Raw genomic sequence first — 51,826 nt, 5'->3', positions numbered from 1 at the left:
TTTATTTCACATTTCTTATTTTTTAGATTTATCTTTTTATTATGTCAAATCAATTATTATATTTATATTTCTGTTTTTCTCTCTCTCAATATGTCAAAATAGTATGGAATGTCTACCCATTTTTAACTTTGAATTTTATATTCTTTTAATCGAAATAAGGTATCAAAATATCTTATCTGAATAATTAAAAAATCACTTCTGGCCTTGACAATGATATATGTTGCATATGTAAATCCTAGATATATAAAAAATGGAATAGTTCTCCATGAGAAAGAAAATAAATAGGTAAAAGAATATGTCAAGTCTTAAACGTCTAGTGTTTAGATAGGAAAACCAATAAGAGAAAAAATAATCCTAAAAAAGGTTCAGGTTGGAGTTTCATAGAAAATATTGTCTATAATGACAGAAAAATAAATAAATTAAAGACGTAATAAGATTGGAAGCTTGTATTAGGACATGCTACGTTACTAGAGTTACTCAAATTTCTTAAACTATTTCTATTTCTCACATTATTAGAGGTACTCAAATTTCTTATACTATATTTATTTCTTTTTATCACACACTTCCCTTTTTCCTTTTCCATCTCTCTCCTCTGTGGTTCTGTTATACTTTTAAATGTTAATTTATACACGCATTTTAGCTGATTAGTGTACTACCACTGATTGCATTAGAACATGCAATCCTACTCATTCTTTTAATTCCCACTTTAGCAAAGCTTTACACATAATATACTTGCTTGTTTTATGCCATGATCTTTACGTGGATATCTTTAGCTAGTACGCCATCATGACAATTCATAAAAGTACTGTTGTTACTCTTGTGGATTCCTGCAATTTCTTAAGACAAAAACCATGTAAAGAAAAGCGAAGGCCACTTATACCTTTCACCGAAAAGTGCGTTTACCTTGATTTAAGATTATAAAGTATGTTTCCAAGTCATATTCTCCATCCTTTTGGCCTGCATGGCTTCATGTGACTTACACTTCACTTCAACTCTCTAGTGACAGAGAAGGAATTAAGAGCCTCAAGAAGTGGTCCTAAACACAGTACAGAATCTGTCAACGCACATAGTTTTTATTCTTTCGCCTCGATTCATCTGATATGGTCCTTTAGACGATAACATAGTCACATCACTAGAAGGGTACAATTCTTTAGAGGGGTTAGTGCTATTTAATTTGCAGAATTATCACACATGGGAGTGGTAACTGTTGGTGAATTGAAGCCCAGCATTTCAGGAAAAAGGACATTTCGTCCAAGTTCAAGCATAAGACATGCCACTGAATGGTAATCTTCTAGTTGGTAACATGTTTTGCTGCATTTAGTGTTGTTGATTGCAACCATACATATGACATGTAGTTGCATTAACGAGGGTGATTTTTTTTCTTTTTTTTCCAATGAACATATTAGCCTTGTGAATCACTAAATGCATGTGGATCAACTGATACTGAATTATTCTAATTGCTAGGAGTTTCGAGTTCAAGTCTTAAGTAGATAACTATTATGCTCAAATGAAGAATTTTACTCCTACCCAGCTTGAGAATGGCTACCAAAAAAAATATTAGTCTTGTAAATCACTGAGCACACATGGATCAACTGATACTGAGTTGTTTCAGTTTAGCTAGTAGTCTTAAGTTGAAATGAAGAATTTTACTCCTGCCCAACTTGAGGATGCCTACCAAAAGAAAAAATCAGTCTTTGGAATCTTAATTTTCTTTTGCCTTGTCTTGCCAGTGTGTTAGTGCATTTCATGTGTATTTCAATTTTCCAAAATTTCTTATCTGACATAGTCACAGCCTGTCCAAATTTATGGTAGAAAACAACACTTTAAGTACATCATGGTATGGGTTAAAACGGTGAGATTGGTGGATAAAGATGCAACATTGAGCTTGATGTAGTGTTTTACCCACCTGACAGCGGTATGGCGCAGCTGGTGAATGTTCAGAACTCATCTGCTGTCAGCAATGTGAACGACAATTAATGTTTGTCTGTCAATTATTCTCGTGCTTTTATTATCTTTAGGCCCAAAATGAGTGAGGAGATGATGTAATAGAAGCTCACCGACTATGTAAAAAATGAAAACCCTTTTGGCTGCACATAGACCAGGACGGGTGTTGACATCAACCTGACCATACTAGAGTGGCTCCAATGTTGATTTCCCCTTCTTATCTTAGATGTTTAATGATTTGCATTCATGGGTTCCACTACTGTGACACAAACTATTAATCCTGAAATATCAATTTGAATTGAAACTCATGTAACCATGTTGTGTCTGCAGTAGTGTGCCTATTTAGTCTTACCTAAGATTTTGACATTGGGAGATTAAGTTGTCTTTTGGGTTATAGAGAGCACATGGCTTGAGTTCCAATTGTTACATTAAATTGCTAACACATGCGGGTAGCTAAAGGTTATTTCATGGTCTTTGATAATTTAATTTTGGTAATATGTATGCCTGCAGCTGCAGTTTTAGCTACATGTTGAAATTTCTTTGTTCTATGACATGTAATGATTCAGCCAGATTTGTTTTTTGCAGGCCAATATCTGACGTCTCTAGTGATCTTACCATCGAAGTAGGAGCATCAACCTTCGCACTTCACAAGGTAAAGGAAACTAGCTGCCACTCTGATAAGAGGTTATACATTCAGCATGGTTTTCTTAGGTGTTCATGAATATTAGGCATTTTTCTGAGTTGATCATTACTTTTATTTTGCCATCAAACATGTATAACCAATAATCTTATACTTTTAGTAGTTTGACTAATTAATCTATGCATCATTAGCACCTTTGAAGAGAATTTCATGCCAAACCTTAGTCCACTAGCATTAATGGCTGATAAGTGGTAACAGAATCATGAACATAACCATGGTATGGTTTTTTAATGGCTTCTACTTATGACTACGTTTAAAACAAGAAAAAGAAAAACTAAGAAAAAGAAGGAATATAAATATATAATTTTGTAGTACCACGAGAAACAGAAAACTGTAAAGATTTTCACCGTGTACTAAAAGTGTAGCAATTTTTGCTCTAGTTTCCTTTGGTTTCTCGGAGTGGGAGAATTCGGAAGCTGCTGTTAGATGCAAAAGATTCAAAAGTTTTACGCATAAGTCTCCCAAATGTGCCAGGTGGTCCTGAAGGATTTGAACTAGCTTCCAAATTTTGCTATGGAATCAATGTTGAGTTCACACTCTCAAATGTGGCTTTGCTACGTTGCACGGCCCATTTTCTTGAAATGACCGAAGAGTTCGCAGAAAAAAACTTAGAGGCCAGAGCTGAAGCATATCTAAGAGACACAGTGCTCCCTAACATATCAAGCACCGTTTATGTTCTTCACTGTTGTGAGGCTCTTCGTCCCATATCAGAAGAAATAAACCTTGTCAATAAGCTAATCAACGCAATTGCGAACAACGCGTGCAAAGAGCAGCTTACAACTGGTTTACTAAAACTAGATCACACTTTCCCTTCTAAAACCACACCAACCATGGAACCAGAAACATCCTCAGATTGGTGGGGGAAGTCTTTCAATGTTCTTAGTCTTGAGTTCTTCCAACGAGTTGTGTCTGTTGTGAAGTCAAAGGGACTAAAACAAGACATGATCAGCAAGATTTTGATAAACTATGCACACGGTTCTCTTCAGGGGATTCGTGTTAGAGACCCCCAAGTGGTGAAGGGAAGTCTTCATGACTTGGAATTGCAAAAGAAACAAAGGGTGGTTGTTGAAACCATAGTTAGCTTACTCCCAACTCACTCAAGGAAAAGCCCGGTTCCAATGGGATTCCTCTCAAGTTTGTTGAAGGCTGCAATAGCAGCATCTGCATCAACTCCTTGCAAATCTGATTTGGAGAGGCGAATTAGTCTACAACTTGACCAGGCAATTCTTGAAGACATCTTAATCCCAACAAACTCACCTCAAAACTCCCACAACACAATGTATGACACAGACTTAATTCTGAGGATCTTTTCTATTTATCTTAACACGGACGAGGAGGATGGCGAAGATAGCGATAACTACATTGATGAAAGCCAAATGGCGTATGATTTTGACAGTCCTGGATCTCCTAAACAAAGCTCAATCATAAAGGTATCCAAATTGCTGGACAGTTATCTCGCTGAAGTAGCACTAGACTCAAACTTGTTGCCGTCAAAATTCACAGCACTTGCAGAACTGCTTCCAGATCATGCACGTATCGTTAGTGATGGACTCTATAGAGCTGTTGACATCTTCCTTAAGGTGAACATTACTCCCATCATGTTCAAGCTTTCAAAGAAGAGTTTATTTTTTATACACTACGAAGAATCTACACATTCAACAAATCAGAAACCATCTAGTTATGACCTTAAATATAATTATTGCAGTAGTTAACTAACTTATCATATATGACAATTTATGATTGAATGATAGTTAAAAAGTGAACAAATTATTTACTCTATGTTGAGAAGTTTAATTTCAATGTACTATCCCTTTGAGAGTTTTACACCATCATCTAATCAGAAATCATAAGAGATATGACTTTTAAGATAATTATTATAAAAAGTTGACAAACTTATCATATCTCACAATTTATGATCGACTGAAGGTGTAAAAACCCTTTACATTAAAAGTGCATGTTTGGTTATTATTTTAATCAGATCTAAAGTATGCATACTATTATTGTTGGTAAACTTGTAGTCACCAATGTTCAACTGCAGTTTGTTTCTTTGTGATAAAGGTTCATCCAAACATGAAGGACTCAGAGAGGTACCGGTTATGCAAAACCATTGATTGTCAGAAACTGTCTCAAGAAGCAAGCAGCCATGCAGCACAGAATGAAAGACTACCGGTGCAGACGGTGGTTCAAGTTCTTTACTTGGAGCAAATGAGGCTTCGAAATGCCATGAATGGAGGGCACAACCAAGTCTTCTTTGGTCAGTTCCCTCACCGTTCAGGAAGCGGTGCAGGGAGTGGAGCCATTTCCCCAAGAGATAACTATGCATCGGTTAGAAGAGAGAACAGAGAGCTGAAGCTTGAAGTAGCAAGAATGAGAATGAGGCTCACTGACTTGGAGAAAGACCACGTGTCCATGAAGCAGGAGCTTGTTAAGTCACACCCTGCCAACAAGTTGTTCAAATCATTTACCAGAAAGCTGAGCAAGCTAAATTCTCTATTCAGGATAAACAGCATTAAGCCAATTGGTGGCAAAGCTAGTTCAGAAACTCGCTTCCCTTTTCCAAAGCGAAGACGCCACTCCGTTTCATGACTACTTAATATGTCATATATGCCATAACGTATGTACAGTATGCATAAACATGGTTGTAATGCATGGCGTGATATTGTGTTTATTTTCCTGTCACTAGTTTTTTGAGTATGTTCCTGACATGCTGTGTTCAGTACTATTGTTACCCTGCTGAACTATTCCAAAATTGGGAACTGATCTGTTTCTAAGTCATCAAACTTTAGTATACAAACATTTCATGTATCAGAATTCAAATTGTACCATCCTCTGCATCAGAATATTAGTATATAAACACTTTATAAGAACTTAACTGTTTATGAGACATTAAATTTTTTGCTACCAATTAGGATCCAAAAGAGTTTGTTGTCACTTGATTAAGGCTTAATAATATAATATATAAGCGTGATGGCCTAGCAATACCATAATTATTAATATGCACATCATTAAGAGATATCTAATCTAAGGAATGAGAAGAGGAAGGGGAAGTAATATACACGAAACAGGTAAAAAAATCATTTTACTGTCCGGTATAATTGACTAGAGTAAAAAACATGTAAATGGTAATAATCATTTCCAACTCCACTTTTACACGCAATAATGTTGTCTTCATCTCTAAGTTCTTATATCACTTACTACATATATTTTTTAGATAAAAAAAAAAGAGAGTCTCTGGACATGACTAGAAACATGAGAATTTTCAGTGCCAATTATTTGCAAGTATCTATAGAACTATATCACCCATATAGGTGGCGTTAGGCAGGAGAAGAGTTTTTTGTTTTTCATGTTTGATATTATACATTTTTAAAAAATAACATTCCTGAAAAATAATATTTTATGGAAATGTTTTTTAGTCAATTTCTCATAAAAAAATTTCTCACATGGAGGTGAGAATCTTATTTTTTGATTTTAATTTTTCTTTTATTATAATAAAAAGATCATGTTATTTTTTTATTAAATTATATAATCCAATAAATAATTAAAATAATCAATAAAAATATCTGTAGTTTTTTAATTCTTTTGAAACTTATTTATAGATTCTTAATGACTAATCAAATAAATTATATTCATTAAAAAAAAACAACATGAATCACATTATTCATGATTATCAGGAATCATAATTTTTCAACATGAAAAAACTTGTTATCTGTCAAACTTTCTCTTAATCCAAACAAAAACATTAAAGGGTCATCCCGTATATCCTAGTTGTTGGGCCATCCTGTGATGCGTTCGAAGCCCAATTAGTGTGGCCCAGTCTGTGCAAAGTAGAAACGACGCCGTACCAAGCTAAACATTTTCTTAGATTAGGATCCTGCGTCTGTTGCAGTGCGAAGAATGAGGTTGTCAATGGCAGGGTTTCGAAGCTCATTGCCCTTTTCTGCACTAATGAGGTAACTAACCCACCTTCTTTCTGCGCAATTTATTGAGCTCTCTATCCTTTACCCGAAGAAAATTATTAGGGTTTAGGATTACGTTCTATCAACATCGATTTCTTGCTTTGTGTCTGTGACAGACAGGTTGAGCAAGAGATGGAAACTGTGATCAAGGTGCTGCAGCCTGGACCCTTGGGAATTATAGAACACAAGTTTTCCGCTGACGAAATTCGCAAGGCTAATGCTACGGTTTCTAAAGCAGTGGCCAATTGGCGAACCAATGCAATCCTCCAAGATAGCAATCACGTTTTAAAAGATTATATTCACAACAAGTGAAGCAAATTTTAGTTTCACCCCCCGAATTTTGACCCAAGGTTACTTCAATTTTCCTTTGGTTTGTGTGTGTGCGCGCCTATTTGTTTAAATGTATTATCGTTATTGAGATGTTTCAGTGTTGTAAATGCTGGTTACTTGATTATAAGTTTGTATAGAATGATTCAATAATATCTGAACTTTGGTATGATTGTTAATTATGTTTACGAGAATTTGATGATGTGGTGTTGGGGTTGGTACACATTGCAAGTAATGTTGATTCATTCGTGAAGGCGACGACAATAATTAGTCTTGCTTTTTGACGATTTGCCCTTGTACAGTGTCAGCATTGTCTTTTATGTCACCTTTTTACGTAATCTCTTCTTATGGAGTAAAATTTGTATATTTTTAGGTACTTTAGTTCTGAAAATTATGTTTCTTCAATAATGGCCCTCTCAGAGAGATAGTTGGATTTGAATCATCTAAAGAAATATCAGTCGATGATGAGAAGATCAATAATTGATTTTCATATACTTGTATTGTATAAGCACGAACATGAAATATTAATATTTAATTTTCTTATTAATGACTAGCTGGAACTGCTTATATTTAATCCTTTAAAGTGAGTTGCTCTTTCTAAAGAAACCAAATCCAATTTAGTTATGTCACAATATCCCTTTTTCGTTGTCCCTGTCTTTTACAAATTCATTTATTTATCGGTTGTCCAGTTTCTCTATTTGTTAAGGATAAGATAAGATGCAAGAAAATGAGACTTGAGAAAGTTTTGTTTGTTTGTGTTTTTCTTCCTCGTGCTTTTCTCTGTTTTCTAGCCAAGTTCTACCCCTTTTACTTTACACAGAATGAGCTAAGCGTCAATTATTGGTAAGCCTTAAAAACGAGTTTCATTTTGGGCATAGTATCAAAATTTAAGTGTTACGTTACTGTTTGATATTTGACAGGAAAGAAGTTCCAATTAGCTGACCAAGCAGTCAGCCCTATGATGAGAAACAATGCAATAAAACACGTCAAAAGTGCACCAAAATTGCTTAAAGAGGCCGAACTTTTGTACAAATCTTTTATCTCGTGTTATCTTGTTTTTCATATGGATTTTCTCTAGCCCACTTTTTAAACTTGCGTCAAGCTTTCGGTGGTTTTGTCAGCTAAAGAAACCACACTGTTTGACATGGAGACGTGTTAGGCGTAGTGAACACTTCTTTTGAACCCCAAGAAGATTCTGGTTCTTCTCAAGTAAACTCTCGTGTACATCAGAACATGTATTGGTTATTCAAACACATACAATGTTAGAACACCATCTGACACATCTTTGTTTAACAATTTTTTGTATACTAACACAGTCTATGTCTTTTTATCCCATAAGACGGCGTATAATATGGACTTGTTCGAAGGTCTCGATCGCGAACCATTTTTTTTTAACACATTTTATCATTAATTGAATTTTACGAGTTTTACTAAAAATAGAGTAGTCTCAGATTTTTTGTCCGTGTTTTGGCTCTGCATCGTGTGAAATTTAGAAGGACTTGCATAATCATGCCTAATATAATGCCAAAAATCGTTATATGGTATTGACAGTACCACGAAAATAGGTTCGTTACTGCGTTTCCGCTCATGTATCCATTACAAGAAGAGAAGGACACTCATACAAGGCAACATGCACACAAGAAGTACTATTTCTCCCATTTTTAGGACCCTCTTGCATTTTTACTGATTTGAGCGCTAAAATACCTTCCACAAACACCTACTCCCGTTCTGAAAAAGAGAACTGCATTGTAGGAAGAGATGAATACTCCATTTTTAAAAGTTCAAAAAATAAACATGCAATAAATGCATTTATTTTTCCATAACTCAATGCTACTCAATCTCTTAATAAATCAAGCTAAAATAACATCCAAATTTTAGTGTTTGCCTTTAAAAAATATATATCTTATTATTATTTTTAGCTAATCATAATATTGATAACAAACAAGATATTTCTCTTCTAACACAATTTATTCCATAAACAAGAAAGTAAAAATATTTTTCTCTCAAACCTAGATTATTTCATAAACAAGGTTAGAATTTGAATCCTAGACTATTTGGTTAATGCATAATCACTTGTATCAATCATTGTTGGTTACATCTTATTAATTTAGTCTAACATAAATTAATTTTATAATTTCATCTTTAATATTTTAAAATTTTAATTGTTTCCTCCACTATTTATTTGATTTTATCAATGTTAAAGAAACACTGTTTCATCGTTGTCTATGTCAAGTCATCTTTTAAGATCATAGCAAGCTTTTCTAATTGATAGTATTTATATAAGAGTGATTAAATTAATAAAAAAAATATATTTTCTTTACCAAAACAAGGTTATATTCAAAATTTAAACAACTATAAAGATACTTTCACAACAAGCATAATTTTTTTCAAGTTTAATTATTTGTTGGCATATACCAACCAGTGTAAAACAAAAATAAAAAGGGACCTTAGCATATGCGCTTCGAGAACTAGTATAGAACACAAAAATTAGTGCATGGCCAGTTCTCGGCATCGCAGTGGGGACTATGGATTCCTCGACAGCGGCTTCTGCTTCAGAATTGACATGCATTTTTTTTTTTTTACCCCTCACCCTGTCTCTCATATTTTAAGGATATCCTATGTATAAAGCTGCAATATGTATGCGAAAAAAAGTTGTGGCTATATTGGCTCCTCTATAACATCTTTGCGTAGAAACTGCTGTTTAATTTCCTTATTATATTGTTAGGGTTAGTTTGAATAAATTTTTTATAAATATTTATACGAGAAAAAAAAAGGTAAAATAAATTAAGTTTGTCTTGTAAGTTAAAATCAATTAAATAGAAATTTTCTTATTTAACTTCTCCAAGAGATAAAATGGTTAAGTAGATTTTATAGAAAAAAATTTAATTGATTTTATCTTTTTATTTTTTTTCCGCTTATAAGAGCATCTACATGATTACTTTAATAAGTTATTTATCTTAGTGGGTCTTATAATTTCATATAGATTTAAATACTTTATACAAATTTCATTTCAATGCTAAAATTACCAAATTGAGTGTTTAACTTAATTTTGTGAGTCTTATAATATTTTAAAAAATAAGTTATTTATGATATAAATGTGATTAAATAACTCCATATCATTTGCTCCAACAGAAAAAAGTTAAGTAACATTGGTTAAAGTTAAGAAATTTATATAAGCACTCGCACAGAAAATCGAAAATATTCTTATTATTTGCAAAAATTTGATCTAAAACAGCACCTTCATTTAACTTGTTTCGATGTATTGCCAACAAAGTGATAAACTATACACGTTTTTAGTAACTTTGACAAAAAGTATTCATATTTAAGAACTCTTTGACGATGAAGCTTCTAATTAAAAAAAATGAAGCACAAATATTAATATTTTAGTCGTACTTTTGTTGGTAAGATAGCTTGTTAAATAATAAAAACACATGCATTGAGAGGTGGTGTGATTTCAGTTCAACCAAAACAAGTGTGAGAAGATTTGTTTAATTTCAAAATTCATGTAACTCAGATAATAGTATACTACTCTGTACTCACACTCAAACATATATACACTCACTGAATACTTTAATCTAACAACTGTAAAATTTTACAACCTAGGTCAATATAATAATGTTAAAGCTTGTGATTGATGCCGTCAATGTTAGAGTTTCTTTGAGTAGTGTTTAATGATGCTATTTGACATTTTGAGAAAGAAAAGAGAAATATAAATATGATAAATAATATAGTAAAAAACAGAGGTAGAGAAAAATAAAGATTGTCAAATGCTTGTTTATAATAGATAAGTGTCCATATATCATTATTCCATTAGTATTATTTGCATGTTGTTGATTATACATCTCTTGCATAGAAATAGCATCTCTGAAATTGATATAGTACACCTAAAAAATTTTGTTTACTAACCTCACTTAAGAAACGTCTGTCCACAGGACTCAAAAATGGATTATTAATAGGTGATTACATTACATGACATGGCCATCATCATATATGGTTAAAGCATAGTTTGCAATATACAAAACAAACAGTGCTGTTCTGCTCCACAAAAACAGAAGACAGAGAAAAATGGAGAATAGAACACAAGAAGCATGGCTAGAACTAGAAGAAGCTCTATACTAAACCGCCTCACACAGCTTTGAGAAAACTAGAACCTCTTATTTGATCTCATAGGGATGATGAGTTTGGAACTTTGCATAGCTACCTACTCCAGATAAAGATAGCTTTAGCACCGAGAAGCAATTGGGCAAGCTTGTTTTGAACGTTGAGTTTGATGACTTCATCAGCACCACCTATGAATTGCTGTCCTATGAACACTGCAGGCACACTTGGTTTGCAACCTAGTTGAATGAGTGCTCTCTCTACTTGCTGACCACTTGGCATTTTGTCAACCTCAATAATTGTAGGGCTGGCACCAAAGCTGCATATGAGAGCCTTCACGGTGTGGCTCATGCAACATGTGCTCTTGCTGAAGATCACCACTGGCTTATCTGCAGTCAATGTTGTTAACACATCCATTGCTATGCTATAATTGGGATTTGGAGGGTTAATTACTAGAGGGACCAAGAGTTGGGGAACTATGTGATTTAAGTGAAATGAGGAATTTGGTTTGATTTGCTACGTGGAACTTGAGATCATGTGGAGTTCTATTTATACAGGTTGCAGATGGCTTATTCTCGGAGATGGGATTGGGTAGTTCCACATAGAGAAGAATAAACATATACCTATCTATCTGATAAAAAAATAAACATTAAAGTTGTGTGTTCCAATATATATTTGAGTTGATGAAAAAGAATGATATGATATTATTATGAACGAAGTGATATAAAATATGATACATTGCATTTCAATTTAATCCAATCAATACTCCTCTTTTTCTTTTTGGTATGTTGGAGTTGCCTCCATAGAGGTCTATTTAGAGAATGACTATCAGCATGTATGTGTATCCATTTCAAACTCACGTTGGTAGCAAAAAGCATCCCCATTCCCCACCCTTGCTTTTGCGTTCAGTTTGCGTTGCACCATTGAATTTGCTTCGGAATTTGTGCAACAAGTTTGACGGAAAACCAATCGAACATGTACTATATAGGCCTAATTTTCAATCAATTCTTTCTAGTTAGAACTACTTAACTAATCCTTAATTCTTAAGTGTTATTGTGCTAAAAGCATCTATGATGGGAGATGCTTTTAAAATTTCTTAAGCAAGGAACCTCATCATTTGAGAGAGTCTATGTGACATTGCAGGTTTCTTCATAGTAAGAACAAATTCTTATATATAATAAACCACTTGTTAACATCTAAAAATGATTTTCTTTTCATCAACTAGCATCAATCAATATTAAGTAAAAATAAAAAAATATAAAAGTGTGAGTTTTTGTGAAAATCACAAAAAACAAGAAACTCACTTAAGAATTTGCATTAAAAATAACTCACTTAAAAATTTGCATTGGAAATATCTTAAATGATTTTTCTAGACAAGGTTACTTGTTAACCAATTGATAAGTACACCAATTTGTCACAAATAGTAAAGATTAATACGGAAGTTCGAGTGTCAAGTCTACAGAGACCTAACATGTCTACCTACCCTTATACAATTTTAATGATGTTCTTTATTGAATGTTTTTCCAATTTCCACCTCACATCTGCTAATATACTCAACCGAGATCCCTCACTAAAGAGGAATTTATATATCCTCTCTCAAATCCTTTTGCAAAGACAAAATAATAAACAATAAACAACATTAAATAAAGAGATGCTATATAGGGTCACAACAAAATCATGCTATCTTTAGCAATGTAATGTTGAGATGTTCTTTCCCACCCAATTAAGGGGGTTTAGCCATGGGAGGTTTTACAATTCAAAGGCTAAGAGAGTGCTAAATGACAAGTAACAAACAAAAACAAGGGGGAGAATGGCTAAGAAGAAGATTCTTCCGCCTTGACTTCCTTTTTATAAGGACCTGAATGGACTTGAACTTGATGCAAAATTTTTTTTTTATTTATCTTTTTTATATCTTTTCGATCTTTTTTTATATCTTTTCGATCTTTTTTTATTTTATTTTAATATTTCCTTTTCAAATTTACAAATCATGAATAAAAAAAATATCAATTCATATTATTTAAGTAAAAAATAACTGCTAAATAAATATCTTTAAAAATATTTTCAATATATTTTTATTATAAATTAACAGTTATCATTACTTATCTAACAAAAAGGAGAATTTCAAAAGATTTAAACTTACCTGTAAAAAAAGTTTATTTGACATCTTTAACCGCTTGCATCATATCACTAAAAGTATAAACAGTTATTTCACATTTTTTATTTCTCTTCCTTTTCTTATATTATATCATTTATTATATTTATATTTCTTTCTTTTCTATCACATAATATCTATTAGCATATAAGTTTCCAAAAAGTATTATTCTCCGTCGTATGATATATAGTTTAAACAATGAAAAAATGATAACTTTATTTTATTCTATTCCTTTTTACTTCATTCTGGTTCATCCAATTTTACCTATCATTACATAGCTATGTTAGAGAAGGCTTAGTTTAGATTAATTTTTAACGTATAAAAACTTTTCAATTAGAGTAAATATTTAATTTATAACTTCGAAAAAAAGTTTTGATTATACATGTTCACAAGAAGGTTAAATGAAAATGATTCCGATAAAGATTATCTTATTTGTTTTTTTAATAATATTTATTAAAAAATTATTTAAATTATTTTAAAACCATATATATATATATGTATATTCACTTAATTTAAGCCTTTAAAATAATTTACTTACCAGTCTCGCATTCTGACCTGGGGCCTAAATAGCTCTAGTCTCTTACCCAAGAAGATACGAAAATGCAAATATAAGATCATCGTTTTTCATATATCATAATTATATGATATCCTGATTATTTTAAAAAATCGCTGTAAAAGAAATGATTTAATAAATTTTATTTATAAATCTTATTTTAGAATAATTTGTTATTATTATAAATATTTATTAATTTTATTAATGATTAATTTTTATTAAAAAACTCACTAATTCACGATTTTTTTTCACCTGCCGTTTGGGTGCACACACGGTTCCAGGCTATTTGCCCACGCGCTGCGACTCCTGTCACGTGCTGCCACTCGCTCTCTCCTGTCACGCACGCACTTAATTAAAATGTAAAAACAACAAGGATACACACATGCTTTGACCTCCATGTTGAATAAAGGAAAACGAACGAATGGAAGAGAATATCGGAGAAGAAAAAAGAAAAATAGATAAGAAATATGGTATAAAATAAAAGTAGAAATAAAAATGATCTGATTGAAGAGAAATATCTGAATTAAAATAATTTGGTGGGTAATTTTTTTTTAATATTAAGTAAAAATATATTATTATTATTGTCATGTGGTAGGAAAAGACTTGCAAGTTCATCACGTTGAATTTAGAACAACAACATGCAGACTACAATTTTCTCACAAATCTCTTCATTCTAGTGTGGAAAATTTTCTCTATGGGTCTCATTAGTTTTTTTAAAAATTTCTCTGCTATTCGTCGCAAACAAACCCCTACCATCCCCGTATTTCTTTGTCTTTCCTTGCTCTTCTCACGCATTTGATCACAACCAAAATACTCCTAAAGGAGAATTGTCAATGTGCAATTCAATCTTTTAACAAAAATATATACAATCTTAATTATACTATGTATTTTTTAACTCTTACAATTCAACTATATTGATCTAACAATTCAACTATTGATCTAGTATGTCATGATCGAGGTCTAATTTTTCAAACATTGGACTAACAATCCTTAATGAAATATTCTTTTTCAACTATTTTTTTTTAAATTTAAATTCAAGACCTTATTTAAAGAAATCATATCTAACATTCCAACAATTATTATTTTGATTAATGGCTGGTTGGTAATATAGCACATTTTTATGATAAGATTGAGATTTAAAAGAATAAACGATTAAATTTTAAAACTTACCGTGTCAAGTTTTTTTTTTCCCGTTAAAGAGGATCCTTTTCTTCGATACAGCAGAAGATTTTAGGATATTATATAGCAATCTGAATACAGCCTCGTGAGGAGGACATGTGTTTGCGATGTTTGTCTGTCTAAACTCCTTTTTGATTCATATGATAAAAAAAGACAAGAAAAAAAGAATTGCTTAACAAAACAATGGATTCCCGAATTCACGAGAAACTCACGGTTGATATAGACAATGTATCCAACCCAGGTTCTTGACCATATTAACTGTGACGGTCACCTTTATTTATTTTTTTTCTCCATGATATTTGTGTAGAATATTAACCGGCTGAAGAAGAATCTGATTACCATTTTAGTAAAATCTTACTTCTCAATTATTCCGGGAGTAGGATAAATTATATCAAACTCTGAGACTTTTTTCCTTGGACATGGCAAGGAATTTAATTAATCACTAACACATTAAAAAGTTAACATAGGTATATCATAATTTGACTACCCTCTTCTGTTTTTGACACGACAGAGGAGTCGGGTTTATCCAATCGACAAGTAGCAACTTGTTATGTTTTCACAAGATTCGCACCAAAAACCGAAAGCTGAGTTGAAACTTGAAAGATTAGGAAAAAAAAAATCTTATCTATTTATTTTGTTTGGGCAGATGCTAATTTAAAGGTAAACTCTGAATAATAGCATTTTACTTTTTTTGGCTATAGGTGGCTGCGGCTGGCCCTTGATTTCATGAAAATCTACATAATGGCCGTACAGGAATGGGGAGAAAAGAAAACGCTACCTTTGGCTTTGGGGAAGCACCGAATTTTCCCTTTTCGCAAGGGGAGGAGGAAGATACTAGGAAAATGTTCTGTAATCTTATGCATAGATAGAGCTTATGCTTTTTACTAAATTGTAACATTTGGACAGGCTTATTATGATGTCTCTTTCACATTGTAGGATTCTAAATTAACGTGTTACTATATAATAAAAGTGCTGTATAATACTGCAGACAACTCTAAAGTATTATGTGATGTTGGTAGGTTTTATCATTTGCTTAATTGCTTCCTGAATTATTTTTTAGTGAATTGTCTTAGATAAATATGACTACGGCTTTGTCGACTGTTCCTTTCTCGAGCATCTTTTGTTGACTTTTTTTTTTTATTTATAAAAATAAAATCTTAAACGAAAAGTCTAAATAAGAAAAGATCAAAATGTTTTACAAGTCACTCTTGAATGTGAGAAATGTAACAAAAAACAAACTAGCAAAGTTTAATTTATGATGCAGTTTTGTATGCCCATAGTATTCGATGATATCCCCATTGGTTAACGTTGAAAATGTCATCAGATAATAATAAATTATAACATTATTATTTGATTGAAGATATAAAATTAGTTTAATGATAAAGATAGTAAGAAAGAAAAAGAGATCATGACTTTGAATTTTTCATTAACAAAAACTAATAATAATTAATATTTAGTAATATTTGTTGATAAAAAAAAATATTATTATCTGATTTAAATCAAGTAATATATGAACTGAAGGAGGTCTTCTACACATGCATGTCAGCAAATGTTGTCATTATTTCAGCAGAAATGTGAATGGGGTTGGAAATATAAGAGAGGAAAAAGAAGTAAAAAAGGTGATGATTCCTTGGTTATTTGATTGCAGAAAATACAAAAGACCTAATATGGCTGAATGTGATATGGATTTAGCTTTGCATCAATGAGGATCTTACTTTTGTTGAGACACATTATCATGGGCAGATAAGATTAAAAATTATAATTTTGGTATTTAGAGATTATTCGTAATCTTTTAGGAACAAAGTTTCCCACGTGCCTGCAAGTCGTAGAAACAGCCCTTGGCTCTTTCAATTCCTTGTGTCCGAATTGTGTATGTTCCATTGGTTTGAATAAACGGCTCAAGTGTAAATCAAAGGGTCACTTGGTTTGGTCCTGAGCTGGTAGATAGTGTTTTTATTGAACTAGTTATCTGCATCTGAAATCTGGACAGAGCGAAAAGTGCACACAAGAGTCAAATCATGAGATTTATGAATAATAGAATTATCTGGATACAGCCATACAGGGGCATAAGCTGTTCTTTATCAGCAAATGATAAATATTTTTTCTTTTATACTTTAATTATTACTTGTCAAATTTTTATTGGTGGTGTGTAAGAGTGAGGTGTTAGATTTGTACCAATCCAAGAATATTATCCCATGAGAAACTCCTAACTTTAGTAAGTTAAATATGAGCTAAAAGAAAAAGCTTTATTTAACCATCCAATTTGACTCACCTTTCTTACTTTTCCACCTACTTGATCAGAAGGATGATTTACTTATAACTTTCTATAGAAATATTTTATCATCAAGATTAGGACATCTCACTCCTCTCAATTTCTTTTATTATTATCAAACAACTACCCGTTAAGATTTTGTTCTCCGACATCAGTCTATCAGTAATATTTATCTAGTTGACATGAATTTAATTTTTTTCAAAAGCTTAAGAAATAGAAAATACTTAAGGATAATATTTTCGCTTGGTTATAAATCTTCTATTTAAAAAAAAAAAGATAAAAATGAGAATTTTACGTAAACTCTATAACACCCTCTTTTGCATTTATGAGTCCTCCCAAATAGCTAGGAAGATTTCGAAAAAAACAAAATAAGCTAATTAATTAGGCTATTTTTAGAAAAGAATGATAATTAAGACCATGCAGAAATTCATATTTTTATTAATCATTTCAATTTAACCAGCTACCTATTTTCCTTTTCTTTGTAAGTTGGTTACTCCAAACAAGTTCGGGTTTTTGGATTATTTAATTTCTCCTTTGATTCATTCTATTTACTTTTTCCTTCTAAATAGAAAACAATGGGATAACGAAATCCTAGTCACTGATTAAATACTCTCGTAAGAGCAAAAAGAGCTTATCCAAGAAACCTTGGATTGGTTTTCATAAATATCTAACGATTAGTAATAGAAATACAAAATAAAAAAGTAACTGAAGCCCCATCCTCTGCAATTCCCTCATTGTGGTCTGAACTCTGAAGACTGAACAATGAAGAGTTTGAAGTCGGCTAGTAGCTTGCTGAATTTTCTGCCCTTACAACTTTGTCCATTTCCTTCTAGCTCAAATGCATTCTGAGTTATTTTAATTTAAAAATTGGAACAATTATTCTGATTTTAATTTAAAAATTGGAACACTTATTATCATTTCCATCATGCCAGACATGTCTAGTCAGATTTTCTCTCCTCTTCATGAATTACAGTAAATAATCTTAATTAAGATGTGTAACCAGATGAGCAGTGTGAAAAATATATAGCCATGCAGTCTGTGTGAAATATCATCAGCATGTGTTCACGTAGCATTTATATAAGTGTACCACATCTAAAATTAAATAAGATAGTAATTTGAGAAAACCTATGTGTTCTGTGGAGGTAGCTTAATTTTGATAAAATGGAAAGATGTGAAGCATAGAAAATGGATCAAAGGTAAACAAAAAGGACTAATTTTTAATTTTATAAATTATAAAAAGAAAATGCAGCAAGTGATTGGTGCATAATGCATGATGCAGAATAAACTAATTAATAGAGTATTGTTTATGTTGTTTTTAATTTATGAATTTAATGATAATTATGTTAGTGGAGGTCTAGACTCAATCAACTTAGTTGTTCCAACATGAGGCGATCCGATGCTTATATGTTAGTAGTAGTAAATATCTCATTCAAGGTGTATGTTGTGAAATAAAAGCATATACGTACTTTATAATTAAGTTTATATATACAATAATGTTGCTTGTATTTATAGGAAGTTAGCATTAGTTGGATGCCTTGATTTCTCAATGCGGGGCTAAAATCTCTCAAGGATAATATTCTCTAATCGGAACAATATCTTAATTAATTTCCTTATCTTTAGATATTTATATTTAGGACTTATTCATTTAATAAGCCTTTTTATTATTACTTTGGGTTAATTATAACTTAATAAATTAAATACTCTTTAAATACATTATCTAATTTAAACTTTGACATAATAATTAATATTATTCTTTTAAAAAAATGCAATGGGAGGAAAAGGAACACTGTGTTGATCTGGAAGTACCCTACCAAAATAAGTATTCCTGTTAATTATTCATTCTGCATCATTCATATTTCATATTATGCATTCCATTGAAGAGAAGAGGAAAGAAAAGAAATGGAAAAGAAAGTAAAAGTTTAGGCCGCATATATAGTATATACTATAGTACAACATCGTAACCACGTAGCAGGACTACAAAATCATCTTAATTAACTAACATCATAATCATGACTACAAAACAAAACCATCTTATTCAGCTCTAAAACGCAACTACTATAATAATCTTGGTTTTAGAAACTATCGCTTTGGTCTTAATTAAATCCATATAGCCCCGGCATTCTTGAGCAATGGAACTAATTCATTCCTGACATGCAGGCTCATAATTTTCTTAGAACCACCTATGAACCGTTGTCCTATGAACACAGTAGGAACACTTGGTTGGCACCCCATTTGAAGCAATGCACTCTCAATCTGCTGCCCATTCGCCATTTCATCGAGCTCGTGAACGGTGGGGTTTGCGCCAAAGCTACGTATCAGTGATGTCATGGAGTGGCTCAAGCAACATGTGCTCTTGCTGAATATCACCACCGGCTTTTCAGCTACCATGCTTGTGATCACGTCCATGCTTAGCTAGCTAGTTTCAAATAGAAAGTTAAAACTGAAACACAATGCAATATTAATAATATATAGAGAGAACAAAGAAATTAAGCATATATAAGAAGAGACGTGTGATTCGTGAGGTTGGCTTCACTGAAGGGTTATTTATAAGCCGATTCAATGTGGTGGGCAATATTGTATTGTCGCCTCATATAGAAGAATAAAGATCGTAGAAGAGAATTCGGAGGATTCCCGATAACTGTCCTTTAGCACTGTACTGCATGTGTTGTAGATAACAAGTTGGTTAGCTAGCACTTAAGGTCAATCTAATGAATCTAGAACTTTCTTCAAGAATAAGATTCATGGTCGATCGTGCAAGAGGCATATTTTTCAAATTAATTCACCATTTGTGCCACATGCATGAGAGATCTTATCACCTCGATATAGTGTAGGAGTCTCATGTTTGAGTAGAATAAATTACTTGATATGTGTTAGTAAGATATGAGGCTCTCTAATCAAACTGATTAATCTTCTGGGTTGGGTTTTCTTTTTGTGTTTAAGTCCTAATATTGATGTCTTCAGTAAGAGATGGACTAGAAAAAGACATACTTATAAGCTGGATCAAGGTACAAACCAAATACTCACTAATAGGTGAGTAAAGTCATTAAAGAAAAATAGACTATCGATTGGATCAGTGTCAATATGACCTTGACTCTTAAAGGGGTAACAATGTTTAAATGAATAACAGTGCCACATGCATGAGAGATCTTATCACCACGATACGGTCTTAATAACAATTTTTTTTTTAAACAAAGGTGTTAATAACAAGACTGAACCTATAAACAAAATTCAATTTGCTAAATGGATTAATTTTTCTGCGTTTCCTGTTGTATGTCCGTTTATTTTGGAGCATCTGCTATAAGGTTGAAAGAAGTGGGCCTAAAACAACATTAGCAACTTTTTCATTACAAGATTCGTGGCCCTTTCAATTCAGAAAACTTGAAAGCTGATAGAATTGTAGTGATTAGGAATACAATTAAATGGTTAAAAGCACAAGATACGGAACCCCTCATTAACTAGAAAATCAGCATCCTACATAGTGACCATGCTGGACCGTACAAGTTGTTTGTGTCGTTCATCTATATAACCTTTTACTAGAGAAATCACACATCCTTAGCAATTATATCCCATTCACATTATAAAAGTGACAGGACTATATATACATGCAGCAGGCCTAAATTAATGCTTTCAACTCCACATATATGGTAATATTATTTCTTTCTTGCCTTTGATTACTCGGAAAATTTTGGGATTAAACATATGGTCTTTAGATCATTTCCTGAAATGCGACCATACCCTGCAGTTGGCACTTGTGTTATGCATGACTCAGGAACAAGCAATGCAGCTGTGAAGTATGCTTCTCTGGACTAATATATATATATATATATATATATATATATATATATATATATATATATATATAATAGCATATACACGTTTAGGCAAATGACCAACTTGCATTATCAACAATCAACAATATTATGCAAAATACGACTACTATATATATTAAAAAAATGTTTGCAGTTTAGGGCTGTAATTAATAATTTTCTTAGTGGACTTCTATCCGTCTTGCTAGATAATACTGGGAGTGTCTCTCTTTTATACACTTTTTCCACACACATCATTTTGGTTCTTAAAATGGGAGGAATAAACACAAACTACTAATGCATGATTTTCTCCATGTATATATCATATGTTTCTATACATAGGTATTTTCTTAATTAAGCAGTGATCATCAATATGAAATTTCTCTATTTTTAATTTTTGATTGGTTCATAGATGGAGTATTCCTGCAATCCAAACCTGACACCTCTATTCTCAACCACATTGTAAGTCTACATGTGGATGGTTTGATAAGAGGAATATATGGAAAAAAAAAGTGGTTGAGAAAGAGACAAAGATATAAAAGGAATAAGAATATATAATAGTTGTGGACGAGCGTGACTAGTAATGAATACGAAGACGGTTTTCAGCATCCAGACTCATCATGGATTACAGATTAAGGAACTTAGATATTATATCTCTCTCCGCTCTGCTTGTTTCGACCACGATGTATATTTATGCTTCAACTTTAACCCTTTCCTAGATGGAAAGATTCCTTTGATTAATTATGTTTCAGGTCATTTTGATTATTTCTATTTGGAAATCTAAAATTATCTATGATCAGTAAAATCATTTGCATTGATAACAACGGTACAATGTGCATGTCAACTTCATATGACTCTCTAAGTGGAATCTTTATCTGAGGTATAATCTGTTTGCTTTCTTTTTATTTTCTTTCACCTGGTAAACTTCGGGCTAGATAATAACATGTGAATCAAAAGAGACTAGCTTAGTTGGTTTAACGTTAGTTGTTGTAAATTTGTGTTCCATTTCCTACTGATCAAGAAAAAAAATAATAACCAGTGAATCAGAATACGTTTTATTTCAGCTATTGCTCTGAAGAATATGTTTCTTCTACCTCTTTATTAACTACATATCCATCCATCCGTCTATCTATTTATTTATATATTATAAAAGCTCAAGCGTAAACCATAGTGTTGACACCAGACCACAACTATAATTTTTTAAATTCTTTTAGCACAACAGCATTTTGCTATGGTCTCAACTTCTAATCTAGTTCTTCAGTTTCTACTGGTATAGAGAAGGAAAATCCCTTTCAGTATCAGGTACTTTGCTTAAATTTCTCAAATTAACAAGAATTGAAAGTTGCATTTCTTCATATATATTATCTATTAATTACTCGAAAAAAGCCCAATTCATTCAATATGCAAACAGTTCCAAACTCTTCATTTTAATTACCTTCATAGTTCATACACATTAATGAGATGTCCACTTATGCATATAAATGTATTTGTTGACCTATTAATAATATAAGTCACACTTATTGGTAGAAAAAAAATTGTCCCTTAAATTATACAGTGTCTTAAAATATTACCACTACTTAAACTATTTAATTTTATAAGTATTTTACTATTTGTAAATAAAGTTTAAAATTTTGACATTATTAATTAAAAATTAACTTATTTTATTGGTCTCACTTCTCAATGAATTTTTTATTTGTTTTTCATATAAATGTATGAAAGGAGTAATAAACTCATCGTTATAAATTGATACACCGAACCAGTTATTCAATTTCAACGTGATTAGTATCAATTCATTCATGATAAACCAGCCAATTTAGGCTACCAATTAAAGAGAGCTGCATCTAAATAAACTCTCCTGTATCAAACAGAAAGTGCAATTTACTTTTTAAAAATAACACCACCTATTCAATCCTTACCTTAGTGACTTCAATCAGCACAACATAAGTGCTAGTGCAGTGGCTTCAATCAGCACAACATAAGTGCCAGTACAGATACAAGTTCACCACTCATTCAAATCTCATCCCTTTTGAAGATATTACTAAAACGCTCAAAATTAGACAGATGCCAGAAGTGCTTTTACATGATAATCCAGAAAATATCAATTACAGTTGTGAAATGTACAGTTATAGCCATTTCAAAATCACAAACTACGGTTTTAAGAGACCTAAAGCCAAATCCCTGGCTGTAATTAAAAATGATAGAAGGCAACATGATAGGCAAGGATCCCTATGATGATATATATGCCCAATTTGATCATGTTGGAACCACAGAATTATAATGCTCTCCTAGCCCAAAAGCATGCTTGTGATAAGAAAGCATGATACTCGAATTAGACAAGCCAGTGCCACCATCAGATTTATACTCTTTGCCCATCTCCACATCTGGGAAGGACCCTGAAAATATCATAATATGCTTCTTCAAGCAGTGAGTCAAGGCACCAAGTTCTAGTTGTCCCCCCCATGTAGCTGTGGACTCCACTTCTTTACAATAATTTTCAAACTTCTGAGCAAATGATTCATTGGAATCATCTTCAATTAAATTCTCTGACAGGAAAAATGGAAGGAAATCAGATGTATGATTTCTCATGTAAGCAGCCACCATTTCTCGAAGTTCTTGGTATGTATAAGGAGATCTACCCCCAGAGAGGATGGCCAGCTGATCCTCAATGGCTCTATAGAGGCAGTGCCCATCAGGCTTTATTTCACAAACAGTCAAGCCAAGAGGCTTCAACTTCTTTTCCAATTTCTCGTTCTCAATCACACGATCACTTATAATGTCACTCTGCTCTGCTTGGATTCTCTGCTCCCTTTCTGCTTCTTGTTGAGCTCTTTTGTCTCGCCTCTGTTTGGCCTTGCTGACCTTTGTATGTTCAGGTTGACTAGTAACAGATACTCCAGCTATGGCCTTCACCAGACTGTCCAAATTGCTCTTTTCATTTCCATTACCACTGATATAGCCTAATGCAGTCAGTTCTTTGGCATGATTCTCCTTAAGCTTAGCAGAAAGTTGACAAACCTCTTCTTCCACTTGCTTCTTCTTAGCTTTCTGCTCAGCCTTGCTACCTCTAGCTGCAGCTTTTTTCATCTCAACTTCTTTTTTCTGCAGTTGCAATATCTCTTTCCTGAAAATATGCAAGTTAGCAAAGAATCCACATAGAATGAGAACCAAAAGAACACAACATAAGAAGTAACACATACCTTAACATTCAAGTCACGATATTGAGATGTAAACCAATAATAAATAGGGTATTAATAAAAATTAATAAACCAAGTATTTAGAAAACAAATGACACCTAAGGTACATCATTATAGAGTAGCAGCTGTCAAGTGTCAACCATGCAAAACAAATATAGCTAGCAGTAGTGAGTCAGACAGTTTATTCTAACAGAATATGGCCATGTTGGTATGATAATTCAAGTATCTTCTCAACTAATAAACCTTAAACCACATAATGCCTGGTTTTATTTACTTCATAGCTGTTGCCAGTGGAAAGTGGCAATTGACATAAGTTGTTGAGAAGCCAAATGTAGAAGGTGCTAACCTGAGTGAATGAAGATATCCTTTACATTTTATTTATTTTTAAAAAAATAGATGAAAAAGTACATCAAATTATTTGAAAATCCAAAGAACCTAAACTAAACTCTATGTAAGCACGTGACCTTTCATCCACCCACCTCCCTTGAGCATCTGAATGGTAGTGGAGGGAAGAAGTTTAAAAGAAAAAAAGGGAAAAAGCAACAAGACTTGATCAAATATATATTAGATCAAAAGAATGAATCCTGAACAAATGATGTTTTTAATCTAATATTACTTTCAATACATGATTATTCAGGTCTCCATCTCCATTAATCTACTGAAACCACATCCTACCTGCTCATCTATTTGTGTTTGTAATATAATATAATTGATTAAGCTATAGTGCAGTCTGATAACTATGAATCTACCAGAATGGATACAGCCCATCAGTGTTGTCTGTTGTGTTTTAGAGTCCATCTCTATAAGCATCTATGTAAGACTAAAATACATTCATAAAAATGCTGAGAGCTGAAGCTGTTAATGTTATGAAGTGTGAATCACCTGTGTCGTGAAAGAATTTCATCAAGAGTTTCCTGCTGCTTCTCAGATGTTTTGTCTGAAATCACTTCTTTGTGTGCTTGCTCCTCAATTTCTTGGGTATCCTCCATTGGAGCAACCCTAAAAAAAATTAAAAAAAGGGAACATTTTACAGTGATAAGAAATCATAAACAAGCCAATCATCATAGTTAGAAATAAAATAATGAGGCCATCTAAAGGCACTGAGATCTTCAAACCCTAATGCATTATTAAAGTCTAATTATCCAATATCTAACTCTTGCAAACATGACTCACATCACATGGATGGTTCAACGCAAGTTATGAAGACATAACAACAAATTCCTAAAACTAGACAGCTAATCATTAACTAACAACTCAAAGCAGATAATATCAGTTAATATAGTGCGACATGTAGTTTATCACAATCTTAAACATGTTTAACCAACTAATTACAATAAAAAATTGATCATTCATAATTCTAATTACAAGACTTGTGATTTTCATAAATACAAACTTCGCATCAGAAAGGGTAAGGTGGTTGTCTTTGGGAACAGATATTAAACACAAACAAATTAAAAAATTTGTGAACATGTAATCAGGGTTTCCAACTACAAATGATGTGGTCACACTTGGGGAAATCCTACATCAATCAAAATTAATTACTAAATTCCTGGGTTGAGGCAGAGCTGCATCCGATTCATGAATCAAAATCAATTTCAAACACCACAGTTAACAATAAACAAAACAATGAAAAAAAATGAAATTTGACAATTAAAGCCACCAATAATTATAAAAAAAATGCAATTAAACCCGATAGTTTTTTCAGAGAGAGGGTGTGAAAATACCAAAACCCTCAAAGTTGAAAAATCCAATCACAAAGTTAATATATACATCCTGACAGCTTAAAAGATTAAAACTTTAATCAATTTTTGAAAAAGGGTAGTTCATGGAAGCATTTACAAACGTTTTGGGCCACAGTACAAATTTGCTAACTGATGTGAGAAAGAAAGAGAAAGAGAATGTTGTGTGCTATGACTCATGAGTTAAGAATAATAGTAATAAAAATATTTAAAAAAACAGTTATTCTGAGCAAAAGTGGAAGAGGAAGAGGGTGCTTACCAAGCTAGCGCATACGGCGGAGACGACGACGATGTCTGTGTCTCGCAAATGACAAAACACAAAACACAACCAGAAGCGAAGGTCGTGGGCTGGGTCCATTTCAACTCACTTGGACTTGTTGGGGTTACCATGGCCCATATTAACATTACATTTCAGAAAATGAAAGTATGATGATAAAAAAAAAAAAAACATATTTTTATTTTATTGTCAAACTAGCTTTTATAATTTCTTTCAAGAATCAACAAGGTCTCGCATAGGATTTTGATTATCTTACCGTGCGTGTGAAAAAAATTGTTAGAGAGGTAAAACTCCACTTTTACACCTTGGAAGATTAATCACATTGTTTTCGATTATGGAGGTGTCTTTCAGAAAAAAAAAAAAAAAAAAACTTTCAAACACATCCTACATAAAATTATATGTTTTTTAATATTTTCAATTATGTTTTATTACAAAATAAGTTTTTAAACAAACTCAGAACATGTTTAGATAACTATTTGTCCACCAACTTACTTTTATCTCAATAAACTCAAATTATTATCATATCCCTCGTAGAATTTTTATCACCTATGTTTAATAGTAAACTTAGATGTAAAGATATTTTTTTAGTATTATTCAAATAAATTTATTTTATCAACATACTTTTGAACAAAAATATCTAAATATAAATTAGTTATAATAAAATTATTTATTTTATTTTATTTGTTAAACTTGACTTTACAATATTTTTTTTCAAACTTATGATTGAAAACTTTAGTCCAAATATACAGTTAGAGATTGGGCCAAAGCTTTATGCATGTTATAGGTCAAGCTTTTAAAAACACCTACAACTTATAAATAGCCCAAATTGATGCTTTGTTTTTTTAACAAAATTTAAGGCCTACCAAAACTTATTCGACCTAATTAGGCATGGCAGACCGATTTAGTTTCCCTACCCCCAACTCCTCCCCACCCTCCTTTCCAATTCTCGTCCGGTTCAAAAATTAGACTCATCTCTCCCCCACTTGGGATCAGGTTTTCCCACCTGTCTCACCCCTTGATGTTGTTTTATTATTTTATTCATAAAAAATGGAAAAAATATGATAATTTTTTTTTAATTAAACTAAATCTATTACAATATGCTAAATTGAAATTTCAAGTAAAAATTATTTGATTTTATTTATTTTTGGATAACTTAAAGAAATAGTGATCATAACACCTTGTGTTATCAAGGTTGAAATTTCAAGTGTTTAGCAATAAATTAAATAAAAAATGTTTATTTTCATTTATTTTTTGAGCTCAACATGAAATTAAATAAGAATTATACATAACTATAAGGAAAACAACAATTTCATATATAAAAGCATTAATCCATTAAAATTGTAAGATTATAACAGTAATTAAAAATATTTATTATATCGTAGGGGGCAGAGTACCTGACCTCATTTCCGAATCCAACTTTCTCAACTTAATTTTTTCTTATCAAAGTCGGAATGAATCTGAATGATTCCTGCAGACATATACATTTGTGATACCTAGACGTAACTTACTTTTATATCTAAAGTCACAAACATGATAACAGAGGAACTTCTAAGTTCCATAAAGACTAATTCATGCTTACATTATACGATTGATTTTTTAAAAAAATGAGAGAAATTTTTTAATTGTAGTTTTATTTTATCTGTAAAGTGACAGTACGCTAAACTTTTTAAATTTTATTTTTATATTGATGTTTGTGTTTTTCTTTTATTAAATGAAACGTGATAATATTCAGCAAAGCTAATGTAATCAATCATATCACCTTAATCTTTTCAGATATATATCTTACTAAATAATGGTTGATAATCGTATCCCCTTATGAGATTATTATAGACAACTAGTTCTCTAGAAATTGCAGTTGTGAAACTTTTCCTTTTGATAATCTATGGTTTCAAAACTTTCTCCGAGCTAGCTTTCATATCGTTGATTTCTTTTGTGTTCCAACATCTTGTGGTCAATGATGGCTCTAAGCACATAAATTCCCCTCGTTTAACCTTTAATTTGTGTAATTCAACATCATCAGTTGTAGGAGGTGATGTGGTCTCACTACTCATCACGCACCCACTATCTCTTGACTCATAAAGTTCATGACCTTGGAGGATAGAGACATGACTCCAAGCAAGTCCGTAACATGTTACAATTTTGGGCTTGACCAATTACTTGGACATTTGCTATTTGTAATTTGAATTTTGATGAAACTCTTCCAGAAGTGAGAGGAAAGAAAGAAGTGTAACTATTTACGAAAATGATATAAATACCCTTAAATAAAAAAAGAAATGTAATCAAGGGAATAAAAATATAAAAAATAATTGTTTAATCAAAATTTAAGATAAATTTAAAATACTCATTTTATCTATTAAATAAATAAAATAAGTAGAAAAAGAAAAAAAAATCTGTTTATTTAAAGTGAATGTCTGTAGTTGTTCGGTGGAAGTGATGGAGATTCGCTCCTCACGAGGGAGATTCAACACAAATCATATTGTTCAATGGTAGAGCTCAAGGGATTGTACCTGCAAACACTTTGATGCCTAAGTGAATCTCAAAAGGAGAAGAGTGAGTGATGAGATCAAGTTAGCGTTTATACCTATAGGGTGCTTATTTGTATACTCAAATTTGGGTGAATGATTGTTCTCAATTTGTCGATCAAGTTGAGCTGGGCACAAGAATCTCGAGTGAGATCATACAAAGATATGGATGGAACAATACTATATAGGAAAAAAGAAAACAGACAAAAAAAGTCAATAAAAATGTAAAAATATTAATAAATTTTAAATTATTTATTTATTAATTTGAAATAAAAATAATAATTCTATAAAAATAAATCTATTTATATTTTTTTTGTTATATCAAGGGGCATAATGGTAATTTTATCAATTTATATCTTTTATTATCAGTTTCTTTTAAAATTGTATAGAAAGAATATTAGTGTAAGACTCATCTCATTTTTTTCTTTCCTTTTATATTTTCTTGTGTTTCAAAGGGAGGGAAGTTTTTTGATAATTGTGTTTTCTCTTCTTTTTTTTTTTTATCTTTTTCCTCCTTTTCTTTTCTTTTAAACAAAGGTTCATTAGTTGAGATTCCAAATATTTAATGAGCTGCATATTTAGGACTTAGTAGTATCTATTAGATTAGTTTGAAATACATTGTGATCAATCAATTAAAAGTTAAGAATGGATTTTTTTTTGGGGGGTACGGGAAAGTTAAGAATAAATGCTCCCTTTATTGTAATATTTTTTTTATACAAACTTACTTTGGTGGAGGCTTATCCCTCCTCAAGATACAACCCCCCCTGAATTTCTATCAGTATCTTTTGCTTAGTAGCTTATATCGGTGCCGAAGTTTCTACATAAATCTTGAACTACAATTGTCGATGGTAACAATTAACATCCTCTTTGTAAGAAAAGAGAATAAATTTAATCATATTTCACTTACACCATAAAAACTTTTATTTAATCATTGATTGATATGTCTGATAAAATTGTTATTTTTATAGTAATTATTTTAAAATCTTTGAGCAAATTACACTATACTTTTTGGAATTACACACGATGCTCTTGTTCTTTTTCAACATTTAAAGTAACTCGTTACATGGATACATGGTGAAATGTATTTCTCGAATAACAAAAGCGCCAATGAAATATATTTTTGAATAATTAAAAGAATTATAATAAGAATTAAAAAGGCAATAGAGTTTAGTATAAAATTTCAAGAAACCATAGCAATATTTAGATTAATGGTTTATGAAAAATAATCTAAAAAAGAATTACAGAAACGGAATAATTCAAAACTTTTATGTTTTGCGTAACGACTTTGAAACAGTTAAAGAATATTAGATAACCGATTTGGTCGGTTTCTTTAGTGTTGTGTATTATAGTTGCCTAACTACCCAGCATAAGATATCTAAATACAGTGCAATCTTTAACCCGCTCCACTCTTAGACATGAACAATGGGCAACCTACCATCAAATTATACCTTATCCTTCTAGCAAATTCCGAATTTGAAGTTGACATTCTCTCCTTCCTTGAGTTGATACTATAAATTGATGTGTAAGAATCTAAAATCCTTTAATTTGGATTCGCTTTCATGGATATGTATGCAAGCATTCTCCCAAAGTTAACATGATTGCTCGAAGCCACGTAATTTATACCAAGGGAAATGGAATCATATATATTGATGAAATCCAATATTAACATACACCCACAATTTTCAAGAATCCCTTCCCATGCCCAATGGCCAAACACAAATAAGATTACCGGACCTTACACCACTGTTTGTGCATTGCATTGCATGATTCTGATGCGGGGACCAAAGTGAAAAAAGTGGAAAGAATTTGGATAAACTCTTATCTTCCCTCACATCAACCTCAGTCACAAATCACAACCTAACATATTACAGAAATTGAACCAAACCAAACCACTGCCACATACCACATGTTGCAGAAGTTGGTTAAGTGTCTAGGAGATATATAATAATCGACCATCAATTGTTTATAGACAGAGTAATTAGTTTAATAACTTAAAATCTAATTAACATAACCATTTCCCTTTTTCTTCTTATTTTACTCCTTTTTATATTTTGATATATCTTAACAAATAAATAAATAAGGGCAGGGTACCCCCCATCCCCACAAGTCCTCAACACACACACATTATAGGGTAAGGTATAACCATGCAAATTTGGAATTGGTTTCCTCTTCTGGGCCTATGACTTTGCATATTTCTAATTCTATTTGATTCCATGCTTTTGATAGATTTTGTGACAACACAGCAATGGTTTTGTGCCACCTGCCTCAGAGAAGTTTGTTCATATAACTAACATTAGAATAATGTTTTTGTGATGCTGAAGGCAGGGCGGAAAGAGTTTCTAGGCTTATAAAACTATACATTGTTCTTATTCCTGCGTTTATTGCTCGTACGGAGGGCCAGCTTAGATATTTGATTTATCGTTTACAGTTTGATGCTAAATGCAACTTGTTCATGGCACTGGCTGTGTCACCATCGACCAAATGATCAGGGTGGCACCTCCCTTATCCAAACAAATATCTGAAGGAACTTTCTCTCTTTCTCTTTCCTATCTAATTTAACTATAATTAATTTGTTTCTATGCTTTTCTAGCTTATACAATTCAATCCACTATCCCTCACCACTACTATAAATAAGAGTTGATGAAATCTCAAGGTTCACCAGGGCACAACAAAAAATCACACTAGCTTCCCACACTCATCTTTCAATATATATTCTCCCTATATAGTATTTCTTATATTAATTAATGGATAGAGTTAAGGACTTGGCATCAAAGAAGGCTGCTGTTATATTTACCAAGAGTTCATGTTGCATGTGTCACAGCATAAAGCAACTTTTCTATGAGCTTGGAGCAAGCCCAGCAGTTCATGAGCTTGACAATGATTCCTATGGGAAGGAAATGGAGTGGGCTTTGAGGGGTATGGGTTGTAACCCTTCAGTCCCAGCAGTGTTCATAGGTGGAAAATTTGTGGGCTCATCCAAAGATGTTATATCCCTCCATGTTGATGGCTCCCTCAAACAATTGCTCATGGATGCAAAAGCCATCTGGTTTTAGTTAGTTACACTAAAGACTTATATATAAGAGTTCCATATACTTAAAGTGGTGTAGAAGGAACTCTGCTGATATGCTATTTTGTGTTTAATCAGGGACACTCCTGCTTTTTCTTGAGTGTCCTCTTTCAATTGTACCAAAAGAAGTCTGTATAAGAAAATAGTCTTCTCTTTTTTTGGGGGGTATTTTCTTGAAGGCTAACTCTGTCTATTATGAAACTTGATCATGCGGGAGAAAAGGTTAATGCAAGTGTTAAGTTTTTTTATCACACACTTCATCTAATTTCGTCATAACATGTTCCTCTCGCATATAAATACATAGTTAATTAGTCATCAAATTCACTCTATTGTGGGCAAATTTGCTGTCGAATAATAAAATTCGCAGAGAATTGTTTTCAATCAAAAACATAGTATTCCATCAAAGTCTCATCTGTTTGGTGAAAAGAGGAATAAACCCCTTCTTCATGAAAGCCAGCTAAGCTAATATTAATATATCATCCTATTATTCCAGTTGTTAGATACAAAATCATCGTATACAAGGAGAGATTGATGTGACACTTAAATGAGAAAAAGAATATAAAAAATTAGATAAAATATTTTGGACACTTATAAAGGAAGTTTCGAGAGACATCGATGAGAACAAATTAGGAGAGAGACACAGATTAAATAGTTAAATTTTTGTACACAATTATATCCTATTTATGTAAATCTTTCTCTTGCTGAAAATTTCTTGTATTAGACAAGATAATACACATTACTTGTGTTGAAGAACAAATTGTACAATTTTCAGTACTATAAATAGGAGGAGAAAGCGGTTAAGAAGGAAATTGGAACAAGTTTTATATTTGAAAATTTTCTCTTTAAATATTATTATGTAATTAATCTCATATATAATGAGATAAGACTTTGTTGCTGTAGTAGTATTATTTCAAGTGTTAAATTAAGGCATAACTAGGTGTTGATTCCTCACCGCTCAATATGGGCACCAGGTGCGAGGGACAATAATCAAGTAGACACATCACTCATTAGTGATATGTTGGCGGTAGAGATATTCAAACTTTTTTAGCAAGGAACGTGCATGGCGAGCCCTCCGAACCTTGAAGCAAAAAGGTTATGCAAGCACTTTTTATGTCTCCTTTATTATTCCACCCTATCCACAAAGCAAGATATATTGATTTTCCTGTATGATTTTCATGCGTGTGTAGACTATATATGCTAAGACATCACTTGATTTCTAAAATAATTTATCTGCAGGAGCATGACGTGACCGTCAAGCAACATGCGCAATGACAAATAATTTGTGTCTCCAAATTTATTAGTTATTAATACATTTAGCTAATTAACATATTCACCAATTCAAACCAAGACTCACGTGCTTGTGATATGTATTTGTGCTGGCACCTACCTATGGATAAGAAGTTGGATGTTCAGTTATGATATATGCATAGGATTCTTTTGTGGCTTGAATGGGTTGTTAATTAATTCTTCTCAAAATGGACCTATTTTTTTCGCTCTACTTCTATACGTGTATAATATAATGTATTCCATTCGTGTGCCATCTACACAAGTGAGACACTATATATATATATATATATATATATATATATATAAGTGCTGCATCTACGTAGAGTTCCCCAATTCCCAAAACTAAACTGCTTCGGTGTCATAGAGAATCGCACAAGTTAGTGGGTGCAACACCAAGAATCTTGCAGCCACTGAAAAAGCCATCTCATCAGTCTCTCATTCTTTAGGCATAAGGATTCAAAGCAGTTGATTGTGAGAATCAGATATAAATTGACCATTCACTAGTATAGAGAGAGAGAGAGAGAGCGAGCGAGAAGCATTCTTATTTTTTAACATTCACAAAATATGTACAAGTTCAACAAAGGGTTAATATATATGTGACACACGTTTGACACAGGAAAAATTGCATTAGTTTGGTTACAGAAAGATACTGTTTTCAATTGTTTAAGTTGAATAAAATCTTGGTACTATATGATTTTGGTCTCATGGCTAGTCTACCAATTGAGGCATATACGTGTAATATGTCTTCCAACTTGCAAAACCGAATAAGATCATACACTAAGTTGGGAATCCAAAAAGCACAACCTCTTTGGAACGTGCTTTGCTCTTGCACAAACAAAGCGGTCCCTATAAATAGTCTAGTATATCAGCTCATTCCAAATAACCTCAAGCTTCATATAATTTTCTATTCCCCAAATCTCCTCCTTAGACTGCCAACCCAATATAGCCATTGGATCGAATTCAGTTTGGATTCGGTCTGATGGTTTGGGAGTTCTAATAAGTCTAAGGTAATCTAAACACATATCTTCAAAATTAGACTTCTAAATTTTCTTTCTTGTTTGTGTTACATTTATTTATTTTTTGTTGTGTCAGGAACAGAAATTCTGTACATATATATTTAGAAGATCACAGGTGCTTGATCAGTGGTGTATCAATATGGACAAGGTGATGAGGTTGGCCTCTGAAAAGGGTGTGGTGATTTTCACAAAGAGTTCTTGTTGCCTCTGCTATGCAGTTAACATTCTGTTTCAAGAACTTGGGGTGAATCCTGTGGTTCATGAGATTGATCATGACCCTGAAGGCAGAGAAATGGAGAAAGCTCTATTGAGGCTAGGCTGCACTGCTCCAGTCCCAGCTGTGTTCATAGGAGGGAAGCTAAGGGGATCCACCAATGAAATCATGTCCCTCCACCTAAGTGGTTCACTCACTCAGATGCTGAAACCTTATCAGGCTTTGTCTTGAAAAGAAGCACAAGAATAGTTCCTGATACCTGCTGGAAGAATAAGCTGGTTTGAATTAGTAGAGTAGTGAGCATAGTATTGATATTCTAGTGTTTTATGTCTGAAGTGTCTCCTAGCATTTAATTAGCTATAATGTAATCACATAAATATTCTTAATGAAAGTTTAATTTATATACTTGTACTACAGTGCCAGTGATCTGATTATGAATGATATTGACAATCTCTATCACAAGATGTTTCCCATAACAAGGCAATTTTTGGGTTAATTAAGGCTAATAATCTCTCAATTAACATGGCGTACTAGTACTATAGTATAGTAAAGAGCATACCCTGAAAGTTTCTTCCCTGATGCTTCTCATAAAAGCTCAACCACCATTCTCCCTCCTGTCTTTGTCCCTCTTTCTCCAATCTGTTTCAAGAACCTACCAGTAATATTCAGTAACCTTCAACTTCAAGTCATTCTAGTAAAATGAAAAGTATCTGCAGTCACTTGCTTTGAATATGTGTGTGTGTCCATCCTTCCTTCTGCATCTTGTGAAGAAAATATTCTCTGAAAGATAGGTAAGATGCATGGGAATTGGCCAAACACTAACAGCTAGCAAACCCATTATGGTTTTCCCTGTCTCAGTCTGCCCAACCATTATATAGGTCAAAATTAATGTCTGTCATATCTTGCCCATCCTTCTCATGTTAACCTCATGTACTCTATAGTGAAGAAGGGGAGCTTCTCTACCAAAAAGTTATGTAAAATAAAATATAAAAATTAATATATACATTGATTGTTTATAGGATGTTTATATTATCATTTAATCACAAATCATTATATACAAGTGAGTTTGTTGAATTATATAATGGCTACTTAATTTAGTTATATCAAGAATGATTTCTCATGTGCAAAAACTTTTACATTTAGTGTATACCTATTAAACTCAAATAAAAAAAAAAAAGCATTTGAAACTTTGAAAATTGTTTCTGAGAGGGAGAATAGAATATTGAGGCAACATATAGAAAAAGAAAAAATATCGTGCTGGCATTAACTTTTCAATCTCTTGGCGTTGTCCACAAATTTAAAAGTTAACAGGGAAATTCTCGTCTTTTTCTGATCTAGTGCCACGGATTCTTCAACTTTATCCCAAGATAAAGAAAGGTATTACATTCCTTACCTTTTTCTTATCTTGTGTTTATTTTTATTCTCTTCTTTTCCTCCCACAGACATCAGTCAATATCGAAATATGGGAAAGCATACTCTAGGCTTAGCTAGAGGTAGTGCTGTGAAATTAATCCTGTATTTATACAAAAAATTCTTTCCTTAGTGTTAGTTTAATTAGCTATACATATGTAGCCTAGTATCTTGGTGAAGAATGATGGTTATCACTTCCAAATATATTATGAATGATCTCCTAGTCCACAGTTGAATCAATAACACAAGTATAAATATAAAAAAAATCTATTTTTTTTCCTTCTTTAAATTTGGTATCGAATAAACTTTCCTAACCATGGCTTGTAAATACAGAATTTCCCAACTACATGGGAAATAAGTATAACTGTCAGATTGTGGTTGTAGTACACGTCTATTTACTAAGGAAGTTAAATGGACATTTGCTACCAAATAGGTCAATTAGTGTCACAGGTGATGTCAAAATCCAAGTTATGTAATAATTAGAGACATGTAAGTAAGAGCATATATTACAGATAGCAATTGTGGGGGGTCATGGAGTTCCCTATGCTCCGCCAATTTCTGGTGATCCCTATATTTAGTAGCATCTTTCAAATTGAGCATAGTATTTCAGTGGCTTAGAATCAACTGAGATAACTAAGATTTAACATAAGGGGTTAGTTACTTACAATACCACTAATTAAGGTTTAAATTTCTGTTGATAAAAATATTTACATTTATTGTCTTATTCCAATAAAATTGTCTTTAAAAAATATTTGTGCGGAACAATCAATTGAATATTGCCGACAACAATAAAATGCTATATAGAGAGATAAAAAAAAGAATTAGAAGTCATGTTTGTTATGGTACATTTCATATGTTTAATAACTTAGAGAATCTATAATAAGAGTTATTTAATGGATTGTTTAACAAAAAAATATTATTTTGGTGTGTCTCATGTGAATTGAAGTTGCTTAAAATTGGAGTTTGTTATATATATATATATATATATATATATATATATATATATATATATATATATATATATATATATATATATAATTATGAGTTGTTTAAATTTTGTATTAAATATAAAAAAAACATATTTGTGAGTTAAACAATTTGTTAATGAAAATTTTTATTGAAAAAAAATTGAGTTATTTAATAGTATTTGTAACAGTCGTTTTTTTTTAATAAATAAATAATACAGTAATAAGTTAATAAATAAATAAATAAATAAAAATATAATTAGGTCATAAATCTCCACTATATAAACAAAATGTTAACCTAGAGCAGCTTTTACAAAACACTTCTGCCCCTTTTTCTTTTCTGACGCACAAGAACCCTAACAGAGCAACCAGAGGAGGAGCTCTAGAGAGCACCAGAGACGCCACCATTGCTAACAGAGAACATTTAAGCGACTACCTCGAGGTAAGGGATGAGTTACTCACGCTTGGGGATAAGAAGGAACATGTATAGGGGTCTCTAGAGGATCAATTTTGGATTGTTTTTATAAAATGTTAATTCATGATTCTTTCAAATTGAATAATTCTTACGCTAAATTGAGTGTAATATCTTCTATCATGAAATTCTATGATCCGGTTTAGTGTATATTGATATGATATTTGTGTTAGTGTATATCAAGTTTTTTTTAAGTGGCAATTGTTATTACTGGATTCTTTTTGTATATTAACTAACGTGTATAATATTTGTTGTTTTGTGCTTGTGAATTACTTTTTTAAATGTGTCAGTGAATTGTTATAATTTGAATGAAAGAATTTGACCCAAATAATTATATTCCTTTTTTTGTAATAAAAATTTATGAATAACGCGTACTGTGTCTTTGCATATATTTCTTTTGTTGAAACTGCAATTCCCACCTACACTACGATGCAATATGTATATTCCCTTTTGTTAAAGTTGCAATTCCATGCTCTGTATCTACGTTCGTTTTTTTTATATATATAATAAATTAAATATTGTTATGAAATTATTATTTTATTGTTTTGCAGAAATAAATTAAATATTACTGTGAAATTATTTGTATTTCTTTTCATTTATATATGTTATATATGTATAATAATCAATTAAATACGGTGTAAAATTATCCTTAATAATAATTATTTTTGCTATATCTTAAATTAATTATTATAGAGGTTCTCTTTAATTGCAAATAATATATTTTATTTAAATTACACTTATTTTGTGCAATATGCATTATTACTAATGACATAATTGCTTGTTTTAATAGTATAACAAAACTGCAGCAATTAAAATGAAAACTTTGATACGTTAAAGTGCATCAAATATGCTTGATACGTTATTGTTTCTGCATATTAAATTGATAAATAAATTTCAACATTAAACGTTCCTTTTAAAGTGCGGAGAATATGCACGTTATTGTTTTTTCTTCACCTTGATTTGAGAAACGAATTTTGAGCAGTCATATATTCCTTTGCAATAATATATATATTTAATATATTATTCATTAAAGATATTATCCTAGTAAGTGCAGCAACGAATACACATGCTTTTTACTTTTCATGTTATGCATATATATATATAATAAATTAGATGTTGTTGTGAAATTATTATTTTACTGCTTTGGAGAAATAAATTAAATATTTTGTGAAATTATTATTTTATTGCTTTGTAGAAATATATTAAATATTGTGAAATTATTATTTTATTTTATTTTATTTAGTTATATATGTATAATAATAAATTAAATACTTTTGTAAAATTATTGCTTAATCATAATTATTTATGTCACATCTCAAATTAATTGTTGTAGATGTTTTTATTTATTTATTTTGTTGAATTAATATATTCGGTTTAATCTATATTTTTGTTGTGTCAAGTAAATGTTACTATTGAATGATATGTGTAGGATGCATGAGATACGATAAATTATTTTATTATGAAATTATGGTTGAGACTGTGTGTAAGTGATAATCATTTAGTACGTAATGGATTGTGAATTACATAATTGTTGAGATGTTGTATGTTTTGAGTTGTGAGTCATGAACTATGTAATCACACAACTGTAAGACCCTTTAAGGGCGACGAGTTAATGCGCGATGAGTTGTGATGGGATCCACTGTGGGAACCCGACGAGTTAATCACTTGAGGCGCACTGAGTTAAAATATTTTAAATATATATATATATATATACATTCGAGATTTTGAAAACAATTGAGTAGTTGTGTGTATTGCATAATTCATAGGTAGAGTCTTTGTGTTCAAATGTTTTTTTTTTGTTGGACCTGAATCAGGAGGGAGAGGCCCTGACGGACTCTTCGGAGTGTAGGCCTTGGGGGTCATCCGGTTTGAGTGCTCCTGTAAGCCTGTGCCGATCCCACATGGTTGGAGCATTCTCGCAAAACAGCGTGACCCTGACTGGTCTCCCTATGATTTCACTTAGTGAGAGTGACCTGACTTACCCATTGTGAGGCATGTCCTGTCATGTACTCCTAGACGCCCGACGAGGTTTTTCACTGGAAAATGGTACCACATTGTATGTAGGCTTGAGTCTAGAGTATTTGTTGCATAACGCATGTGTTTGTCTTTCATTGGGTTAACAATTATGGTTTGATGTTATTTTCTGGAGTGGACGAACTTAAATGAATGTGCATAATATGTGTGATTTTGTGAAACGGTGTTAATTATATAAATTCAGTTGTAAGTACTATATGTTTTACATGCTCTAATATTTTATTATATATGAATGTGATAACTCATTCCCGGTGTGTGTTTGTGTTTGGGCTGATTGTCATTTGTTCAGGTGAGCCATCATATGATGAATTCCATGTTAGAGCCGAAGAGACTTAATCTGTGATAGAGATATGCTCTGATAAGTGTGACATTGGGGCATAGAAATTATTTCGCATGCTATATTTTTCCGCAAACAATATTGTTGAGTTATGTTTTCTGTTTTAGTTCTTTTTATTATTCATTCAGTATGGACGGCCTTGTTTTGAGCCGGAATAACTTTTTTGTTTTTATTTGAACAATTTCTATTATGTTTTCATTTAGTGAATGTGAACCCTTTATCTTTTGAAATCAATTTAAAGTCAATATGTTTTTTTTAAAAAAAAAAATTCCGCATGATTTTATTTTCTTGTATTTATTATTTGTGAGGGTAGAGGGTGTCACAGTATTGATGTGACAAAAATTAGATTGGTTATATAAAAACACTAGAGATGCTCTTAAATTAAAACAAATGACTATTGAGGTTAATTCTTTGACCTAGAAATCTTGTTTGTTAGGATCACAAACATATTTTAGTGGCTTGGCAAAGTAGGGTACCTGCTAGCTAGTTTGTTGAATGTTGATGACTTGATCCATTGTGTCTTTGGTCCATGCATGGGTGGTTCAATAGGGTAAGAGTGGTTTGTATGGTTTTTTATTGATTGCACTGTTGCATTCAGCTCGCTAATTGTCCTTAATTAAGTTCGAGTCAATTCAAATCTGCCACGAATTAAAAAAAAAAAGAGGAAGGAAGGAGAAAAAGTGAAAAACCGTATTTGTGAATCCGTACAGTCAGTTGGTTCATTCAACAACCGTTGTTGTGTTTTTCTTTTTATTTATTTTAACCTTTATAATTATTATTTTTTATAGGTACAATACTTTACAATTTTAACAAGCCATCGTAGCCACAAACGTAGTAAAGAAACGAAGCAAACAGATCTCTCTCTAATATAGACTATCATATGTCACTGATCTTCCATTGATGGCTTCTTGATCAGGTATTATCAATTCCTTAAACTCTTTCTCTATCTTTTTTTTTTTTTAATTTCAATTTTAGCTAAGCCTTATTGAAGACAAACCCAGGGCATGTTAAAATCGAGTCCGGTTCTTTATTCAGATTCGATTCTTCGTTTTTTTGCATCACTTTAGGGTTTAATTTGCGCTTATAATCGTAGAACCGCATTCTGTTGGCCAAAAATTTAGGAAATCGAACAATCACAGATTTATCAATTAGTTCTGGTTTTCATTTCTACTATTATGCTTAACTCAGATTGATTGAATCAATTCTAATGTGAATTCAGTGTGATCTGTAGGAATCCCTATAAGCACGCAGAGACATATCTAGTAAACATTGTTTGGAGAAGCAATTGGATCATATGAGGTGTTCACTTGGTTGTATCGGTTCCCTAGCTGCAAATTCAGATGTGCAATTTTTGCAAGCTTTCTATAATAAGGAAATTTCCCTCAGAGTCACACAGATTAGTTTTGTGGATAGCGTGCGTGCATGTTAATTTCATTTTCCTGTTTATGTTTCGGGATTTTGATTTTTTGGTCACTGAAAACATGTTATACTTGCCATTCTTGCTAAGAGTTGGGATTCTTCTACACTGCATTGTCGTTCTTAATACAACTATTGATTTTCTTTTATAGTTAAATTGTGTGTAAATGGATTGGAGTTATGGCCTTATGGGAATGGGAATTCATTTGTAGGTGAACAAGGCGAGAGTAAATCCTTTGATCCAAGGAAGCACTTTGCTATTGCATAAGCTTGGCGGAGGTGGACACAAGCTATCATCATGGCTGAAGGCGAGGGGTGTATTGAGCTTAAATTCCGCATATATGACGGAACTGATATAGCACACAGTACATATTCTTCATCTACCACAGTTGGTACCCTTAAGCAAAAGCTAGTTGCTGAGTGGCCTCAAGGTTTGTCGTCTTGTTTGTGGGGTGTGTCTGACTGTATATATATATATATATATATATATATATATATATATATATATATATATATATATATATATATATATATATATTGTTTTTTTATACAATGGCCCAAAGGCCCGATCTGACTTTCTGTATATAAGTTTTTCTTAAGACTTCACAATCACTTTGGTTCACTAAAAATATATTTGGGAACAATTTGGTCATTCAAAACATTTGTGGGAACAAGCTAGTTCCCCAAAGACTCAAAGTGACATCAAAACGGTTCAAATTGATGTCACATGTAGGACTGATTTGATGTTACAACTTACAAGTCTTTGGATCACCAAATGAATGATGCCACGTTGATAATTCCTTATTTTATTTTATGTTGGATCATTGTTGTTTAATATTCTATGCACATTATAATTTCTCCAAGAACTAATTTAAAACATACATTAGACATCTTTTGGCAATTGACTGTAATATGTATCGGGTTATATTTTTTGCTGCATGGTAGACACCAACAATAACTACCATGCCTGGCCCCATTATTTTTAGTGAAGCTTAACTTATTCAATTTAAAATTTTGCAATTCTTTTCTTATATATTTATCTCTCCTTTTAGTTGCAGACTTGCATGCTTTCTTTGTGCATTTATCCTTTGTTCTACTTGTGAGTCCAGTACTCCAGTCTCACACATTCCACTAAAAAATAAAAGAAAGTCCAGCCTCGCACATGATCATTCCTGCAGATAAATGTCTTGTTTTCCTTTTCCCATGAATACTTTCACATATGTATGTCCATCATTTTTTTATTTTCTCTTTTATGCAACATGCTTACCTTACCTTTCAGTGGAATCTTTCTGTTTACAGGCAAAACAGTTACACCAAAGTCTGTAAGTGACCTAAAGCTTATACATGCCGGTAAAGTTTTGGAAAACAATAAAACTCTTGCTGATTACAGAATAACGTTTGGTGAAATCCCTGGGGGTGTTGTTACGATGCATGTTGTAGTACAACCTCCAGTAACTAAAAAAAAACAGGTATGCTCAATCTTTTCATTTGTACTTTTGCTCGAGTATATAGGTTGCATGGATATGTTTGCTCAATCTTTTCACCTGTGCTTGTGCTTAAGCGTATAAGTTGCATACATATGGGTTGGACCATGGGATCACCTATATTGGTATTGGTGAAGGGCATTATACAATTTTTAAAAACTAAGACATCAGTACGCAAAGATCATTTTTTATAAAAATATAAAAAAAAATAATAAAGTAATTAAAATAAAAAAAATAAATACATTTTCATAATATTTTATATTTAAACAATATTCTATAAATATATCAGTCATTAAGTAAGCAAAACTGGCTAAAGAAGGCATAAGATTTGAAGGGTCATTACAACATGTATCATTTAGTAGCAAACCAATCAATTTATCATCTAAACTTGGTGCTTTGCCTGAAATGGCTTGTACTTGAGCGGGATGGTCTTATTTTGTGTTGCTTGGCCAACATGAACTTAAGGTGTTCAATCACAAAATCTGAAAATATAAACTAAAATTATTAAATATGCTATATGTGTACCCACTTGGATGCTTTTAAGATAAGACAATCTTTTACAATTTGACAAACCTTGGCTAAGCACCAATTGGCATTTCATTATGTCATATAGTGTGTGATTTATCTCTAATCTTCTTGTCAATTTCTGTTAATCTGATCTGTATCCCACTTCCTTCTCTGCCCTATTTCCTTGGCAGGATAGAGAAGGAAAAGATGTAAAATAAAAATTGTTTATTATTTCTATCAAGACAGTGTTTTCTTTCTTCTTTTAACTTTTACAGTTGCATAACTCTTAGGTTCACTAATTGTTTACAAGAGAAATGTTAGTAATACACCCTTAAGAATACACTCTCTTTGATTGGTTGAATTTTTTTTTAAAATTACAAAAATAAATGAATCTCACGGCTTATTTAAAGACTCTCTCTCATGATTTTGTAGATTCCAATAAATTTAAATCAATCATAAAGTGTGCGTCAGGAGGAAAGTTGTTAGCATTTCTCTTGTTTACAAACATAGTATCTTTTGTTAAAGTGTGTGAAAATTTTAAAACATAATAGTAAATATTGAAAAAAAATACATTATGAATAATAGATTTAAAAAGTTAAAAAAAAAACTTTTTTGGTGACTGGTTTTATACTTGCATTACTACATAGATGCATTTAGTAACACTTATTACGTTGCCTTTGAAACATTTCATGTTTCACAGACACGGACTTAAGATATTCCCTTCTTTTTTTAATGTGATTTTCCCTTGTGGTTACCTTGCAGAGAAGAATAAGGATGACAAGCAAAAGATGAATTCGTGCTCATGCACTATCCTTTAGTTTAGGAAGCTTACCTTGTGGTTGCCCTTAAAGATAAGGTTACATTTTTTCTATTTTTAACTATTGGGATGATGGCTAGGCAGTGCCTATCCAATACCTCGTGGTTACCTTTTTAAGACATGTTTGTCTTTGTCCAATCGTTATTGCTTGCTTCTTTTAATGTTCAATTCATTTCTAGTTACTGTCTTCGGAGTGAAAACAGATATTAGCATTGTAAAATTCTGACCCCAACAAGTACAATAAGAGTGTTGCAGGGCACAGACCTTGGCTACAACTTGTCTAGACTATATCAGGCTGCCTCAACATTCGATGATGCATATTGTTTGAAAGTAAATAATTTGACAAACCTTGGCTAAGCATCAATTGGCATTAAGTGTACCCCTTCACCTCTTAATGGCACAATTCAGCCAACAATGTGACAGTGGACATTATTTAATGATTCCTTGATAGATTATGTTTGAGTTTAAATTCTATGCAAATATTTTTAGATCTCTAAGTAATACAAAAATTAAGTTTAATTACTCATTTAATCTGTATAGTAGTGTAATAATGAAAAAAAACATTTTAATCATTATACTTAAAAACATCTTGTTTTAATATTTTCATATATCTTTTTTTTGATTTCTTTTAATTCTCGTTGTAGAGACTAAAAAGTATTAAAAATATGTAGGGACTAAAATAAAATACTTTTTAAACATTAGGACTAAAATGGAATTTCTTTTATAACTATAAGGATCAAATAGTAATTATAAAAAATTATGATAAATATAACTTTTAAGATGATTTATTTATTTTTACTGTCTTTAAGATGATTTATAAAAATTAACAGACTTATTATATATAATAATTTATCATTAAATAATAATATGATTTTTGTTTAATCTGTTAATACATCAATTAAAGAAATATTGATGACACTTTTTCTAATAGTCTCTTTTAAATATTTTTTATTGATTGAAATGTATTAAAAATAATTAATTTTGATGTGTCATTCTTTTAAATCAGGAGAGATAATTATTAAATGAAGAATATGACATAAAAAATTAGTAATTTTTAATAAATTCCAGTTAACCATAAAGAAATATTAAAAATAGTATTAGAGAGAGTATTGCTAATATTTTTTCATAAATTATTTTTCGTATATGATTATATTAACTTGATGTAAAAATAAATTATAAAGAGAAGTTTTTAGATATGATACCAGGGAATTAGAATCATATTGGCGTTTAAGAAAAAGATGTTACTCATAAGAGTAGCAATCACGAATCAAAGGTTTATTTAATTTGTTAAAAACTGTAGTATTAGATAATATAATTGGTTTATGTTGATCTAAAAAACATCACGGGACAAAGGTTAAATGAAGATCAGTAAAACAAATTTTAACTTTTTGTTACTTATAACTTACTGGACAACTTTTTGTCCAAAAAACAATATTCAAAAAAACAAAATATACACATTTGTGTCTTTCTCCCTGCTTCTCCCTCCCCTTGCTCTTGCTATATAAATATATAATATTTATATATTTTATAATATATAATAATATGAATTATCTTAAGATAATTGATACTAAATAGGTATTGTAATAAATTTTACATTACTTAGTTATCTTGTCTATTGTAAAAAAAATTTAATGAAAGCAAACTTAAATAATTTAATTGATATTTCACTGATAAATTAATCGAGAAAACTAAAAATGACAAATAGAGCTAAGTAGTAGAAGCCTTTGGAAGAGCATGAAGAATTACAGTAGGTGTGTGTTTCAACAAGTGTATGATAAAATTAATTTTCAATAAAATTAATTTTAATTAATTAATTTTTTCTGATGTGATTATATTTAAATATTTTTAATAAAAAAATAAGTTAGGAATTAAAATTTTATATAATTTTAGATTCAAGCATAAATTACTCAAAATTACTTCAATATAATTAATTATAAATTTTTCTTCAACGTAAAATTAAACATATTAAAATTTACTTGAAATTAACTGTGAACTCATAATCAATCTCTCAACCTAAGATCAAATACACACTAGCTTTTGTGGTTTGTAATTTGGATAAGTGGAAATATTATGTTTTTTTTAACGGATGGAAATATTATGTTCGCAATCGAGTTTTAATATATTATTTCGCTTATGAAGAAATAGTGTCGAAATATATTAAAATTGAAACATAAAATAGAATCATTATAAAAATAAAATAAAACTCAATGCATAGAAAACGACAGATTTTACGTTGTCGTTTTGAACAAATTTTTATAAATAAAATCTTGCCCTGTCTCGTCTCTGTGTTTTGCACCTTGATCAATGGAGCAACACTCTGCTTCTGCATCTGCGTCTGAGAAAAGAGAGGATTTAGGGAAATTGCAGTACGGGTAATTTAATTTAATCCTGCAAAAAACACCTTCTCTCTGTGTACTGAGGAAAACTTGAGGTAATTGTCCATTGCGGGAGTCTTAAGAAGTCACACATTATTTGTCTCAATTTTTGGAGTGTAACTTATATATCTATTTTACTTAGAATCTATAATCCATCTTAATTTTTGTCTATTCTAATAACTTAATAAAAAAAATCACTTTTTAAAGCAGAAGTTCCTGGAGAAATCTGTTGTCTCTGATGAAATTTGTCAGCATTGATTTATTCTCAAATGTTTCTGGTTTCTAACCGTGCCGCTGCTCTTATATACAATGGGTTTGGGTATTTGACTGGTTTCAATTCTATGCAATGATTGTAACTCTACCATCACAGTTTCTTTTCACATATTTGGTCACAAGTGTTTTACAGTGCGGTTCGTGATTTCGAAACCCAAACAAGAGTAAAGGTTTGGGTGTTAGTGAAACCTAATTACAAAATCATCTCAAAGTTTCTATTCTTTACCACGTTTGCTTATTTCCCCCGATGTAATATCAAAGGGAAATTCAAGGATATATATCATTATTTTGCCGATAGTATTGACTTATTTTGTGAAATATATTGTGGATGACTTGTGTTACATGCATGCCATTTGTTCTGAAGCCTTGTCTATTTCATTCAAGGAATTTATAATAAGAGTGTGTTAGGATAAGATAATTGAACTAGGTAATATATTTTTTATAGGAAATTAAATTTTTTTTTATTAAAAGTAATTGTTTAGATATTTTAGTAAAAAAAAAATTAAAATTTTAAAAGAGATTTTAACTAGTTGAAACAATAGAATTTCAAATTCTATCTTTAAGAGAATGAATTTCAAATTCTTAGACTCGGTGACATCGTGGACTACGTCTCCGCAGTCAAGAATCAATGCGACAAGATCTACGACCTCACGCATCTGGTGGCCAGTACTGCGAGCTGCCGCTTCACGACAGGGTTCAGTAGAGGGCCGATTCGGCGGTCACAAATTTCGGCAAAGTTGCCAATCTTAATCAATGGCACCGCCCAATCCACCACAGAAGACTAAAGTTAATATCAATAACGTTTCTTCCACCGTTGGACATGTATTCGACGACGAGTAATTTGTTGTCGTTTGGGTCGGTGTTGAAGCCGACGATGAGGTTGACGAGGGGGGGGGGGCGAGGGATTTGGGAGAGGATCTCGATCTCGTTTTCGGCGGGACTGGTGCAATTGCTGTAGCCGATACATTTGGTGGCGTGGTTTTTAGAGGTGCTAGTGGCGATAAGTTTGGTCATTTTGACGACGGCGAGGAGCTTGCCGGTGTCTAGGATGGTTCTGTAGACTTTGTCATGGCTGTCTCGGTCTAGGAAAGTGTCAGAGGAGAAGCAATTGGCGGTGATGACAATGTCGGAAATGGATAGCTTTCACTTTTAATAAAGGAATTCAAACATAAAATTTAAAAAATAAAAGAATTTAAATTAAAACATTTAAAATTCTCAAAATTTAAAATTCTTTAGAATTTAAATTATTTCATCCTAACACACTCTAATTAAAAAGATAAAGAATAATTTCCTGTAAAATTGCGACACCAAAATTCTTGATACTGTCTACCAGCTTGATCACATTTTAGTTGCCTAAAAGTCGAGAAAAGGCCATTTCTTTTAAACCTGATGCTATTTTTGGTGGGTTTACTCTGATCTTGGGTTTACTCTATTTTTAAAGGAATCTTAGGTTACTCTAAACCCTGCATATTTCACCTTTTAGTATGTTTGGTAAAAAGAACCACAATCATTAATTTGTCACGTCTTTCCACATTAATCTCATTGAAATTCTGTGAAGCTCGATGGAGCCTTTGAACGGAGGAGAGTTTTACACTTTTTGATGTTGACAGTTAATGACAGTAATAAAGTGTAAACATTTGCCCATGCTGCTTTGCGGGTGAACATATTAAATACCGGTAGTTTTTAGTGTTTATAATTTGTTGTTTCCCTTCTACCTAATGGATCCGTTTGTTTAACCTTTTTGGTAAATTTTTTTAATAGAATAAATAATTTTCTATTTTAATTTGTTTGTTTAAATTAATTTTTCTTCAAAACAATTTTATTTTAACTTTTTTAAGAAGTTAAAAAAGCATTTTTTTAAAAATCACTTTTTTTCTAAAAATTTAATCAAATTGGTCCAATATTTTTTAATTTAATTTTATATTTTCATATGAAACAAATACTCCTATGACATATGACAATATAATATTATTAATCTTTATACGTAATATTTCTTTTATTTTAAGTTATATACTTGTTATATTATAATAATTTTAACATACATGATTATACTTATAATAACAACAGAACAAATTAAAAATGATTATATATTTGAAGAATAAATTAAATTCATAAGAAAATCAAATTGAAAATGGATACCACGTCTATAATGATCTAGTTGAGTAGGTTGCTGGGTCAGAACTCAAAAGTGTGATTTGTTATGGAGGGGTCAAGATTTTGTTTCCAGCAAGTTCCTCTGAAAAGGTCCTTTGTCAAGTTGGCCCACATGCTTAAATATCCATACCAGATATGGCTCGTGAAAACGATCAGTGTCCTCTAAATTCTAATAATAATATTATATGTTTCTATAAATCTTCTAATATTATTTTATATTAAGTGTAATTACTATTTTAAAAATATAAAAATAATTCATTTATTATATTAATAAAAAAAAGTTAAATATGTTGTGGGAGAGTTGAAAATCATTTAAATTTTAATCCCTTTTCCTAATTATCCTCATTCTCTTTTGGTAGTTGGCTCTATTGAATTTTATTCCCCTCGGAATTATTGAACTCCAAAACTGTATTAAAAGACACCAAATCTTTTGCGTACATATCCTTTTGATTTTTTTTTTTTCGATTTTCTTTTATTTTATTTATATTTTTTGGTGAAAGGGATAAACTTCAATCCTATTTTCAGGGATACAATCACATGATGGTGCACAGCTCCCTAAAGTGGTCAAATCTTTTGCCATAATAAGAGGGCAACACAGGAGTGACCAACCTACATATGACCTCATAAAGTAATATTCTATATATGATAATATGAGTATATAATAAGGTTTTTTTTTTTCTTTCAAAAATGCTATGATTTGATTTATAAAAATATGTAGATATCTACTCTTATGATCAACAACTGATTTAATTAACCTCAAAGATTACATTGTTAGCGTGTCAGAGACTCATATTAGTTACATATACGAAAAATATGTAGACATGAAATATGAATTTGTACAAATATACATATTGCTTATGATACGAAAAAGGAAAGTTCAAAACTAAAGATTCACTATTTAGGAAAAACAAATATATTTCTTTTCATATTTTTAGTATATCTTTGGTGGTGGTAGTACCGTAGTACTTTTGACTTCTGCTAGATAACTAACTCTTAATCATGAGATTATATTAAAACAATGGTTGAAGTTAGTATAAGGGAAGACTATAAGAGTTTCTGTTTGTGGAACAGCCAAACAGATCTTTTACTTGGATTTTTATATTAACGCTTTTCCTAATTATGATCATGCATGCTAGAAAGATTGGACGTGAAATTGAAAAATTAGATAGGTATCTGTCCCATTCGTGTAGTGGAACCCACTGCCTTTTTATTTTATTTGATCGGGTTGTCTCTCAGTTTGTGCTTCAACTTTTTTGGGCCACGTATCAAAACAAATTTTAATTATTAAATCTGCCTCTTTACGTGGGGACTGGGAATTAGTGGTTTTTTTTCTTCTTATCTTTAATAAAAATCAAACTACTAGTAAAATTTATATCAGAAAAGTAAATTATGAGCGACAAAAATAAAATTATATAAAAACATAAATAAATTATCAAAATTTAATTTTACGTGACTATTTGTATGATGACATGACATTTTTTTGTACTTGTGAGTGAGAAAAGTAATTTTAGATCAAGAAAATATATCTAGTGGGAGTACTTATTTTATTTGAGAGTAAAAAGAATAAATATTAACCACTAGAATTTTTATTAATTAGTTAATATCAAAACACATTAAATTTTTCTTATTTTATTTATAATTATATGATTTAAATTTAATTATCATATATGAGTCATCTCACTATATCTATAAATTAATTATCAAAATCAAATATCATATTATTATTTTAAAAACAACGTGACTTATTTTTTATTTTTTATTCATATCACACACATATATTTTTAATCAAATTAAACATAAAAAAATATAATTCTGAATTATTTTGAATGATTACAAAATTAGAATTAGAATTGAAATTATAATTTCCAACCATAATTCCATATCTTACCTCAAACCTGGTTGTAAGAGAAGCCAAAAAAGGTTGTGTAACAGTAAAATCAATTCCTAATTTCCTACCCACAATACAAATATACAAAAACACGTTAGGAATTATAAATTAGTACATCTTCCCACGTCACTTAAAAGTCCAAAAAAGATCAGTTTAGTCCTAGTCACAAAATTTAAATTTCCATCGATTTCAATGAAAATTAAAAATAGAGAAAAGTAGCTTTTCAAGTAGTTGTAGATCTTGCTCCCCAAGAAACAAATGATGAATATCCATCCAACTCAGTCCTAAGCACACCTACCCTATTCTTCTCTCTCACTCACTCACACCCAAAACAAAAGAAAAATTCATAGCTATGAGTGGTGCTGAAGCGCGACCTTGTGACTACTGTGGCAACTCCACAGCACTTCTCTATTGCAGAGCCGATTCAGCAAAACTCTGTTTCTCGTGCGATCGCGAAGTTCACTCCACCAACCAGCTCTTCTCCAAGCACACGCGCACGCTGCTCTGCGACGCATGCGATGATTCCCCTGCGACCATACTCTGTTCAACCGACACCTCTGTTCTGTGCCAGAACTGCGACTGGGAGAACCACAACCCTGCGCTCTCCGATTCCCTTCACGAGCGAAGGCCCCTCGAAGGCTTCACTGGGTGCCCTTCCGTCTCCGAACTCTTGTCCATCGTGGGGTTTTCGGATATCAGCAAAAAATCTCTGCTTTTTTCGCCTCAGGGAAGTGTCGCTGATGGGTTCTTCGGCGCCAGCGAGATTGAAGGGCTTTCGGATATGTTCGTGTGGGATGCGCCTTCTTTTGTTACGCTTGATGATTTGATTTCTTCCTCTCCTTCTTCTCATAGCTTTCAGGCCATGAAGGTTCCTCCTCTGCCCAAGGTATATATGAAAGCAAAATTCTAAAAACCCTTTACTTAGAATTTGGATTTAGGCCTGGTGAAGTTTGCAAGACTAAATATCTGTGAATTGTTTGATAGAGCCATTAGGATACCCCCCCGCAGAATTTGAGTTTGGAGGACTAAATATGATAACGGGTGGTGCGATAATTTGGGTTCGGAATTAACTCAATCTTAAATTAGGTCATGGAGTGAAACTTGTCTTCCATTTATATACTAGTAAATGTGAGATTTCTAACACTTTTTTTTTGTTCCCTTGTTTGAATGCTGAGAAAATAGAAAATGCAATGGAAATTTAGTATTTGGGTTTTGCCGTGATTTTTTAAAGACGGTGGGGTTTCTTTTTTAGGTCTTGTTTTTTTTTTTTTAATTGGAGGGTTTGGTTGATGAAAAATGTCAATTTTTTATTTATTTAGGTGTGGTTGTTTTATAGGTTAGTGGATTATTTGGGTGTGAAAGAAGACATTGAAAATCTGTGTCTATTGCCT

General features: G+C 31.7%; 9 protein-coding genes across 19 annotated transcripts in view; 6 read left to right on the top strand and 3 right to left on the bottom strand.

Annotated features, from left to right (window-relative positions):
• The first annotated feature begins 946 nt into the window (after window positions 1–946).
• LOC100804503 (BTB/POZ domain-containing protein At1g03010) lies at window positions 947–5,419 on the top strand. 3 transcript variants are annotated; one of them, XM_026126986.2, is made up of 4 exons: window positions 947–1,283; window positions 2,530–2,596; window positions 3,025–4,224; window positions 4,683–4,815. In XM_026126986.2, exons 1-4 carry the CDS (start codon window positions 1,192–1,194, stop codon window positions 4,695–4,697), a joined length of 1,374 nt encoding a protein of 457 aa, XP_025982771.1. In that variant the 5' UTR covers window positions 947–1,191; the 3' UTR covers window positions 4,698–4,815. The 3 variants fall into 3 exon arrangements, with proteins under 3 accessions (XP_025982771.1, XP_006604703.1, XP_014626910.1); XM_006604640.4 differs by having other exon boundaries at window positions 949–1,283; window positions 4,703–5,419; XM_014771424.3 differs by lacking the exon at window positions 947–1,283 and adding an exon at window positions 1,827–2,403 and having other exon boundaries at window positions 4,703–5,419.
• Window positions 5,420–6,492: 1,073 nt separating this feature from the next.
• On the top strand, window positions 6,493–7,106 carry LOC100787565 (uncharacterized). The gene is made up of 2 exons (XM_003554457.5): window positions 6,493–6,594; window positions 6,717–7,106. Exons 1-2 carry the CDS (start codon window positions 6,539–6,541, stop codon window positions 6,910–6,912), a joined length of 252 nt encoding a protein of 83 aa, XP_003554505.1. The 5' UTR covers window positions 6,493–6,538; the 3' UTR covers window positions 6,913–7,106.
• A 3,597-nt stretch (window positions 7,107–10,703) lies between these two features.
• On the bottom strand, window positions 10,704–11,988 carry LOC100803979 (monothiol glutaredoxin-S6). Its single transcript, XM_006604639.4, has one exon. The coding sequence runs from the start codon at window positions 11,440–11,442 to the stop codon at window positions 11,125–11,127; it is 318 nt and encodes a 105-aa protein (XP_006604702.1). The 5' UTR covers window positions 11,443–11,988; the 3' UTR covers window positions 10,704–11,124.
• Window positions 11,989–19,088: 7,100 nt separating this feature from the next.
• Window positions 19,089–19,704, bottom strand: LOC100789514 (monothiol glutaredoxin-S6). The gene has a single exon (XM_003554461.4). The coding sequence runs from the start codon at window positions 19,585–19,587 to the stop codon at window positions 19,279–19,281; it is 309 nt and encodes a 102-aa protein (XP_003554509.1). The 5' UTR covers window positions 19,588–19,704; the 3' UTR covers window positions 19,089–19,278.
• Window positions 19,705–22,829: 3,125 nt separating this feature from the next.
• On the bottom strand, window positions 22,830–26,223 carry LOC100780620 (OTU domain-containing protein 6B-like). The gene is given in 3 exon segments (NM_001255262.2): window positions 22,830–24,108; window positions 25,064–25,180; window positions 26,180–26,223. Coding segments are annotated over 2 exon segments (975 nt in total). The 5' UTR covers window positions 25,171–25,180; window positions 26,180–26,223; the 3' UTR covers window positions 22,830–23,240.
• A 4,831-nt stretch (window positions 26,224–31,054) lies between these two features.
• On the top strand, window positions 31,055–32,039 carry LOC100788094 (glutaredoxin-C11). Its single transcript, XM_006604638.4, has one exon. It carries the CDS (start codon window positions 31,464–31,466, stop codon window positions 31,770–31,772), a length of 309 nt encoding a protein of 102 aa, XP_006604701.1. The 5' UTR covers window positions 31,055–31,463; the 3' UTR covers window positions 31,773–32,039.
• A 1,886-nt stretch (window positions 32,040–33,925) lies between these two features.
• On the top strand, window positions 33,926–34,710 carry LOC100499748 (uncharacterized). 2 transcript variants are annotated; one of them, XM_006603587.4, is made up of 2 exons: window positions 33,926–34,080; window positions 34,172–34,708. In XM_006603587.4, the coding sequence occupies exon 2, from the start codon at window positions 34,229–34,231 to the stop codon at window positions 34,532–34,534; it is 306 nt and encodes a 101-aa protein (XP_006603650.1). In that variant the 5' UTR covers window positions 33,926–34,080; window positions 34,172–34,228; the 3' UTR covers window positions 34,535–34,708. The 2 variants fall into 2 exon arrangements, with proteins under 2 accessions (XP_006603650.1, NP_001235478.1); NM_001248549.2 differs by having other exon boundaries at window positions 33,955–34,080; window positions 34,166–34,710.
• Window positions 34,711–40,232: 5,522 nt separating this feature from the next.
• Window positions 40,233–44,200, top strand: LOC100785440 (membrane-anchored ubiquitin-fold protein 3-like). Of its 6 annotated transcripts, none has more exons than XM_014771342.3 (5): window positions 40,234–40,437; window positions 40,753–40,820; window positions 41,150–41,368; window positions 42,237–42,406; window positions 43,691–44,185. In XM_014771342.3, the coding sequence occupies exons 3-5, from the start codon at window positions 41,236–41,238 to the stop codon at window positions 43,718–43,720; spliced, it is 333 nt and encodes a 110-aa protein (XP_014626828.1). In that variant the 5' UTR covers window positions 40,234–40,437; window positions 40,753–40,820; window positions 41,150–41,235; the 3' UTR covers window positions 43,721–44,185. The 6 variants fall into 6 exon arrangements, with proteins under 6 accessions (XP_040868324.1, XP_014626828.1, XP_014626830.1 ...); XM_014771341.3 differs by having other exon boundaries at window positions 40,239–40,437; window positions 40,741–40,935; NM_001255073.2 differs by having other exon boundaries at window positions 40,299–40,437; window positions 40,753–40,935; window positions 43,691–44,200.
• A 6,470-nt stretch (window positions 44,201–50,670) lies between these two features.
• COL9 (zinc finger protein CONSTANS-LIKE 13-like) overlaps window positions 50,671–51,826 on the top strand; it is a 4,680-nt gene continuing 3,524 nt past the window's right edge. For 2 of the 3 annotated variants that reach the window (XM_041012382.1, XM_041012383.1), the window contains exon 1: window positions 50,671–51,321. In XM_041012382.1, coding sequence (XP_040868316.1) covers window positions 50,788–51,321 — 534 coding nt within the window. In that variant the 5' untranslated portion in view covers window positions 50,671–50,787. The remainder of the gene's footprint in view (window positions 51,322–51,826) is intronic. The other variant, NM_001254470.1, reaches the window with a different exon arrangement.

The sequence above is a fragment of the Glycine max genome, chromosome 19 (assembly GCF_000004515.6).
Source record: "Glycine max cultivar Williams 82 chromosome 19, Glycine_max_v4.0, whole genome shotgun sequence".
Classification (NCBI taxonomy): domain Eukaryota; kingdom Viridiplantae; phylum Streptophyta; class Magnoliopsida; order Fabales; family Fabaceae; genus Glycine; species Glycine max.
The sequence above is the reverse complement of the archived record's forward strand: the minus strand, read 5'-3'. Positions and strand labels throughout refer to the sequence as shown.

Excerpts from the sequence above, each read along its gene's own strand:
- LOC100804503 (XM_006604640.4), top strand. The coding sequence starts at position 1,192 with ATGGGAGTGGTAACTGTTGGTGAATTGAAGCCCAGCATTTCAGGAAAA. Across the intron at positions 1,284-2,529 it reads ATAAGACATGCCACTGAATG|GCCAATATCTGACGTCTCTA; the intron begins GTAATCTTCTAG and ends TGTTTTTTGCAG. Across the intron at positions 2,597-3,024 it reads CAACCTTCGCACTTCACAAG|TTTCCTTTGGTTTCTCGGAG; the intron begins GTAAAGGAAACT and ends TTTTTGCTCTAG.
- LOC100803979 (XM_006604639.4), bottom strand. The coding sequence starts at position 11,442 with ATGGATGTGTTAACAACATTGACTGCAGATAAGCCAGTGGTGATCTTC.
- LOC100788094 (XM_006604638.4), top strand. The coding sequence starts at position 31,464 with ATGGATAGAGTTAAGGACTTGGCATCAAAGAAGGCTGCTGTTATATTT.
- LOC100789514 (XM_003554461.4), bottom strand. The coding sequence starts at position 19,587 with ATGGACGTGATCACAAGCATGGTAGCTGAAAAGCCGGTGGTGATATTC.
- LOC100499748 (NM_001248549.2), top strand. The coding sequence starts at position 34,229 with ATGGACAAGGTGATGAGGTTGGCCTCTGAAAAGGGTGTGGTGATTTTC.
- LOC100785440 (NM_001255073.2), top strand. The coding sequence starts at position 41,236 with ATGGCTGAAGGCGAGGGGTGTATTGAGCTTAAATTCCGCATATATGAC. Across the intron at positions 41,369-42,236 it reads AGTTGCTGAGTGGCCTCAAG|GCAAAACAGTTACACCAAAG; the intron begins GTTTGTCGTCTT and ends TTCTGTTTACAG. Across the intron at positions 42,407-43,690 it reads CAGTAACTAAAAAAAAACAG|AGAAGAATAAGGATGACAAG; the intron begins GTATGCTCAATC and ends GTTACCTTGCAG.
- LOC100787565 (XM_003554457.5), top strand. The coding sequence starts at position 6,539 with ATGAGGTTGTCAATGGCAGGGTTTCGAAGCTCATTGCCCTTTTCTGCA. Across the intron at positions 6,595-6,716 it reads CCCTTTTCTGCACTAATGAG|ACAGGTTGAGCAAGAGATGG; the intron begins GTAACTAACCCA and ends TGTCTGTGACAG.